Below are 72,089 nucleotides of genomic sequence, written 5' to 3'. Positions count from 1 at the left end.
CTACAATGAGGTATCATCTCACACCAGTAAGGATGGCTGCCATCCAAAAGACAAACAACAACAAATGTTGACGAGGCTGTGGAGAAAGGGGAACCCTCCTACACTGCTGGTGGGAATGTAAGTTAGTTCAACCATTGTGGAAAGCAGTATGGAGGTACATCAAAATGCTCAAAACAGACTTACCATTTGACCCAGGAATTCCACTCCTAGGAATTTACCCTAAGAATGCAGCAATCAAGTTTGAGAAAGACAGATGCACCCCTATGTTTATTGCAGCACTATTTACAATAGCCAAGAATTGGAAGCAACCTAAATGTCCATCAATAGATGAATGGATAAAGAAGATGTGGTACATATACACAATGGAATACTACTCAGCTATAAGAAAAGGGCAAATCCAATCATTTGCAGCAACATGGATGGAGCTGGAGGGTATTATGCTCAGTGAAACAAGCCAAGCGGAGAAAGAGAAATACCAAATGATTTCACTTATCTGTGGAATATAAGAACAAAGGAAAAACTGAAGGAACAAAACAGCAGCAGAATCACAGAACTCAAGAATGGACTAACAGGTACCAAAGGGAAAGGGACTGGGGAGGATGGGTGGGTAGGGAGGGATAAGGGGGGGAGAAGTAGGGGGGTATTAAGATTCACATGCATGGGGGGGTAGGAGAAAAGGGAGGGCTGTACAACACAGAGAAGGCAAGTAGTGATTCTACAACATTTTGCTATGCTGATGGACAGTGACTGTAAAGGGGTTTATAGGGGAGACCTGGTATAGGGGAGAGCCTAGTAAACATAATATTCGTCATGTAAGTGTAGATTAGTGATAGCAAAAAAAAAAAAAAAAAAAAAAGGGCAGTTCCTGTGTGGTAACCTCCAACGAGTTCTACACAAGGGTATAAAGGGCATATAAAAGTGTAGGCAAAGGGTCTGTTTGTGTTTATACAGAGGATCAAAGCCTAATTGGGCTACCCCGAAAATGAACTAAGATACGATATGAAAAAGAACTTCCAACATCTGCACCCTCTGGAAGACTCATGCCAGAAGATGATCATCAAAAAACCCCAACAAAGATCCACGCACTGCTACAGCTGTAGATGCACTCATCCCACCAGTTCCTGGACCTGCCATGGGAATGAGGAAGGAGATATCTAAGCTGGCCTGTGCATACAGTAAAACAACAAAATTGGACTGGATCTATACTGTTGGAACTCAACCAAGAATTTGGAGAAGTGCAAATTGTAGCGCTCCAAAGTCTTACAACTACAAACTATTTATTGTTAAAAGAACCTATGGCATGTGAACAGTCCCCAGGAATGGGTTGTTTTAATTTGTCTGATTTCTCTCAGACTGTTCAAGTTCATTTGGACAATATCCACCATATCATAGATAAGTTTTCACAAATGCCTAAGGTGCCTAACTGGTTTTCTTGGTTTCACTGCAGATGGCTGGTAATTACAGATATGCTTTGGTTATGTAACTATACTCCTATTATGTTAATGTGTGTGTGCAATTTAAGTAGTAGCTTAAAACCTATACATGCTGAAGTTACTCTACAAGAAGATATATCAAAGAAATAATCAATCTTCCCATGTTTTCTTCCGCCTGCTACTTCTATAGCTTTTCTTCTTCCTTCCTAATTACAACCCTTAAATAGAATTCGTGCCTCATATCAAATTTACCGAGTATCATAATTCTTCCAAGTGGTAAAGATACCTCAAGACAAATGCTGGGCATAGAAGCCATAGGGCATAAATATGCAAAGAAGTAAAAAGCTAACTTTTTCAAACAATAAGGCTTCTCTCTCACTTACCAACTTCACATTTCCCTGTATGGCCCCGGAAGATGACTGGTTAGCCAGAGACGGGTAAGATTCCTCAAGGGAGGAACAACCTAAGACAGGCACAGTCGCAGGGGGGCCATCAGGTGAGAAATTGGGGATCAACAGAGGTGAGGCTTAGAACCTCACCCCCCCGTTCTGAGAGAAATCTTCTGCATACGTGGATGTTTTATTGCCCTGGTCTAGCTTGGATTAACACATAGTCTACAGGCACACACCTGATCATCTACATGTGCTCTCTTACAACACTAAACTATGTTTTCTACCTTTATCTTGTATCTACCTACCACTTCAGCATTTTATTAAAAATAATAATAATAAAGAGAGAAATGTGGTATCCACATATAAATCAAGTATAAAAACCAAATGAGTATTCATATTTGAACTGACTGTTTATAGTTCATAATGCATGAGCAAAACCGAAAGTTTCTGTGATGACTGCCCTTGTACTGTTCACTATGTAACTTATTCATTATGTAAGAATTTGTTCTACATGTAAAAACTTGTTTGTTATGCCTCAGAAGATTGGAGACTGACAAAAATTAGGCTTGGGGTGGAATAATGATTGTGCATTGAGCATTGACTCCCCTATACAGAATTTTATTGTCGTTAACAACCATTTGATCAATAAATATGAGAGATGCCCTCACAAAAAAAAAAAAAAGAAAAAAAAAAAAAAAAGGACAGACTTCCAATGGTAAAATAAATTAGTAACCAGGATGTAATGTATAGCATAAGGAATATAGTCAAGATATTGTAACAGCCTGGTAGGGTGATAGCTGGAACCTAGAATTATGTATATAAATGTTCTACCACTGTGTTGTACACTTGAAACTCATGTAATGTAATACTGTGTGTCAACTACCCTTCAATAAAAAATAATTATTAAAAAAAAAAGATTGTGGAGAGAAAGGTGGAGGAAGTGCTGGTCTGGGAGGCTCATTCAAGGAGGTAAACTGTAAAGGAGACCGGCAGCTACAGGGAAGTTTTGTTTGACTTTTGTTACAAGCTGGCAAGTCAGCATGTTTGTAGGCTGCTGGGAATGACTCAGTAGAAAAAGAAATATTGTTGATCAGGAAAGAAAAATAATTGCTGGAAATAGATTTGTGGATAAGCAAGAAGGGATGGGATCAAATGATCAGTGGAAGGATCTGGCTTCAGATAAGAATCCAATCAGATCATCCAGAGCAGCAAGAGTGAAAGCAGGGCCTTTAGGTGCAGATACAGTTAGTTGGGAGAAATTGGAGTTGGGAGAAAAGGGAAGTTATCTTCTGAGAGTTTCTATTTTTTCCCTCCAGTGAAATAGGAAGAGATGAAAGGGTGGAGGAGGTGCTAAAGGTTTGAAGAGAAAAGAGTACATATAAAGGAGTCATCTCAGGACAGAGAGGACTGAATGGGTCTCAACGATGTAGAAGGATTTGCCAGCAGTGTCAGGGTTCACTGAGGTTCGGGAGCCCTCACTTAAAATGAGTCTTGTCAATACGCTTATAGAGATTCCCTCCAGCCACTATGAGCTGCTAGGGTGCAGTGCAGAGTAGGATGGGAGTTGGATTTAAGCAGGGTTTTGCCCAGCAGATGAAATGAAGAAAAAGTGACTCGAGGGACAGTGAAGGAATTGTTGATGATGGTCCATGGAATGTAGGCTGGGCTGGGGGGAAGTAAAGACATTAGTGGGGTGAGGGGCAGGGAAGGGATGGATTGCAGGTTCTGCTGAGATTGATTTGTTGCAGTTTGAGTATTAGAGGAAGTGGCCTGGAAAGGTAGGGTCAGTAGGTAGGAAAGTGGGATGCACAAAATAGCCATGTCAGCATATGACTATGGAGTAAGTGACTAAAGCGAGGCAGAGGACAGTCATTTGTCAGTTACCTGGTGGGTGTTATGTCCTCAGTAAGGACTTATAAGAGAAAAGGCATATCTCATAAGTCTTTGCCTTTCTCCCCAAGCATCTATGCGTGTAGCAGGGGGTTTGTAATGTTTATGAGTAAGTGTTGAATGAAAAGTTGAGGAATACAGAAAAATCAAGACTGTGAGTCTCAGACTTTATATTATAAGCTACCACTTTCACATTTCCTTCCAAAATATTACTAAGCTATTGGGGTCAGCCAATGAGGATCTCTGGCTTTAGAGGGATTATAGCAATGGTTTCAGTTATTCAAAGGCAACATAGAATTCCATGGCAGGGGGTCATTTATGATTTGTGAAGCATGAATTTGGACATAACAGTTTTGAGCCTTAGCTGGTGAGACTACTCAGTGTGGCAACACGTTATTTTATAGCTATTATCAGATCTGTAGACACTCTCTGAAGGGAAGAAAATGAATTATTTGTGAAAACTGTCTAAATATGAAGGCAGTGCTTTCATTTGGAAATCCACAGAAACCTCAAAAATGTAAAAACAATCAAATTTCATATCCATTTTATTTAAAAGGACTTGCTGCTTTAGTCTTTATTTCAGCATGTTGCTAAATACTCAGGTCAAAAAGTACCAAGCATTGTGGAAAATCATTTTCAGCCAAAACTAGCATTCTGGATGAGCTCAGGGAAACAACTGCAAAAACCTTTGGGAGGTCACAGGCTGGGAGAGTGGAAATAAACCAAGATTTAAAATAAATAAATAAATAAAATAAAAGACCTTGTCAGATAAAATCTACTGCCTTACCCAGCAGTGAGGGATAACTGGGAGGCTGCGGCTCACAGCAATCAATCAAATCTGATCCTACAGCAGGTTTGGCAAGGCAGAGGGAACTTAGATAATGCTTTGACAGGAGCCTGCCTCGCTCCACTTGCTCAGCCCAGGGAGACCAGCCCTTCAGAGAGACTGGGCATAACAGTACCGCCTGCTCACCCCCTACCCCACTCCGTGGGCTCCTCTCCACCTAGTGGTACTCACACTGCAGGGTCATCGGCAATCCGCCAACCTCCTTCCCTCTCACAGCCACCCTGCGCGGTAGGTGTTAGTATCTCACTTTAAAGATATGAGTTGGAGGCTCAGAGGGGCCAGGTGCTCTGCTCAAGGACCTGCAGCTGGGACATGGCAGTGCAGTGATTCAAACCACATCCTCTGGGTCCACGTCAGGCCTCTTTCACACCACAGCCAGGCCACATTTGTGGTTGTCTTACATGAGGGGCACCTTGTCAGCTCACACGGGACATCTGTCCTGGCTTACTGATGGCACATTTCAATCAGTATTGCCATTTGGAGGAATGAACTTCCCAAAAGGAAGTTTCCAGCCTTGACTTTAGGAGGACTGTCTTCCTTCATGACTTCTCATTGGCTTCACCTTCTGTTCCCCTGCCCCGCCACCTCCCACTGGAGTGTGGCATCTGAGCTGAACATTTTACCTTTTGTGCCTCTCCCTTCCAAACCAGTTTTCACACTGATGCAGATTTTTCCTAAGATGCCAGCTTCGTTACTGATATAAAAACATTCACTGGCTGTTGTCTCAGGATCAGGTACAAACTGAAGGTCTGGCCAAACCTTCTTAAAGGTCTGGCCTTCACAATTTGGCTCCAAACTATTTTGCAATCTGATGCCCCACTCCTCCTCCCATTGTCACCTCAGAGCACGCTCTGTACCCCAATCTAAGCCTTTATATGTGTGTTCACTCTGAACGTGCACTCTCAGCTCTCCTCTTACACCTACATATTCCACTTCCAGTCTTTCAAAGTGTGGTCCATTTTTACCTCCTCACTCACCAAAACATTCCAGCACTTGGCAGCTTTTTCAGAGCGGTGTCTTCTGTTTACCCGCCGGATCTGCTTTCCATCCCCACACCCTGCTCTTTGCCCCAGGAAGCAAGGCTGGCTTCCTTAGTCCCCAAAACTGACTCTGACTGTGGTTTCCTTCCACCCGACACTCATCTTTGTAAATAGCCTTTTTAAAAAAATTAAAGTCTCCTCAAATTCCCCATTTGAATTTGACATCTGCTTCTTGCCAGGATCCTGACTGATATCGTTCCATTGCTCTATATACTTGCAGACCTTATTTATTGTTTTAAGCCTTCATATGCCATATCAAAGGCTGCCTTGAATTAATAGCTATTTTCCTCAGTGGTTATATATTCCCAACCTGACTACAGTTTCCTAAAGGCAAGAAACATGTATTGTACTCTTGTGTATGTTTGAGTATCCTCCTTACCACCTCCTATCCCAACACAACTTAGCACATCTTTTATTATTAGGCTTCTCTATGTAAAGAACACCTAAATTGGTTAGAAAAAGCAGACCTATTTAAAGTCTTAACAAACACATACTTGAAAGCATTCAATTATAAAGAAAATAGGTATTTAAATGACAGTGGGAGTTGATAATGATATATTGCATATTCCTTCCTTCCCAGGTAATTGGTCCCAGTTTTGTCTTGCTCAGAATTAAGCAAGTCATTACATTAACTCAAAAACTTCGCCAGTGGCCTCAGTTTACTTCTTGTTCAGTGGGGACAGCTACTTCTTGTTCTATTCAGAAGGTACCAATTTTGAGAATCTGACAACAAACTTTTTGTCCTGTAGAAATGGCTTCTAGAAGAACTAGGAAATAATTTTCCAGAAATCAAAGCAACAGCTAAAGTTGTTGGTAAATTTAAGTGGTAAATCTACTTCCCATGCATTTTGTGAAGAGCAAAATAATAAATATAAAATACCTAGTTCAATGCATGGCACATGGTATTATTCAGTGGGGTAACTCTCTTCCCTCTTATATTCAGAGGCATATATATATATACACATACACATTGTGTGTGTATGCATGTAATTATATTAAAATGTAGCATTATATATACAAAGTATACATAGATTTAATTATAGTTGTGCTGCATATGTTAAATGTAGCATCAACATAACACAGATTTTACTTCTGGAAACTTTAACTAAGAACAAAATATATATGCTGTTAATCATAGTAAATATGGCATAATTAAGGTAAGTTACAATTTCCCAAAATTCACAAGCAAGACAATTGCTGCCTAAGACAATTCGCTGAAGATTAAATGTGAGTGGTACAGCATCTTAGTGGCTATTGTGAATTGCAAATATGGAACTGTTTTGATTATTCTAGTTAATTGCCTAGGCATGACAGTTGGCTATAAGCTTAATCTCTATAGGTTTTAAAAAGATGCTTTAAGAAGGGCCACTGAATCAGTTCACAAGAAAAGACAGTTACAAAGAACCAGCTAAAAAGCATATTTCCTTTAAAAATCTCAGAAGTAGTGCAAAAAGGAATGCATTGCACTGAATCCTAACTCTAGGTTGAATTGGCGTGAGCTGGGCTTTTTCAGATTGCCTCCATCTCTGCTTCTTTCCCTTCCTGTCTTCTGTATTCCTCTGCTGTTTGTTTCTTGGGCTCTGCTTCTTTATGGTTCTCCTTGCTCTTGGCTTCTACTGTCTGGCGACTCCTGCTCTCTCTCTTTCTCTGGGTCCCTGGCTTCTTCTCCACTCTGTTGCTGGCTGAGTCTGGGTCCCAAATGTCCCAAGTCAGGGGACCTTCAAGGGGGCCACTTGCCATCCACAGAGCATGTCTGCTGGGCTGAGCTCTAGCACCTGTCAGGGCCAGCACAGAGACGGCTGCTTCAGCTTAGAAGGTGCGTTAGGCTCTGTTACAGGCAAATGTAGCCAAGGGCTGGTGTCATGTGACACCAATTTGAGAAACTCCTCAGAGTGGTCTGTGGACACAGTTGGCACCAGTGTGACTGGTAGAAGAGTAGATCCATTCCAGGAGGAGGAGCTTTGAGGTCGCTTCTAATTCTGAGTCTGGGACTGCCAATGCCTAGTGAGAGTCAGTTAGCATGCTCTGGATGGCTGTTGCATGCCAGGTATTCTCACATACACTGTCTCATTTATTTATTTCTTATAATAAACCACAAGTGTTTTTTTTTTTTACCATAGTTCATGAATCTAAGATGCCATTAGTTGTAAGCTGAACCACTATTTTATGTACCATTAAGATCAAAAGAATATTGCCAATTAAATTTTGACACAATATTCTCCTAATGGTTAGCTTTTTATTTTATACATTTCAAAAGAGCTCTTATGCTTAGATAAAGATTTTTATTACATTACATTTTTATATGTACATTGAAAGGAAAATACAGCCAAATAATTGAGTTAAGGTAATCTGAAACCTCTTCACTTTTAGACTCTGACTCTTCTGACTTACTTTTCTACTGAGATGTCCAAATGTGCCCGTGTTCTTGAAGTTGATGTCATCCTCTGGGCCATCAAGTGTATTGGTGATTCTGGTGTGCTTTAAAAAGTGCTCCACTCTGGTCTCTGATATTTTTTTCATGCTGCTGATATTCATTTTGCAGGTTTTTCTGCTAAGACAACAAAAAATTTTTGTTTTTAACTTATCAAAAGTTATGGAAAAATTTCCTCCTATGACCAGGACTCACAACCCTGCCTCAAATTGTCCTCAAGTGGTTAGGAGGCTATAGTTGTCCAGTCATGCTGTCAGGAATAATAGTAAATTCATTCGTTTGCAAACAATACTAGCCATGTCACAACTGCCCTCTGGTTATCCAGGACTGTAGAATGCTGCCAATTGTAAGATGTCAAAATGGCAAATGGGTGTCTTAGAATCAACAAAATAGGTATTACTATCAATTTATGGGTGGTGTTCAAGGCCATTTCACCTGGTTCCTTGTGGAAGAAGTGGGAAGAGAACAAGTGGTTACTGAGCATCTACTTGCTTTGGTGTCCCGGATGCTTCATTTGTGTTATGCCATTTAATGCTCAGAAAAATTCTTTGAAGTATGTGCTGCTCTACAGAGGAGAAAACTAAGGCTAGACGGTTATATAAGTTGCCCATGATCACAGATCATGAAATGGCAGAGCTGGATTGTAAACGCAGGTCTTTCTTGTTCTGAGCTCAGCCAGTCCATAAAGGTTGGAGTGGGATTAGAAGATTGAGCAAGAAAGACAACTAGGATGCAGAGAAAGCATTTGTCAACAGACCGGCAAACTCTCAGTGTCAAGGGTACATGTGAATAAGTGGATGCAGCCCTCTTGGTCTAAGGTCTGGTGGTTCATGCTGCCTGCTTGGAATGAGACACCAGCTCCTGGCCCACTGCCTTGCACCCTAGGCTTTGAGTGGAGTTTCATCAGCTCTCAAGGGCCTGTCACCTACCACACAGGAGAGTCACACTAGGCCATTTATATTCTGCATTCATTTCTTACCATTTCATCCAGCCTGTTGCAGATCTGATCATGGCTTACTACTGAGTGTATAGTTCTTACTTTCCTTTTTCTGTTTTTTGGTAGTGGTGGTGTCAATCATGGTGATGGTGGTTTGTTTACTGGGTCTTAAAGTACTAAAATGATTCCATTTTGTAAGGCAATCCCAAATGATTTAAATGATTTTCCCTTCATTTAATTTGACAAATAGACAATAACGAGCCCGGAAGTTACCTAGTATGAAAAGAACTTGAAATGGGAGCACATCTGCTGCAGAGCATTGGACCTGAGACTAACGTTTCCACTGCTGGCACAGGGGAACGGCCAAGCATAAGATTTCATCATTACAGGTTACACCGTTGTTCTGAGCTTCTCAAACTTTTGGCAGGGAGCCAAGGAGCTGTGTGACTAAAATGAAAGTCAAAAGGCAAGAAGTCAGACCAAACTGGTGCTAGACCTCGCCATGAGATGGGAGCATTTGATGTGGTTCATTTTGCAGCTCCCATGGCCCAGACATTCCTGAGGAGTAGCTGTAGGGAGCAGGGCCCTGCCACTCCTGTGCTGCCAGGGCAGGCGGTCCAGTTCCCAGCCTTGGGAAATGCCCATGGGCCAAAGTAACCGGTGTGGACTCAAGTCTGCTCACCCCGTCCTGGACCCCCCAGGAGAAGCAATTCATGGAGAGGTTTCTGTAAAGTCTGTGCGATGGCGGGGCTTTCAACAACATCTGTAAACCGCTACCACCTGGGAGACCTGCTCCTTTGGCACATTTCACACCTAGAGCTCTTATCGGCCCACCTCTTCCCTTGAGTTCAGCAGACCAAGGTGGTGAGACATACCACCCGTGTTTCAGATGTTTCACACATTTCATCTCATTCAAGCCTCACTGCCATCCTATGAATACCTATTATTACTCCCATTTTAAAGTGAAGATACCAAGATTTGAGTGCATCAAGTGACTTAAAGTTCAAACAGCCAGCAAATGGCTGGGTTCGCCCTTGAGTCGAGTCTGAGTGACCATGTGGACTGGCCTCTTTCTGCTGGGCTACCCTGTCCCACCTTTGAATACTCAGGGCCTGGCCTCATCTAGGACGACCAAAGATTCTTACTCCAGAAAATAAATGATATGCCTGCAGGCCCAGGTGAGCTCTGCTTCACCTCATGAATAATAGATTTCAAAACAAATAAATGAATAAACAAAAACAAGAATTTTGTGCTTTTTCCTGCCTCTAAGTCTGTCTGCCTGAGTTTCACACTGTTTGGGCTTGATGCCAACCCCTTCCTTTTCCTTCAGCTCTTTGACCACCAGCCCCTACCTCCCATCTAGCTCCAGGCTTTCTGGAGACCTGGACCTGCCCTTTTGATACCCTGACTTGTATCCTTGCTCTACCCTGGCTCACCCCAAATTGAAAACCTACTCTTTGGGCACATTTCATATCTACAGTGGTTATCTGCCCATCTCTTCCCTTGAGTTCAGCAAACCAAGTTGGTGAAACAACTCCAGACAGAGGGCCTCTGGGAAATGGGTGGGAGTTGAGAAGATGAGTCTTCTAAATTTCCCCACAAGGCTTTGATCTTCACACAACACCAGTTGAATAGGAACATCCAGGACACAAAAAGAACTGCCTGGCAAATCAATGTCAGGTGGTCTGGTTCTGCTGGGATTCCGTGACTGGTTGGTGGGTCTCTAATGTTGGAGATCTGGCACCAGGAAAGTCTGTAGGGATTCAGGTCTCCTGATCCAAGGTTCAGTGGTGGGGCTTCTCGTCAGAGAGGAATAGGAACGGAGTGTGCGTGTGTGTGATTCTGACTGAGCTGGTGCAGTGAGGGGAGCATACATAAGGTACTTGGGAACTTTGAGTGATTTTTCCCTCTCATTTTCCATCTTTTACTTTCATAAAGTCTTCTTCCTTTTTCCTCATTGGTCAGTTTATTCACACAACGGATACTCTATTGGATCTGGCTTCCTAGGACTCTGCATTCCCTTTACACAAGAAGAACATTATTCAAAATATGCCTCCACACATCCTCTCTAGAGAGCATATTGGGTCTCTGCTGCATCATCTCATTCTCTAAGATATTCCTCCTCAGGGGTACTCAGGAGAGGCTCAACTGCCTCCCACAAAGGAAGCAGGAGGCACGACTGAGACCCACCATCTGTCCAGAGGCGTGTTGTTCCCTCAGGGCTGTTCAGTCCCCCAGAAGGCTCCTAGCATCACAGACTGAGTGATTCCCCAGTTCAGAATGGGTGGCCTGCCCTCCCACTGACATCCCATTGTCCTTAAAATCATGAACAGAAAAGAAAAGAGGGAAGGGAGTGGAGCAAAGGAAAAGGAGGAAGAGGCAAGGAAAAGGGAAGTGAGGGGAGAGGAAGGAAAAGGAGAAAAAACAGCCATTTCACTCTACTGATCTGAGAAGAATAACTCGCCAGGTAATGAAGAGCCTCTTAATCCAGGATATAGGCATGTGTGTGTCTGTGTGTGTGTTCATGCATGTACATGTATGCAGGCATGCACATGTTTATGCACAAGGGCGCCTGTGTAGTTTTTTTACTGCTTCAGAAATTTCATTAAAACTGATCACACTTGATCCACGGCCAGGGCACTATTTATGTGCTTCACAACAAAAGTACAGCTCTACTTAACTTACCAAATAAGCCAGGCTGAATAGCCCCCAAAACTGGAAATGAGATGCCCCTCTTTCTCTGGCTCTCTTTAACTTCCTTGAATTAATTACTGACAAGTCTGTTTCAATTTAGACCTATTTCTTCTCCCCAACAAGGGTTAGTTTTGGTCTAAGGAGACCATGTATTTTCAACTTCTATCCAAATTGAATGTCTTGGTGATTATACTAGTACAGAGGGCAATTACCTGGCTGAATAAAGTCCAAAGGCCTTCTGTACAGTCACTAGCCTTCCTTGTCTTCCCATTTGGTCTTCAACCTCTTGGGCAGCCAGAGACTTTCCAAAGCTTGGTGGGGACAGATGCATCACTGCTGTGGTTTAGTACCAATGGGTCTTGGCATCTGTTTCTTTTGCTCTGAGTTTTCAGAGTCCTAATCAGGAAATTCTGTTTAAAAAAGTTCAGCCCTGTGTTCTTGGTCATTCTGTCTCCCGGTTCGCCAGAGGTGCTTGCTGTGTGAGTGTTGTCAGCAGGTCACCACAGACACTGCAGTACTTGTGTGCCTGCTTGTTTCACTCCCACAGCCTCTGATACTATGGAGAGCAGGAAACTGGTCCTCCTATTCATGTTTCTACACACTTAGTAGATGCTCAATAAACATTTGTTGCAGAATCCGTGAGTAACGACGGAACAAATGCTCTTCAAGAGTGGATATGAATTTTTAGGTGTTGACAAAGAGTATTCCTTTTTATGGAGCAAGTTCCAAATTGCTGAGTGGCTTGGAATTGGTTTAATGGTATCAGCTTGGCCCAGGCATTATTATTTCAAGCAGCAGTTACCATCTTTAGGTGCTTACTGCCTGCTGAGAACTGTATTTGACATGTAATTATTTTCTAATCTATTCAGTAACCTTGGATATAGATTTTATTATTTTCATTTTAAAGATGAAGAAAATGAATCGTAGAGAGGTTATGTCTACCGCACAAGATCACATAGACTATAGCGTGTTTGGGATTCTTACCCCAGTAGGTCTGTATCTGTTCCCTACACATTCATACCTCTCATAACTGAACTCTAAGGAAGAAATAGGAACCCTGGTAATTACTTGAGATGTGTAATTTGTGCAGTGGGTAGCTTTTCTGAAACCAAAACCACTCCACCTTTGAATGGCTTTAGAATGTATTAAGTATCTATGCTCATACTGTCTTATTTGATCTTCATCCAAGCTTTATGAGGTACTATCTTTATTTTTATAGTCTAGAGAATTTATAATTGTATTGGATAAGAAAGATAGGAAAACCTGCTTCAGGACACATGGACAGAAGAGCATAGCCAGAACTAATCAAAAGATTTTTATGGTTTCCAACACATGATTCAACATCCCAAAGATAGCAAGGAATTCTAAAAAACTGAACAGAGAAGCAGCCAGCAGACGGGCTCTAGTCTAACACTAAGGAAACAGAATCGAAAGTCAAACATGTGCTAAGATGTACATTTAAGAATGTATAGAGCAACCACATTTTAGTGGTGATAAGGCATGTTTCCATAGCAATATGATTTACTTCCAGTAGACTCTGTTAATTTGAAATGTTTCCCCCAATTAAAAATAAAAGTAAAAAATTCATCAATATTTGTCTCTCCATTATACAAAGCTCATAATGTTTGGTTAGGCAAAGAGACAGTAATTCTCACCACAGAGCAAACAGGAAATAAGGTGCCCGCTGTTTGACTGGAGCAAAATGTTGATCTTGAGTTGCTATAGCAAACAAAGTACCAGACGTGCCAGGACTGGAGGGTGACACAGCGCCAGTGAGTGTATTATAATACCCAGAAGTTTACACTGGCCTTCTTTGCATAGAAAAAAAAATTAAAGAGAAAGAAGAATGATTTCCTCAAGGAAGGAGCACTTAGCCTTGAATGGAGCAGGGAAGCCCAGACCCGGAAGAAAACAACAGTAATGAAAGCCCACATGTGTTGTGCCCTTTCTCTACCCAACACCATTCTAAAATCCTTCTGTAAATGATCTCAGTTGCTCTTCCCAACAGCCCTGTGAGGTAGGTGCTGTTGCTCTCCTCCTGATGTGAGAACTCAGGCATATGCAGTTCAGGGTCTTGCCCACAGGAAAACAGCTGGGGAGGCAAAGCTGGGATTTGAGTCCTGGACATCAGGACCCTGAACTTCTAACCACTCCTCTATGCAGGCAAGACAATAAAGAAGAAAGTTTACAGTGTCTTAAGTGACCAACATAAGACCTCACTTAGACTGCAGCTTCACTGGCATCTCTGTCCTGCCAGTCTGGGTCCTCATGCACAGGCTAGGGGATTCAGAGACTGAAGACACTCACAAGGAGCACAGCAGTGAAAATGCTCAAGGCACCTGTTTTTCTCCTACTTTTTAATAAACACACTCTTCCCTCTAGTTTCCAACCATTCCTTCCAAACTCTCTGGACAGCTCAAACCTGCTAAAACCACTTCAAGGGTATGCCCCATTTTTGGGGGAGCTACAATTTGATTAGCTGGCAAATGCTGAGCCTCAGATGTGCACTTGAAATTCCTTTGTGATACAGCAATTGTTGTGTTAGGAGGAGTGAGGTTTGATCTGCATTCTTTTTAGTCAAGGAGAGGTTGCATGGTAAAATGACTGCATTCTACACACCCTGTTTTTTTTGCTGATCTTGATTAAAAACAGGGACTTCAGCAGCTACTTGATGAGACTGAAAACCAAAAGAGCTTGTTTGTGAGCCGGAGAACAGAGATAAGCACAGGAGGCAGTTGTGTACAGTGATTAATCATACCATCTCTCCAGGGGGTCAAATCGCAGCTCTAGCATCTACTACATCAGCAATCTTGGGCATGTTATAGAACTCCTCTAAACCTCAGTTTCCTCATCTATTAAATGGGAGTAATAATACCACCTTCACAGTGTTGTCAAAATTAGGCAAGATAATCAATGTAAAGCAGTAAGGACAGTATCCCCAGTGTGAGCCTCCCCCCTGCTTCCCTCTCATTCGCACTCCAGCAATTCCGAACTTCTCTTAGTTCGCCCGAATGCCGTGTTCTCTAAGCCTTCCACTCTGCTGGAAGGCTCTTCCCTATACATCCCCTTGAAAGACCCACTACTCATTCTTCAAGTTTAGCTCAAGTGCTTCATGGCTCACCTAGGCAGTCTTACATTTCCCTCCCATCCTTCCACTGTTTCTAGTAATTCACCCTTACAATGCTCATTAAATTGTAAGGATTTGCCACCATGTCTTTCTCTTCATCCCACCCCTTGAGTGTGCATTAATCCTTCACGCCCAGCTCAGAGCCTGGTACGTGAGGAGCATTTGATAAACAGTTGTTGAATAGATGAACAGGCAAATGCTGAGTTTCAGTATGAAGCCCAGGCTTATGTTCAATAAAATACGAAAATATTCTGGAGGTATTAACAATGTAATATAATCAATGAGGAAGGCTCTAACCATAAAATCCAAAGTGCATTCTCATTTTGGTTTTAATTGAACTCTAAAGCTTTAGAAATGATAGCCCAAACATAATTAGACCCAGCTAAGATTCTAGATCATTTTGTGGCAATAGGAGACTCATGAGGCTGGTGGACAGAAACTGAGATATGACCCGACTTACACCAGAGAAATTCTACATGACTCAAATACATCTCCCAAACAGTAAGTTATCATTGATTTTTTCTACCTAGTAAGTATTCTGAATAATAATTCACTAAGAGACATGTATATAAAAACACATCAAGAATAACTAAATTGGTATTGTCTTTACATGAAACTAAGGGTCTATGGAAATAGTTATAACCAGTTCATTCAAAAGATATCTATCTAGTTCTTAGGCAGTTTCTCTGTAGTGGAAATAGAGCTAAGAGCTAAGTCAGGAAACCAGCCCATCCATACATGTCAAAGCTTCTCTGGCCTAGACTGCTCCAGCAAATTTACAAGGGCAGAATATTTTCACATTTTCTAAATGTGAACTAGGGGAATATGTAGTAAAGAAAACTTTGTAAAAAACACACTTCAGAATGCCACCCTGCATGCAGCCTGCTGACCGGCCAGTATAAAGCTGCCCCCACTCACAACTAACAGAGAAAGTGGAAGTCAGCCATATCAGGGTAAAGGTCCGGCATGCCAGAGGCAAGGCTCACCCTCAGGTCCCATGAGAGCTTCTCACCTGTGGCCAGATCACACAGGATGCCTCAAGCTTGGAGGTGACCGTGAGGTCCTGTAGTTGCTTTTTATAGACTGCAATTGCTTTTGTAGACACTATCTGCAGTGTCATGGTCAGAAAAGAAGTGTGTGTGTGTGTGTGTTTGTGTGTGTGTGTGTGTGTGTGTGTGTGTGTGTGTGTGTGTTGGGGGGCGGTGTGCACATAAGATATTTCTCAAGATACAGGACAATCTGATACTTTTTAAGGCATTGATACTGGGAAGGCAGAAGTGTGTCCAGATTAAGACTGACAGAATCCAGTTTACAGGGCTTCCGGCCATGCTAAGTGGTAGCTTGATCATGTTGAAGTACACAGGCTGCAGAATTTGTGCCTTTTGCAATATTGAAATCATGGCAGATCCAAAACCTGATGCCCAATTCATTTCACTGTTGTTAAAAGATATTTCAACTCATACTCTCACAGGAAGAACAAAGCATGTACTGGCCACATAGGGTGGCATTACTTTGATGATCTTACAGTTTAAGATCTAAAAACTTCGGCAGTGAAAGCAACATATAGATCCTGAACTGTCTGTATGTCGTCTGTTAATTTCCCAAGCCTGGAGGAGCTAATGTCAACTCATCATATGACCCTCAATTCGTACAATAAATTATGAACCTGGGAGAAAAAGAATACTTCATCCCTTTCCTCCTTTGTTGTTTAGAGCTTTCCACAGGACAATGGTTGCTTCCTACTCTGATATTTCCTTCCAGGCGTCAGGCCCTCAGGTGAGTGACACGCACACTGCCTATCTGGTCCCTCGCTGATTCCTTCCTGAGCAGAATGACGACTCTTACTGGTGCCTTTGGGGCAGTTTGCCCTCTCCTTCCTTTCAGGAGACAGCTGCTCACAGAAAGCAGGCATTCTGTTCCCATTCTCTTTGAGAGAAGTTCTGCAGTAGGAGAGCACACATGGGGAGGCTGGTGGCTGTCCAGATGAGCTTGTGACCAGGTGGGTAAGTCTGCCTGACTCTGGGGTGCAGTATTAGGAAGCTCTTCTTGCTGCCGCCAAACCACCGCACTCAGCAGCCTCGCCTTTATCAGCAGCAGAGCTGATACATCAGACTCCATCTGCCTGTCTGTTCTGTATATCCTACTTGGTTCAGAACTGGGGGAGAGAAAAGAGGTATACTTATGGGCTTCCCCAAACCCCAGCAGGGTTGTAGACACAGTTGATGGGTCTACACTGTGTCACCACCTTGTTTTTGTCACAACAGGGCAGATGGAATGTCTAACGGGCAGTCTCCGGTCCTTCAGGATCTCGGGGACAAGAGCCCGTGTCCGAGGTGTTGTCGATTTCCGTGGTGTGTACACCCGCGCTCTGGCTCATTCACCACCCTCGGGACACCACTGAACAGAGTTGGAAGGAGGCATACACAGTCTGCTCTCCGCTGCCAGTAAGGGGACAATTCACCAGCGTGCAGCACCCCTCTGGAACCAGAGACAGCTTCCTTCCAGAGAGTCAGGTGCCCCGGCACACAGCTACACGCTCACCTCTAAGCTGGGATTCCTGAGTGGTGACTGCCTGCGGCCCAGAGAACTGGCTTGGTGGTAGGGAAAGGCCAGGCTTTTGTGCCACAGTCAGGGGCAAGTCTACGGTCAGTTCAGTACATAAAAGAAACAAGACGAAAACAAGGATACCTGCAGGTGGCCACGCCAGCAGCCAGGTCAGCAGGGACTAGAAGGGCTTTCTTCCTAGTTCCTGCAGTTATGCATTTCCCTGGTCACATTTCGGAATTTGGACATCACTTCTTCATCACATAAAAAAGGCCGTTTTCTGTTCCTAGCCCTGATTTTCTAAGCGACAGAAATACTAGCATTTGAATTCTGTATAAGTGTTAAGCAACCACAGAATGGTTGCTTACACCATCCTGATCCTTCCTTTCCATATTCAAAAAATAGAGATATTTGCCTAGAAGGTTGTTTGAAATACTTAAGACAGTTTGTGACGTGTAGTATGCACACAGTAAGTGGCAGGCATTTCACCTCCCCTTTGTTGGTGGCAGGGGTGCAGATGACACCCCAAGAGGTGCGGTGGGGAGCAGGGTTCCACAAGTGCAGTTCCATTTGCTGTCCATTTCTTCTACTTGTGGTGTTCATAGTGGTTTTGCCCCTTTTTACCAGAACACATGCCTGTTCTTTTTCCAGCTCCACCTCTTCTAGGCCTCCCTCTCAGAAGTCATCACCCTTCAGGGGCTTTGGGAATGTAAGCAGAGGTGTGTGGAGACAGCGCCCTTGCTCTTGAAGGTGGATAAAGAAAATCATGGCCTTAACATGCTTATATTAGTAGTGTTTTTTAATGTTTTAGAAAAGCATTTTAAAGGCATGCATAATATTCCATTTAGTAGACACAGCATATTTTGTCCTAATTTACATAGCTAGAGCCTCAGTTAGGTTGTTTTCAGTGTTTCACTATTATAAAAAAATCCTTCATTGACCATCTATCTCTAGACAAAAATTCTTGCTTCAGAGTATATCTTTAGAAGGGAATATATCTTTATATCTAAAGATTATATCTTGAAAAGTTATGTCTTAGAAACATATATATATATATATATTCTGTAAAATGTTACAATATTTCTATGAATAACAAGCCAGAAATGCATGCCTGCAAGAAATACTTCTGAAGCCATTTGGAACCCTACCCAAGGAAAGCTGGGCAGTTTTCTTCAGAGTCAACTTCCAGGGCTCGTCTATATTCATTTCCTCTTCCCTCAATAGTTCTCCTATTATTTTTATATATAACTTCCTAAAATAATCCAGTATATCCAGAAACAGTACCTCAAGATTTTTGTAAATCCATTTCTTAGGTTGGGTTCCCCCAGAAGTCCCATGAAACAAAGATTCAAGTGCAAGTAGTTTATCTGGAGGTAAAGGAGTGGAAAGGTGAGATAAGAAAGAGAAGAAGCCAATAAATGATGCTTATCAAGCCCATAACTGCTATGGGCAACAGGAACTAATCCCCTGAGAGAGGCACTCAGAGTGTTTATTTACCAAATCCTGTGAGTCTCTGATTGGTAGCCCCTGCTGGAGGACGTTAATGCCCCGGCACTTCCTGTGGGCAGGTCAGCAACATGGCTTCCTGGCCAGGGAAAGCCCTCAAGCAAAGGAATGCAAGTTATTAGTAGTTGGAAGGCTGCTGGCATGCACTGAAGTTTTAGAGGTGAGGGCCTACGGGTGAGAGGCCAGTAGCATCTGCTAGAATCTACTGTAGGGAGCACACAGCTGAATTCCTGGAATGTGACTCTTGCTTTAACTTGTGACAAGCCAGCCCTTAAAAGAGGACATTCATGAACTAAAATCCATGCTTTCTACTCTATTGTCTACCGTTTGAACATTGGATAAGCTATAAAAACACACTATAACACTACAGGAGAAAGGTATGGCTTCACATTTAGAAAGGTGATGATCATTAATTTAACAAGCATTTGTACTCAGTCCTTTAGTCTGCCAGTCTTGGTGGTAAGAGCTAGAATACAAAGGTCAGATTGACACAATCCTTGCCTCTAAGGAGCTTACTTTACAGTCTGGTGGAAGAGACAGAACCTTCAGGCCCGAAGGTGGGACCTGAGAGTAGACACCTGTGGCCTGCTACCCAGGTAGATGGCCTGAGAGGCAGCAATACCCCAGAGAAGAAAAGCCTTCCTGGTATGTCTAGAGCCTCAGAGAGCCACACCATGGTCCAGAGTCCCCAGTCCCACCATGGTCCAGAAGCGGAGAATAGTCCAGGCAAGCCCCAGAAATGCTGCAGGATTTGCATCAGATGCCCAAGAGGCACACAAAAGTAGCAGAAAGGATTCATAAGCATGAGGGTCTTTGTTAGAGGATTGAGGTATGCTGCTCATGACCTGAGGGCAGGATGGATGGCATAGAAGGACCCCGTGGTGGAAGATAACAAGGAAGAACCAAGGGCCTCCCTTTCTACCAGGTCCTCCCAGAGCTGAGATGGAACCAGAGGAGTCATGAGAGAGGCAACCTGGGTTTTGACAAAGAATTCTACCTCTGATAGAATGAGGTCTTGTCATACAAATTCTATTGAGTTAGAGAAAAATGAAGCAGTGACATTTCTTCTATACTCAGGTTGGAGGATTGAAAACTGTACCCACTGCCCAGTGATAATTACATGTTCTCATCAGCAAATCCCCCAGGTAGTGAAGGACAGAGAGCATAGTCTGGGGAGTCAGACAGATGTTGATTCAAGTCCTAATGCTCCTGGTTCCAGTCTCTGTTCAATGTGTGATTATGGGCAAATTAACAGTGTTTAAAACCTTTTGAGAGTCAGTTGCCTCACCTGAGAAATGGTGGCTAGTGTGAGGATTGGTGAGACAAGATAGATCATTTCCTGGGGAGTCTGAACAGAGGAGGGAGGTGCTGTGATCCCTGGCTTCCTGTGCTGCAAGGTGATGTCCCCATGCTCAGGGACAGAGGGAAACAAACCCTGGTGGGTGGGCCACCAGGGCTCTGCCCAGGCTTTCTGAAGACCTCTGAAGCTTTACGGAGACATTCCAGATGCACAAACTGAGAGAAGAATTCAGAAGGGAGAAGCCCTGCCAGAGGGAACAGATGGCACAGAGAAATCTTCTCAGAGGAGCTACTGCGTCATCCTCTCCTTCCATTCTGAGATGAAATTATATCAGTTCCCAAGGAGGAGGGAATTTGCCACAAATAAACAAGCATTTCCAAGGAATAAAAATTGTGCAAATACATGTACATACACATATATATCAAGCCAGTTTTAAAGTGATGAGAACATGGCAAATTCTGATTTTCATTATAGAAACACTAAATAGTATGTATTGTTTTTGTGTATGTGCTTACAGGTCTGAAGATTTGGGATTTTACGTAAGATGCTATTTTTCCCTTTTTTTGTATATATATCCAGATGTTTTTAATTTATGCAAAGTAATTACATATATACATACTGCATTCTTCAACTCATTTGCAAGATATATTTATGCAAAATAAAAGAGTTTTAAAAACATTTCTTTCAATATTTGTATACTTTTTACCACATCTTATGGTCTGGAAAGATATTTTTCTGTATTTCATTCTTTGGACTTAAGCTATCCTAACTCCAGAAATATTCTTAATCTGGGACAAATCAATTCTCAGAAATTTTGAAAACAATTTCTTCCTATAATATCTAAAAATATTATACACAGTATCTGGCATGCAGTTAGTGCTCAGTGGAAGTTCTTTTCCTCAATTCTAAAGGGCCATATGGGAAAAGAACCCCATTTTCTTGTCCTTTCTGCATATTGGCATTCCCATTCCTAGTCTGTCTCAAAACATGAAATATCTTCAATGTTTCTGTTTAAACTGCACCAGGCCCCAAGAGGCAGAGAAGTCTCCATCCCTGCCCTAGGGAGCTGACAGCCTAGGAAGGGAGTATGGAATGCAAACCCTGGACAGACTGGCAGACCCAAGAGTCCGAAGCTCACCTGTCTCTAGATTTCATTCCACAGTTTCCTGTTACATTATACAATGAGCTCCCTGCCTGACTGGCCCCCCACTGGCTTTCTTCTTCCTCAGGCCACCTGGTCTGATGAGTGGGGTCAGCCCTTGCAAATTAGGCCTGTTTCACAAATCCCTTCAAAACTCTAAACTGCTAAGAAGACTAAGAGTGCCATGGTTAGGCTTGATAGATGAAGGAGAGCAGGCTTTCTAAATGAAGGAGAATCTGCTCCTGATTTGAAGAGAGAAATACTTTTTCAAAGCAATGACTATAAATTAGAAAAGAGAGAAAGAAGGAAGGAAGGGAGGGTGGGTGGGGAGAGAAAGAGAGAGAGAGAGAGAAGGAAGAAGGGAGGGAAGAAGGGAGGGAGGGAAGGAGGAAGGAAGGATGGAGAGAGGAAGGGAGGGGGAAAAAGCAATGATTTTATATATAGCAAAGATAACTACCTACTCAAAATTTACATTTTAAGAAGCAAATTCTCTCACCCTCTTTCATTTTTACCCACCTAACCTTTCATTTAATAAACAAGTAGGGGGTGCCTGCCTTGAGCCAGCAACTGTAGAGGCACTGTACTGAGAAGGGTTAAACACAGTGCCCGCCCTCACCGGAGTTCAGGGCCAGGTGGAGAAGAAAGGCAGGTCAGCAGGCAGTCAGAGGAGAGCACAGTGAGGACAACAGCAGAGCCATGCCCGGGACTCCGACTGGGCAGGATTGCCTCAATCATTTCGGTAAAATTTGCTCTCTCACAGTGTGCCCCTGGTCAAGTTAATCTCCCTGGCCAGGTTAAGGGCAGTGATCCTGGCACAGAGAATGAGTTATTTTTCCTAATTCCAATTTGGCTGGAATTGGAAGGTTTTGGAATGGTGTGTCTTAATATTTGCATTCTTCTTGCTAATGCTGTAAAGCCTGTTGAGAAACTAGTCTTAATTTGAGTGTCCTGGACTCTGTATTCTATGTCACTGAGGACATCTCAGGAAATGGCAACAGCAGGACGGTCAGTGGCTGTCTTGCCAATGGGTTTCAGCCCTGGGCAAGTTTGCTATGGATTCAGTGTGACCAAAGAAAATGACAGCAAAACGTTCTTGGGGTGAAAGGGTTATACCCAACTTTATTTCCAGGTGGCAGGTCAGTCACTAAAATCCTGTTCACTCAGAATGAGTCTGCATGCAGCAAGCCGGTCTCTGCCTCTGCACCCCTCTGTCCACACAGCCGTCCCACACAGCTGTCCTCCGGGCCTCTCTGTACAGCCGTCCCGCACAGCCGTCCTCTGGGCCTCTGTCCTCCATGCTGCCACCACTCCAGCCTCTGCTCTGCTCTCCTGCAGCCTTGCAGCCCTGCCACTGTGTCGTGCCCAGAGCACTGGGCGGAGCTCTTTTTATAGAGTCAACAGCCATGTATTGCTGACAGGTGTGCAGTGAGCTAGTCAGCCATGGCCAGATGAGAATCCTGGCCATAGGAACTCTCATTTTATCCACAGTGGCATTTTCAGAGCTCCTTCCAGTAGAGTTTGTGTTTAGCACTGTTACTGCCCACATCAAATGGAAGCTTATCCCCTCGGATCTCCAGTCTTGGTCCCTCGGTTACCCGCCTGACCGTTGGTGCTCATCACCATCTCCTTGCTTGTCACCATCCCCAAGCTGGATTAGGTCAAGTACAAAGTTTTTACTTCTTCTAGTTCTCCCTTTCAAAGGTGTGTCCCCTGGGCCTGTTCATTCTCATACTGGAAATAGTGAGCTGAGAGGCTGAAGACACGCTCTCAACTGACTCCAATCCAGAGAACTGAGATGTGATGCACCTGTCTTTGGCTTCCACCACTGCCCTGTCTAAAGAAGGAAACTCACCTTTGCAGTGCTGGCGATGGAAATGGGGATGGAAGAAGAGAACCAGAAGAGGCTCTGTGACCTGTGGCAGAATGGGAAGGTGGCAGAGACCAGCAGCTGCAGCGGGCACAGCTTGGGGGAGCTTGGAGCTGGACGGAAGTTTCACCACCCAGGCAGAATTCAGCAGGCAGAGGCTCTACATAGATGGTGAGATTAAAAGTGCTTTTTAAAAAAAGTTGTAAGTTCTTAAAATAACACAAGAATAAATAGGAATCAAGCTTAAAATATTTTATGCTTTGAAACTGACAGTTGTTTATAAATTTTTGGTAGGGATGGAGAACTCATTTATAAATTACAGTAATTGCTAGAAACATCACCTCAGGTTCTAAGGAGATGTTGTTTATGAGTTTAAGAGAGTAGTGAAAGCTTCTCAGAAAACTTTTGTTTTTCTCATTGAAAAGGTTTTTACACTGCTGTGTGACTATAGTGTGACCACAGTGTTACCTTTTCTGGTTTTGCTCTGTAGAAGGAAAGGAGAGGCACCCTGCAGGGAGGGAAGGAAAAGAGATGCTATGTTTTTCTAGCACTACCCACAGTTCTTGCTAGTTTAGTGAACAGCAACAAAATGAAAATAACCAAAAGCAACCATGGATTGCTCTAAGAACAACTATGTTACTCGATTGCAGAGGTAAGCTCCATATAAGCTTAAAGACTTCAATGGCAAATCAAAAAGGGAGAGAAATAAGCCAGGGTCTTGTCTACAGAAAGACACAGAAATTTTAGGAGCCATATCACTGAGGCTTAGTTAATAAGATGCTAAAAACATGCATAGGTGTTTATTTCCTTAAATGGTGCTCTAGATGAATAGCATGTTGTGGGAAAAATGGCAGTTCCTATTGTCAGGATCCTCACCTGAACCTAAACTACTAGATGATGTAACTGGCCTGGTGCTAGGCTACTGCTTCCACACCCATAGGCAACGGGCCATAACCGACTGATTCACTCCAGAAAAAGCTCTGCTCAGTGCTCTGGGCAGAGGCAGAGACAGAGGTGAATAATGGACCTGCAGACTTCTGGATGCAGATGTGATTCTAGGGCTCAACCTACTGCCATAAGAATAAAGCCAGGTAGAAAACCTTGTACCCCAAGAATGTTCCGTTTTCATTTCTTGGTTTCATCAAATCCATGATGAACTTTCCCTGGGCTGAAATAATCAGGCAAGATACATGTTTACAGTGTTTTTTAATGTTCATAGATATATATGTGTGTGTATATATATATATATATATATATATATATATAATTTTAATAATATATGTATATTATTTTAATGATATTATGTGTTATAAGATGATGGTTTTGTAGAAAAGCAGAGCTTCTTTCTCAATCCACTTGCCTACTATGAAGACTGTCTGACCAAAGCTAAGATAGCTCAAGTGACCTCATGTCAGGACATCCAGATTGCAGGAACACTCTGTAAGGGAGTTGGAAATAGCAGGCCACTAGGTGATAAATTACCAACTTAAATATAAAGTGACAAAAAGCATTCAATAAATGCCTATCTGAATAATAATAATGTTAATCTCATAGTGATCAAAACATCTCAAAGACTGAACTTGAAGTACTACAGGGACACCGTTCCCATGAGCTCTGAGAGCAGTCAACATGAACTAAGACCTGTGCAGAAATGATTTTGGAAGTGAAATGGGGGCTTCTATGGGGGATTAATTGTCAGAGTTGGAATCAAAGTTAAAAGTAGCCTCTGAGAAAAATGCAGTCCCCTGAGATTATTCTGAGATGTGGGCAGATAACTGAAAAACTGTATCTTGAAAAAGGCTAGATAACAAGAAAGCCGTATTCTTGTCTCTTGCTCTCATGGACGTCTCTTTTGGGATCAAGCCACCATGCTATAAGGAAGCCCAAATAATCCAGGCAGAGAGACCACACTGGGATACACATACAGGTATTCTGGCCCACTGAGCCTGGCTGAGGCCCTAATCAACAGCATCAACTGCCAGACAGGTTGAGTGGAGACACCTCAGATGATTCCAGAGCCTAACCATTGAGTCCTTCCAGCTAAGAAGCCCCAGACACGCAGAGGCAGAAACAAGCTGTCCTTGCCATGCACTGTTTGAAATAATCAGCTCATAGAATCTCTATACATAATAAAAATGGTTACTCTATCCCATTAAGGTTTTGTTTTTTGGGTGGGGGCGGGGGGTAAGTGCAGTAAGTAATTATGCAGCAGTAGTAATTGCAATAGTCAGAATCGAAGTCCCCCAGCAGAGACCATCTGTTACAGTATCCAGAGACGATATCTTCAGTCTTCATCCAGGATGGAGAAGAGCAAATACTAGACATTTGGATTTGGTGAGAGGATGTCAGGATCTAATTGCTTCTTTAATATACTTTCAGTCCACCTTGTTGTCTTAATTGCACACATACTCCCACTTCTAGAGGTTATGGTGCCATCAAAACTGCCCCTCTGAGAGTTCTGCTTGGGTGTTTTTTCCTCAGCTTTTCCTTCTTCCAGCTCAGGCTTCAGCTTTTTCTGGACTGCTAATGTCAGCTGTCACTCATTCCTCTACTATCCCAGTTTCCATAATTTTGTTGCTTTGGTCTTCTCTTACATTTCTTCCCCTGATGAGTTTATACTTCTAAAAATTTCTTAAATCTTATTGACATTTTAGTGGCATTTTCAGAGGAAATGTAATTAAACACATTATGTTCAATTTAACATCTCTAACTGGAATATTACCTAGAATTTTTATACCTTTTCTGGATATGTCGACTCCTTTTCTTTATATTTACTTAATTAAAATAAATTACTCAAGAGTGCTGAATAAAAAGGTCTTGTGCTCTATTGGTAAACAGCAATAACAACAACATCAATAACAAAACCCTCTGAGATTTGTCCAGATGCATGTGAGTCTGAAGGCTCTCCTTTCTCTAGCTCCAAGCCTCATCATCAAGGAGCTTTCCTGTATGGTCTATGTTGCATTTGCATAGGAATTATAAAAACAGAGGCTTATCCCTGCAGGAGAAGACAACCTAAGCATAGAAAACAATGTAGAGAAAACACAAAGATCGCCAAAGAACATGCCATGGTTGTAAATAAGTAGATTGGGTAAAATATTTATGGAATGAATGGGCCCAGGGTTGAGGACACCAGTAGGTGTTTGGGGCCATGTAGTCAAGAGAGTTTGATGTTTTTGCTGTGGTCATTGCTTTTACCACTTACGACCACCAACGTGCTCCTTCCTGCCCTGCAGATGGGGTACTGGGGATGTTGTTTCCACTGTTGGACTCTCTGGAAACAAGAGAGCTTCCCTTTTCTATTTCTTTTTGCTCTAGCAGAAATGAAAACCCTTTCCTACAGGATGTTCTTCTCTAGCCTTTCATTTCTGAGTCACAGCTTTTTGTTCCCTGCTGCAGGTCTTCCTCAGTGTCTCTGCTGGATGGCCCCAAAGGGCTACACAGGGAAGCCATTCTCCATACACCACATTAACTAGCACCTCTGTTCACCCACTTCTTGATATGCTAGTGTTGGACAGCCATTTTGCTAGACTTCTACCACACAATGACCCATTCCAAACTCCAATTCTTATCTACTATGAAACTTCTATCTCATTAAAAAATAATACCACACACACACACACACACACACACACACACACACACACACACACATACACAGAAACAGAAGCAAAACAGAGGCCTCCCAAAGATGTCTACATCATAATCTGTGCAAATGTTAGGTTACATAGCGAAGGGAAATTAAGGTTGCTAATCAGATGACTTCAAAATAGAGAGATTATCCTTTATCTAGGTGCACCCAGTGTAATTACAAGGGCCCTTACACGTGGAAGAAGGAGGCAGAAGGAGTCAGTGAAATGAGATGTGAGAAAGAACTCAACCTGCCATTGCTGGGTTTGAAGATGGAAGGGGGCCAGGAGCAAGGAATACAGACAGCCTTTTTAAGCTGGAAATGATAGGAAAATGAATCTCCCTTAGAGCCTTCACAAGGGAACACAAACCTACCAACACCTTCATTTTAGCCCAGTGAGATTTATTTAGAATGTCCAGCCCCCAGAATGGTAAGATAATAAATATGTGTTCTTTTAAGCCACCAAATTTGTTACTGCATCAATAGGAAACTAATACACAGACATTGGGAATTCCTCAATAAATGGCCCACCCAGCTCACTCAACAGGGAAATTCAGAGTCAACGAGCCTTACACACACAGTTTCCAATCAGCTCTTTCCTCTACCCATAATCATGAGCACATAGACAAGAATCTGCAGACATCTGATGAGTCTCACAGGGAAGATAAGAGAACAAAACAGCTTTTAAAAATTCTTGATGTAGTCACATCTGTTCATCTTCTAGATGCTGTGAATTGCAGAGCAAAGCCTGCCCTCTTTTCCCATCAAGATGTTAAAATTCATTTCCTAAATTTTCTTCCAATTTGTGTGATGTTTTAGTTTTTACAGTTTTAGTTCTTGGATTCTCTCCTTTCTACTTACAATGAGCCCAGTCTGATAGTTTTAGCCTTCTAGAGCACAGAGTATCAGTGCCATTATATCATTGTCTCCCCTTCCCTGAATAGTTCTAGCCCTCAAGGTTTTGTAAGAACAAGTGTATTAATAATTACAAAAGTGATATGTAAAAACAACTTTTTAAAATATTTTTTAAAAAACGACTCAAATGTTAAGTTCTAGGTTGGTGATGATGGTCTATATTTCCAACAGCTCTAATCTTCCCCAGTTATCTGTAAGTACTTCTTCCCCATCATCCCATCTCTGTATTTCTGCTTTTGCTTTTATTACCCCCTCATCTCTCAAGCCCCCAGAATCCCAGTGAAGAATTCTGCACTGCCTGGGAAGACTAACTTTGTATTATTAGAAACAGGCCTGGGCAGGAATCTTTAGATTTCCAGTCATGTCTCCAGTGTTACCATTTGGAACAACTTTGATAGAAGCAGCTGCTCCACATAGACACAAACAGATCATCTTCTGACTCAACGCTGCTGGAGTTTATTTACCAGGCTAGTATTCCAAACAGAAGCTCCATTCACTTCACCTCTCTTTCAGGGTCCAGAGGGTGGCAGACACACCCTAGGCCCTGCTTGATCCTTGGTAATCAAAGTTCCTTTGCTTCATCTAACAACAGGGGCGTGTTGACTGAAACTCCCCAAGTCAAGTGCTGGCTCTGCCTCCTTGAAAGGAAAGCAGTGACACAGGAAAAGCATCCAACCGAGATAAAAGCTGAGCTAACAAATGATAGCATTTCCAAAACAAATCATTGGGCTTCAGTGCCCTGGCATGAAATAGAAAAGGAGGGAGTGTCAGAGGAGAGCACAGGCTGAACTGAACCCTCTGATCTGCAGAAAGCAGGGGGCTGACAGATGACCTTGGTGTATGAGTGCGTTTCTGACAGTTTTTCCAAGAGCCCACCCTGCCTGTATTATTCTGCTCTTAATGTTTTCCCAAAATTTCCTGTCTTCTTCACAAGGTGCATGCTGAGAGGACATGTTAGGCTGTCATTCTGTGCTTAAAATTATTTTCACTGTTTTCGTCTAAAAGAACAATCTATTGGAGAGAAACACAGAACTGGTTGAGAAGAAATAGCCTCATCATTTTAGCACAGACAAAAAGTGGTGTGACATGTGGACCAAATGCGACAATGGAAAGCTGTTTAATAGTAGAGCCAAATCAAGCCCAAGCCTCGCACACTGTTCCTATATCCTGGTCACACTTCCACTACAAATCAACTGGTAAGATACACACATATGTGATCTCTGAATCAGAATGTTAAAGAAATACAGGTGGGCCACGTGGTGTGCTGCAGGAAATCATATCAACATATGATTTCTGTGCCAGGCACTGTAGTAAGTTGGAAGGGGCATAAAGATAATCAAGACACTATTGTGCCCCCACGGGCACATCATCCAGCAGAAGAAATGGAAAAGCAGGAACACATGACCCTGTCAAGGAACAGTTTCAACAAGATATGATGACTGTCTTCCTTAAAACTCTTTTGGTTTCAAGGATGAACTTGAACTAGCCTTCAAGTGAGGACAGATTTTATTGGTGTGTATACTAGAAAAACCAAGTATTGAAGGGCAGAGATGTAGTGGAATCTCAGAATCAACTGGAACCAGGGACTTAAGGCTGCTAAGAAATCTTTTTCCACCTCAAGCAACTGCATCCTTCTTTTGCTCTTTCTCCGTTGACCATCCTTTGCTTCTCTAGCAGAGTATTCAGTGGCATTCAGCTATTGGAGAGAGATAGTTTGTGTCCTTTCTTGATTTCAAGTCTGAACATGCTGGGAAGGGTCTCACTGAGCCATCTTGCTTCGTGCTCCCCCCTCTGACCAGTCCATTGAGGTGAGAGAGCAGATCTAAATAAGAGCACAAAAGCTCCAGGGAAAACCTTACAGCTGTCCTCTTCACCTTGGTAAATAAACGCCTCTAAGCTTTGCCTCGCACACTTGCTTGGTTTCTCTTGGTTATCTAGTTTTTCTGTTTTTCTCATATAGTCTTGTACCCAGATTTTCCTTCTCTACCCAGATCTTTCAAAATGATGAGCAACTTGAATGATCTGTGTGGTTTGAACAGCTTCTCTACAAGACATTGCCTCACGGATCTCCCACCTCAGCTCCATGAACACTGACCACAGGCTCATGATGTACATACACCTCAGACTCCCAGATTTCAGACACTTACCTAGATAGTGAAATTATAATGTCCATCAAATGACCACATGGAGCTTTCCAGAGGCTGTTAAAACATGGGTCTGGGGCTCAAAGAAGTATTAGAATTGAAGGCATTGATTTGGGGGAATCATCTGCCTGAAGATGACTTCTGAAGTTGTGAAAATGTATAAGATTACAAAAGAAGAAAATGGTGTGTGAGAAGACAGAACCTGTAGTAACCTATAGATAAGGGGTAGGCAAAGAATAAGGAGTCTTCAGGTAAGAGAAAGGCAAAATGAAGAAAAGGATGGGAATTTGACTTAGATCATCAACTTGTGTTACATGGCAAACAATTCTTAACTATCCAATGGTTAGCATGTGGTAGACTTTCCAGGTCCATGATTTTTCCCTATTTTTCTATTTCTAGTCCTCTATTTCACTTTTGGGCAACATTACCCCTTCGGGACTGAGAAAGAAGGTGGATCAATATCATTCTGTTTCCAAGCACCAGGCCTGATAAAAAGGATTGACTGGGTAGGAATGGCTAAAGTGCAAAATAAAGATGTTTATTTTCTTATTAATGGATTTTTATTCATCCCTTAAAAAATAATAAAATTGCACATAATTCCATAGTTGCTAGGGTTCTAAGCAACAAAGTGACAGATTTCCAAGTTTAGGAGACCAAGATATGTAAGATTGCTTATTATTCTCTAGAAAGATCCCTTTTTTATGCCTTTCTGTTGTCCTTTTATTTACACACTTGGCATTTAAACCATAGCAGGAAATCAACAATTCCACTGAAAAAATACATGTCTGTGTTTGTAGCATTCATTGCCTAACTGCTTTGGTTAAATTCCAAGCTTCTGAGTGTATGTCTAAGATGGTTGTGCCTAGCAACTGTGAAAAGATGTAATCATAAATTAACATAGACATTGGAGGTCATCAATGATTTATATAAGAAGTTCCTCTCTCATTAATTACATAAAATCTTCCTACAGGCTTTGAAAATCAAATCCTGTGGGTCAGATTATGGTTTTTTGCCAGACAATGTCCATGTCCATGATGTGTTTTAATGAACAGCTCATACCAATTTTCTGCAAAAGGCATTCATTATCAACTTCCGAAATTAGCTACAAAGAATAATTTCCTGTCCCCTCTAAAGGTTCCTTTCTTTTTATACTTCTGAGACAGAGCAGAGAAATGGGACAAAGGTCATGCCATTGTAAAATCTATTTAGCCTTTGAAAAAGGCCCAGATTATTTTTTAATTTAATCTATATGCTGTTCTTCCTCTTCTTTCAGCCCCTTAATCAATTAAGTAACTTTGTAACTGGACGAGAGACAGACCTCAGGAGTGTAAATGAACAGGAGTATAAATGAACCTGCATGGGTAAAGAATGCTGAGATCCGATCAACACAGTCACCTAAATAAACCTATTCTTTAAATAAAACCTCAAAGGAATTAATAATCACCCGTATACATATGCCCTATGCCAACCCCTACCCAAAGGCCTTGTAAACCCTAAACCTTTATGCACATCCTCTCTGAGGTCACCCCCAGCCCCGTCTGTGTAAGGTCTTATCAAACACTTTCTTATGGCATAAGCCTACTGCACTTGTCTCTGAACTCTTTTTCATGATAAAGACACAAACTAGCCAACCTCCACTTCTGGTGGTAAATGTCTTTGTCACGTTGCTATTTCACTCAGCCTTCTAGTCTCAATACAATCCTTTTTCTCTCTCTGTTTTATTTCAGACCAGTAGGGAAGTGGAAGTTCTCATAATATATTCTCAGCTATCCAGTGCTCTGTGACTCCCCCAAACCTGGGGTGGTAGGGATATAATTCCCACGCTGTGCAGATCAAGCAGACACTGGACACCAGGTGACCCTGGCTTTAGGAGTCGGCAAGGGATTTGCTCTATGCCAAACAAGAGTTCAATGAAATCCCCTTTCTCCCTCTGTTCTTCCTTGCTGTCTACTGCCTATATGGCTGCTGACATTCACTTCTACTCTTGCTTTAATGAATTCCTTCCGTGTTGGCACTTCAACCTGATAGAGAATTCTTTCTGGATCAGAGTCAACAGTCCTCCCCCATCAAGGCTGAGGGTTCACCTAGTGCACAGGGGCCTCCCCAGAAGCAACTGCCCCAGCAACACTTCGGACAACTGAATGAAATCAGCCAACTGAATGAAATTCGGAATGAACCAACTTACTGAAATCCGAAGAATCTTTACAAAGAAACAATAACAACAATTACAGTAAGTCGAAGTAGCAATTTTACCAGAGCTCTTGTGACTGACACCTTTTTATATATTTATATTATTATAAACAAACATAATACAATTTAAAATAAATATGTAAGTATAATATATATAAAAACATTATCCTCATCTACCTCTAAAGAAGCCAGGAGAAGTCACATGACCCACCTCTGGCACTCACGCACACATACATGCACTCACGCTTGCAGTACTCCCAACACCCTCCTCACACTGCCGCTAGGGGGAGTGGGCACCTGTACTTCTTGAGGTGGGGTGTTCATTCTCTATGGAGATTTAAAACTCCCTGTTTAATCTGTTTTACACTTGTTCCACTCTCCTCCTGTCCTCTGAGCCCAGAGTAATGGGGAAATGGAGACATTCAGAAATGGCGTTTTTTCTAACATGGTGGTTCTCACTCTGCCCCTTTCCAGCCTCCCCAACCAGGGGCTCTGGCTCACTTGGTCTAGGCCAGGCCGTGGTCGAGGCACCAGGAGTTTGAAAGCTCACCCACGAGATGTGCAGCCGAAAGCAAGAATCTCTAATAACAACTTCCCCGCTCATCCCCACACTTGGGAAGAGGTTCTAGTTTTAGGCCAACCTTTCCCAAATTGCTCTCCCCTTGAGGCTTCATTCAGGAGAAAGACATCCTTGGGCATTGTTTCAGCAGCACTGGACAAGTCTGCACTGCTACTGTAGATGCAGTAATGGTGAACTTGGACTTAAGGCAGTGTCAAGGAGCCCATAATATACTCTCTTTTTCCCAGTTTGCTTGTTATTAATACCATTTTGGGCACAGATAAAAAAATAAATATAAAAATAGCTTACTATGAGGGCTGGAACTTAAATACCTAAATCATCTCACTATTTTAAAGACACAACTTCAGGCAATAGTTTAGATCAAGACTAAAAAAATATTTAAGCAAGATTTTAAGTACTAAAATTTTAACACTTATTCTTAATAAGTATTTGTCTTTTCATTTGTACAGAAGTCTTTTGCATATGAATCTGAGGGTACTCAGCTCCTTTTTTTTCCCAGAAAGGATGTAAGGAACATTGAAGTGTATACTGAGTTCTCTGGAATCCTCATCCTGATCGCCTGCCCTCAGGCCAAAGAGGCAAGTCCCAGAGGAGCTGTCCAACCTCTGAGAGAAACCTGGTCCTGATGCTGACAGCCTGGCATCACACACTGGCTGATGGGTCCAAGTGCCCTGTATTCCCTTGCAGGACTGTACTTTTTCTATTTGCCGGAAGACATTGAGGAAGAACCCAGAGGAGAATTTAAAAACAAAAATGAGTAGGAATGCCGCTGTTAATGGTCTTTGCCTCTACGTGGAGAACAAAGAAAGTTAACCCAAAGGACAGAAAAGGGGGAGGCAGGGTAGATGACAAGGAAGGGATCAAGAGTCATTGCAATCATAATATAAGACCATCCAAAGAGCTGTTTTTAAATTTACAATGGCATTTGCTCTTTGACTAGCTTGAGGCTAAGAAACAAGTCATTTTCCACTTCACTGGTGATAAGTCAATATTTTTACTCCAAAGAATGACCACTTTCAACTTTTTCTTTTACCTAAGTGAATTCCTAAACTGATTAGTATTTGGCAGTGTAAAACATTCAAACAAAGATGTTGGGAGAGCATCTCTTGTTTAGCTCAGAACAGCATTTTTTCAAGAATATGTTGGCTCAGCCTGGAAGTCCTTCCACGGCATGGGCACCTTGCTGCTGCAGTTGGAGGCCGGCCTTCACCCATTACAGATGACTCGAGAAAAGTCTCTCAGAAGCTTTCTGAAGGAGAGAAGGGAGGAAGCTTGCCAAACACTCTAAATATAACCTCAGAACAACTCTGGAAGTTGTAACAATTTCCATTTCACAGACTGGTATGGCAGGCCAATGAACAAAAGCAGGTAGAAAGACAAAGGGCCATGAACACTGAGCACATCCCTGTCATAGGAAAATGGATGGGCTAGGCTTTCAATAGAGCTTTAATAAGTCTGTTTAAGTCTGAATTCTACTTCTCTGGAGGGTGGTTTGAAACACTCTATGGTAATGTGACTTGCCTGCCCCATGATTGGGCAGCCCCAGGTCCTGGGATGCAGCACGTAGATACATGCATGCCTGAGAAATGTGTATGTGCATAATATTTATTTCAGCCATGTTGAAATAGCAAAAGCTTGGAAGCAAGCTAAATGTTCATTGATAGAAGGCCAGTTAAATCAATTTCTGGTACATCCATCAGTAAAATATTGTGCAGTCATTAAAAGGGAAGCCACTGTTTTGGAGGTGGGAGAATTTTCAAGGTTTATTAGGTCAAAAAAGAAGACACAGAACAATGTGAACATTTGTGTAGAAGCATTCATATTCATATATATTACATATTTATAGGATCTCTCTGGAAGGATGCACAAGAACCTGGTAACACAGGCTGCCTCTGTGAGGGGAGCTCAGTGGCTTCAGCAACAAGTAGGGGAGATTTACTTTTCACTCTGTACCTTTTGAATGTTGTACGATGTGCATGAATCACCTATGAAAACAATTGGTTTTAATAATTCAAAGAGGTTCTAGCCCTCAGTTGAGGCTCAAGGCAGTAAGGCCACTAGCCCAGGGTCATACAAGGTTGAAAGAAATGAAGCCAAATTTGACCCAGTTTATCTCATTCTTTGTCCACTGGCTCTCCTGCCACTAGACTGCTCTTTGTCTTGTTCTCCTCTCCATCACTTCCAACAAGGAGCATTTAGGGCTGACCCAGAGCACTCATCATCTGAAGGGGCCCACTTCCCATCTTCACTAGGACTGTCTTTAACCACACCTGAAAGAGACCTGCCTAAAACAAAAACACTAAAAGAAATCCAAGGAGATTATCTTAGCTTTCTTGTTTAATTCTTATAGATAATTTTATTCAGCAATGCTCCTTTTTAATGTTTTGTAGTAAACTAAGCTTCTGAATAATTTATATGAAAAAAATCACAAACCTATATACTGTGACATCAAGTTAGAACCTTGAAATACTCATTCATTTATTTCAAGAACATTTATTGAGGCACTATTACATATCAGAGGCTGTACAGTCTCTCAGATTACAAAAGCGAGTCAGACATGCCTCCAGCCCTCAGAGGGCTTATTGGAAGCCTGCTGGGAGACGAAGCAGGCACACGAAATCTGCCATGTGAAGCAGAATGCGATGCCGATGGATACAGAGGGGTGTGAGCCAGAGGGCTGGGAAGTCCCTCCTGTCCTGTTCCTCAGAGCCCTGGTCACACACCACAGGTCCAGAGGTCCCAGCGGCCACTGTCGATAAGCCATAGGGCCTGGGGCACAGGGAAGTTCAGGCCCCATCTCAAGGAACAGCCACCGCTCTCCTCCCTGCTATTGATGCCTCATTGTTAGGGCCCAGCATTGCCAGATCTTCCTGTTTGATGTGAAATGCCTTAAAATTTAGGGAGCAGATTGTATTTCTAAAAAACCATCAATCTTCTCAAACAAAATGTATCTGTGGGAAAGTTCTGCCCACAGATCACCAATCTGAAACCCCTGTTCCTGTGTTTTCATGCTCTTCCTACAGTTCCCCCATAGACCAAATAGGTAGTATGATTTCTGGTTCAAAAACAAAGGCCTTTAACTTTCTTTCCTCAGAGGGAGTTCCAGTAGAGTAGCTTGTCCTCTCAGCCAGCTGCACATTTAATAATAGCTCCCCCCTTATACCGTCATCCCTTCATTAGAATGTCCTTGAGGACAAATGTTCAATTCTGCATCTCCAGGACAGATTTTCCCAAAGGGTGTTGTGCAGCCCACCACTCCAGAGAGTAACTCTACCCACACTAAGAGCACTGCTCCCCTGCTGGGCGCTCCCACCACATCCTCACTAGGGACGTTACCGCAGGCCTTGGCTCACAGAACTACCTCAGCACTGGAAGGATAAGGGAGCAGGTACCAAGCTCTAGAGCTCTGGGAAATTCTCGAAAGATGACTTGAATGTGGGGGCAGCCTGGGCTTGGAGCCAGGAAACTTGGATTTGAGTCCTGTTTCTGTCATTCACTATGTGGCCCTGGGAAAGTCATTGCCAGTTAAATACCCATTTGTTCATCTTTACAATGTAGTCTGATGAGAATATTCCTAATGTCCCCCCAGCCCTTATTTCAAGCTTCTTTCATCTTGATCTGAATGGACATAAAGAAAGTCACTCTTAGAGAGAACTCTGTGGGTTGACACATGGCAGATTTAAATAACAACTGCAGGGCAGGGTGAGAGGAGGAAGCATCCTCCAGAGCTACCATATTCTTTATTAAGCAATCAGAGAATCATGCACAGATTTTTGTCAAAGTAAGAACTTGTCCTCAAGCGCTTGAACCAGAGGTCACACAGCACAGGGCCAAGCGGAATGAACTGCTGGTCTTCCTTTACTCCCCTTGTGAGTCCAGCTGGCAACTCCAGGTGATAGGCGTTCTGAGGCAAAGGACAGGAGGCCGTGACAGCACAAAGGGTAGGCATCTCAGCCAGGGTTAAGAGGGGTCCAGGAAGTCTTCCAGGGAGAAATTATCTAAGTAGAGGCCTGAAAGGTGAGTAGGAATTAGCAAGGCAAATAGAAAAGGGAAATGCATTCTAATCAAGAACAGGGAAGGTTAAGGGCCCAGAATTGCAAGAGTCACCACATTAGAAGAACTGACTGAAATTCAGTATGGCTGGAGCATGGACATATGTGTCTGGAGATTTAAATAAGTGCCATTTTGTGGCAATCATATTAAGGCATGAACTTTTATGACCATTCCTTGGTTCATTCCTTTATACATCTATGCATCCCATCCATCCAGTCTACAATGATGTCTGCAGCGTGAGTAGAAAATCCTTATATGTGGCAGCCTTGTACAGTGCACAACCTGTACAACCATATATGATGACCCTCACTTAGTCAGAGAAGTTGTGTGATAATAGCTCCCTAACTCTCCAATCTAAGCCTAGCCAAGTTACTCATTGGCTCCTTTCTAGCAGGATGATCCACAAATAAAGGGAATATATTTCCAAAACCTAAATACATACCCTTGGCACTGAGAAGGCTTTTGTTTTTCTGATTAATGGATTTATTTAAATGAAAAACCTGTAAAAGGCATAAAAATTAAATCACGTTTACTTACTTAATGAGTCATCTTTATTACAAATAATTATATGGCATGAAATTGGAACTGTTCTGGAAAATCTGAGAAGGATGGCTGCTAAGCTCTAACTTCCAGATGAAATTCTGCATCTCTGATCCCCAGTGCCCCAAGATAAGCCATTTGTGCCCCACTCAGCTCACCATGCCTAGAAGGTTCCTTGCAGTTAGGAGGCCAGTGGTGACTGGGAAAGAGAGATGCATGGAGTGCTGCCTTGCTGTGCTATCCCTCTATGTCCTCCCATGCACAGAGACGGCTGCTTGAGAAGGAATAAAGAAGTCTGCAATCTCTGCCTTTACTAACCCTTGGTTGGCACCCCACAGTGGTGTGGCCATGGGGAGCCTGGGCTCACTGATGACCCAGGAAGATAATGGTCCCAGAGACCCACATGCTGGGGCATCTTGCCCCCTCCCCACATTGATGTTTCCCACATCATTCTTACTACCATGTAGAGAATTTTGAGGTAGTGTGAGATAAGAACAAAACATGTAAATTACCAGAAAGGGTAGTTAGTTGCTGTGACAGACTGCCTTTTCCAAAAATGGCTATAATATTTTCAGTCCTACATCTTCTCCCAGAACCTTGCCGCTTCCTTACCAAGAAGTGGAGTTGAGGTGCCCTCTGCTTGAACACGAGCAGGCCTTTTGATTGCCTTGACTAATAGAGTATGCTGAATGTGACACTATGTGATTTTCCAAGGCTAAGTCCATGTAAAGTCATACAGCTTCTGCCAGGCTCTCTCTCTCTTGAAATACTCAACTTGGGACAATGAGCTGTCATGTAAGAAGACCAAGGCTGCCATGCTGTAGGGAAGCCCAACCTAGTCCCCGTGAAGACCCCACAAAGAAGCCCTGAGGCCACCTGAAGAGAAAGATGCTGGCCAGCCCCCAGTAGCCCCTACACCCCACCCCACAGTCCAGCCTCAGCTGGGACTGAGTGACCATCATTGCATGAGAAACCCTGAGCCAGAGCCACCCAGCTGAGTTGTCCCCCTGTTCCTGACCCACAGAAACTGTGAGAAAAAGTACATGTTTTTGTTTTAAGCCACTGATTTGGAGTGACTTTTTCTGCAGCAATAAATTGGACAAACTGCTTAGCAAAGCATAACAAGCAAGTCTGGTTTATTCAGATCCACTTCTCTCAAACTCCAAATGGCTACTCAGTCCTTAAGAATGTTGAGCCTTTTCAGGCAAGAATACGAACACAGCTTTCCCCAATCCACCTGGGAATTTTCCTCCTGACAATATATCAAAACCCTGAGCTCCCGCTTCTACAGTCCCAGACCAAAGCCCCATGGGTTCCCCAAGCCTCCACCCTGACCTGCTGGCCATCATCAGGTCACACAGAGACCTACACTCTTCAGCAGGGACCCTGTTTTCTCTCTTTGCTTCCAATAACTCTTGGGCACCTCAAAAATCCTTTCTCCCTGGCTCTTTCTTGAGAGGTTTCACATTTCCTGCCTTTCCCCACCATTCACCATCATTTTCCTCAGGTCTCCAGATGACAGGAACTCGAATGTCTTTCGTCATTAACACTTGACTGATTGTGAAATTGAACACCTACAAATCCTATATCCACACTATATCCACAACCATAATAAAGAGCTGATCCTAGGAGGATTAGTTACATTTATCATGATGAGGTGGGAACTATTTGTCATAATGGCAATCAGGGTGTATATTTACACTTTTTAAAAAACTACCTATACTTTGGGTGATGCTTTAGAATAAAATGAAATCCAGTTGCTCTTTACACAAATCTCCTTCTTTGAGACATTAAAGGCTTGGCCACTCTTCTGGGAAGAGAAGTCGAAGAGAGAACAAGCTCTGGCTATGCATCACACATCTTGGATGCTTGAAAAGTTCCCCAAAGTTGAGAACAGAAAAAACAGAAAAGTGTAACTCCAGAATTGCCTTAGGGGTCAAGTCAGGTCTGACTTCTCAGAGAAGCTCACAGTGCCTTGGAGACAGCCCAGAAGCTGGACAGCCAATAAGGTAAAAACTATCCAGATGTCCACCAACTGGTGAATGGAAAAGCAAACTGCAGTGTATCCATAAACATGGAATATTTTTCAGCCATAAAAAGGAAGCACTGATACATACTGCAACATGGATGAACCATGAAAACATGTTGAGTGAAAGAAGCCAAACACAAAGGCCACATAGTGTATGATTCCATTTATAAAGCAACCAGGACAGGGAAATCCAAAGGCAGAGCAAGGATAAGTGGTTTCCAGGCCGGGGAGCAGGGAGGAATGCGGAGTGGCTTCCTTATGAGCATTGGGTTTCCCTTCTGGGTGATGAAATGTCCTGGAACCAGATAGTGGCAATGGCTGCACGACATTGTGAATGTTGTAAACACCATTGAATTGTACAGCGTAAAATGGTGATTTTATGTTATGTATGTTCACAACAAAATATAGTATGTAAAGTGCTTAGAGCATGTGCCTTCCCTATGATAATTAGACTGAAAGGAAATGAGCAGCAGCCCAGTAAAAAGTCAGTACAGGAGAAAGAATGACAGATGTCCAAAATTCTACTTCATTTGCTTTGGATGTGAGAGAGGCATGTGAATTTTGCAAAATTTCCCCTGGGGATTTTCATGTATGCCCTAGATAGGAATTTCATTACTAGGTCAGACAGCCTCCCACCAATAGGTCCTGGGCAAAAACTCCGCTTCATACTGAGGATCCTGTTTGCCACCTGAGTTCACCCACAGTGAAGTTCTGTCTACCAAAGACTCATGGCTCACAAGACATTCTATTCGAGGACCCTTTTGGGAGGACAGATAAGCCTCCTGGTGGCCCAGTTAAGTGGAGCCACCTATCTCAAGTGGGCTGGACTGTTATCAAAATTCCATCCTTGGCTTTTGTTACTGTGAAAAACAGCCATTTAAAAAACCTTCTAGTTATTTTTCAGAATTGCTATTGAATACTCTGCATAGTGAATTGAAGAGTTGCCCCAAAAATGATTTGTCTGAGCCCTAAATCTGATACCTGTGAATGTGCCCTGACTTGGAAATAGTGTCTTTGCAGACATAATTAAGTAAGGATCTCGATATGGGACCTTCCTAGATTGAGGGTGGGCTGGTGTCCTTACAAAGGAAAGGAGGAGATTTGAGACACACAGGGAGAATGCCATCTGAGGCCCAAAACAGAGATGGGGTGTTGCATCTACAAACCAAGGAACGCTGAGGATTGCCTGCAGCCACCAGGAGACAAGAGAGAGGCAAGGGCTCTCTCTCAGACCCTCCAGCAGGAACCCACCCTGCTGACACCTTGGTTTTGGACTTCAAGCCTCCAGAACTGTGAGAAAATTTAATTTTTGTTGTTTGAAGCCACACATTGCAGTAATTTGTTATAGCAGTCCTAAGAAACTAATATCCTTAGTATCTTAGATGACACTTACTATCAGAGATTAGATAAGTTTCCTTTTACAAGTCAAGGAAGCAGTGTGTCTCTCCAGATAAATGTGCATGTTCTCCCTTACCCGGCATGGAGGAAGAGGGCTGCATCCTGACACATTTTGCACTTTTCTTGTCAGAAAGCTCAGACGTTAGGGCTCAAGTTCCATGATTATACAGCCTGGATTCATCCTATAAACATCTCGTTTCTATGTTTCTGTTCTCTCTTCCATTTTGAATTTTATCTACAAATCACCTAAAATCCTTTTTGAAAAGAGATGGCTATAAAATTATAAGTAATAGCAGAGAGGCTAAGAGAGTGGTCTCAGGAACAAAACATCTTAGGTTCAAATCTCAGCTCCATAACTTAGGAGCCACGTGACTGGGAGCACTCCCTGACTCAATTTCCTCAGCTGTGAAGTGAGAACAGTATTAGTATGTGCCCTATTGGCACTGTTGTAAGGATTAAGTAAGTTAATACGTACACGCAAAGTGCTTAGGACAATGCCTGATATATCAAAAGTATTCATTCAGTAAATGTTGACTAATACTATTACTTGTCCATTTTACTGCTTTAGTTAAAACTCTCTGCTGGTGTTTCATTGCCTGCAGTATGAAGCTCAAGCTCCTATCACAGCACACCAGGCTTTCCATGACCAGTTTCCTGGGGTTGCAGCTTGTCTCCTGCCAGATGTGTCCTGTCTGACCCTCCACAACACTCACTTGGCTGTCTGCTTCAGGGGGATGCCCTGGCCAGCTCCTATTCACCTCTCCAAACTTGGCTCTGGGTGCCTTCTCGAGGAGCCCAGCCCCTGCCTCCCCCTCTGTGGCAGATGGTCCCGACCCTGGCTTCCTGAGCAGCCTGCCTCCGTGTCCAGCCCGCCCCTTCCATGACCTGGTAGTGATTTGCATTGTGTCTCTTCGGCCCAGGATGTATCTGTGTCTCCTGATTTCAGTTGTCTCTGTGGATGGAGAAGGAAAGCACTGAAGCCCTTCAGAAGACTGGACATTTAGGCTGTGCTGAGGGAGGACCTGTCTGGTCTGTCACCTGACTGAGCAGGATGTCCCTGGAAGAGATGGGTGGCACCGGACACATTAAAGCTCCACAAATCACTTCCAGTCTGCTAATGCTTGGCTAAAAGTCCTTTCCCATCAAGGCCTTTAGTGTTAGTCGCATGATTAAATGTCATTCGTCACTTAGCACCACCACCCCTGCTTTTGAGGGAGTTAAACAGCAACAGCCTCTGGGAAAAAAAGAGTTTCCAGATGGCTTTGTTTGATCAAGTTTGTAAGTGTGACATTAAATCTGAGAGGTTTTCCTTCATGCCCTTTTTTTTCTTGCTTATTGAGGTATAATTGACAAATAAAATCTGTAAGCTACTTAAAATGCACATTGTGGAGACGTAATACACATATGCACTGTGAAAGGACTCCTCCCCTCTAGTTAATTAGCGCATCCATCATTGCATACATTTGTCTTTTGTGTGTGAGAGCATTTAAGTTGTAGCGTCTTAACAAATACTGGTTACACATACAGTGTTATCAGCTATAGTCACCAAGGTTTATATTAGGTCCTCAGGCCTTATTCATCTTACAGTTGAAAGTTTGTACCCTTTTACCAACCTCTCCCTACCTTCCCCACTCCCAGTCCCTGGCAGCCACTTTCTGCTGTCTGTTATTATGAATTTGACTGTTTTTTGCATTCCACATGTGACACCATGCAGTATGTGTCTTTCTCTGTCTGACCTAACTCACTTATCACAATGCCCTCAAGGTCAGTCTATGCTGTCACAAATGGCAGGACTTCCTTCTTTCTCATGGCTGAGTAATATTCCTCGTGCTCTTTTTCTCAGATACAGGGCTTGCTTTGGAGGGAGAGAGAGAGACAGAAAGAAAATTGGTCAAACACTGCCCTGTGGTGTTATGGAAAGATCCTCATCTGAGACACAAGGGACATCGAACTCAAGGGGAACACACCTGCACATGGGCCTTGGTTTTGCTGGCCCTGAGCCCCACCCCAATCCACAGCCCAGATCTCTTCTCCCCACAAGGTTCAAGGCCTGCTCTCTGGACACCCCTTATTTCTCCCAACAGCAGGACCCATGGGTATGAAGGCCCCAGATCTGGTTTGTGGGCCTGAGCACCCTCAGAACAAGAAGCACATCCACCCAGGTGGAGAGGTACAGCCACTAGGCTGCCAGTTCTCAGACCACAAGGGGCCTCCTTGCTCCCCAGCCCTCCCAAGACTCCAACACTGTCCACCAGGGAAGCCATTAGTGGTCTCCCTGCCCACTATCCAGATGCAGAAAATGAGGTGCTGGTGGGTGAATAGAAAGGGAGGACAGGATGATTTCCCTCTGGACAGGCCCACAGCCATCAGCCAGCATGGAAACAAAATCAGCCTAGAGTCAGACAGACCCGAATGAGGGCCTGTGGTGGGAGGAGGAAAGAAAATGGGAAACTACTACACCCAGGTTAGATTCTACAGGCCTGTGGTGGGTGGCAAGCCCTCCTATGCAGGCTGGCACTGTGCACATTTGCTAGCACACAGAAATCATGGCACATCAGCCTCTCCCCATCCCCACCTCCCAACTCCTCATGCCTCCAATCCCACCCTGCCAAGATTAAAGGGGTAGGAAGCTTGGTACTCCTTGGAGATCATCTGCGCCATGCTCATCATTCAGCAGGTGGGAAAATGGGACTCAGTTGTGTTCATTCCAGTATTAGGCTTGTCTTGAGCCTGAGTTGTAAGTGAACACATCCCTGGCTTTACGGCAGGGCTCAAATCATACACAGGAAGGCCACAGACAAAAGTCAAATGCAACCCAGGAGGCAAGGCAAGAGCTCAAAGTGGGTTCAAGTGCAGCACAAAAGGTGCTGAGTGGAACAACCATCTGCCTGAATTGTAGTCTGGAGCCAGGAGCAAACAGGTGGCTGTCTGTCAATCAACAGGTATTTATTGAGCACCTAGTGAGTGTCATGCACCCTTCTAGGGACTGAGGACAGGCTTACATTCCCTACTGAGAAGACAGCATCGGTGGGCCAACCCAAGTCAAAAGGTCCTCTGTGGTGTGGTGAGGAGCATGAACTTTGTCTAGCTTGACTCCTTTCAGCCTCATACATCTGTGCCCTTAGGCAAACCATGTAGTGCTCCATGACTCAGTTTCCTCATCTGTAACATGGGGGTAATAATTTTCACAGGCACTGTGAAGATTAATTCAGTTAAGTAAAGCACTAAGCATAATGAGAATTTAGTTATCATCCTGGACACTGCTTTTATAAAATTCTGGGAATGGGTAATGCTTGCATTACAGAGCATTTTAAAGAGGCCACCCAGGGTCTGAACAGCTTGTGTTCCATCAGGGTGACAAATCACTGCCTGGCCTCAGACAGGTCACCAACAGTACTCAGCCTCCATTCCATGCCCCAGTCTGCAGACGGCAGAGGACGGATGATGCCAGCTTGCTCGAGAGGCATTGGGAGGTAGATGAGGTCATCTCCAGCAGAGCCAGGGCAAGTGGCTCTGTTTGCCAAGCAAAGAGACGGCCAGACAGCCTGATCACAGAGGGGACACTCAGGGCCTCATCTGGGTGGGACCTGGGGGCTTCCAGAGGTTGTCTGTGCACTCGTGAGCTGCCTGGAGGGCAGCATCTGGAGTTGTCGTGAACTGATTTATTGAAAGCTGCACTCAAGTTCAATCAAAGGTGAAAAGGTTAATTACTGAACTCATAGTTTTAAAAATATATAATTGGCTTCTTTTGATGAAGGTGGGATAGGAGCAAGCAAGGAGAGGATTCAATGTCCTGCAAATAGAGCACAGGAAGACTTTCTCTATTTACTCTGGTTTGCTATCTCCAGGGCACAGTCTGAAATAACATGAGTGTCCAGACACTGAAAAAAAAAAAAAGTCCCTTTTCTGTGTTTAAAATAACTACTGTCCAATATAGTAGCAACAAGCACATGTGGCTCTGAAATGTGGCTGGTCCAAGTGAGATGCATTGTATGGGTACAACCTACACTTCCAACGCGTAGAATGAAAAACTATAAGTAACTCATTAATAATTTTTTATTGATTACATACTAAAATATTAACACTTTTGATATATATATATAATAATATAATTATCAAAATTAATTCTACCTCTTTCCTTTTACCTTTTTAAACGTGGCTACTAGAAAATCTACTGTTACATATGTGCCTTGCGTGATATTTCTATTGGATGGTGAAGTTTAGATAGGAAATGGTGGGCAGGGGGATCTGCTTTTCCCTGCAGTACTGATTGAGCCGTAGTTGATTCTTCTTGCTCAAATACCAAGACTTTGAGATGGAGAAAACACCGGGCCAGGAGAGTGCAGATCCAAATTTTCATTTCACGTGGGCGATCAAGGTACTGCTGGCCTTGCTAATGACAGTAATGGTAGCAGAGTTTTTTATAGTTCAGGCTCCATTCTAAGCATTGGGCACATGTCACGGACTCACAACAAACCTATGAGATGGGAACTGTCCTTAGCTCCCTTATTCCACAGGAGGACACTGAGGTGCGAAGAGGTGAAGAAACAAGCCCACAGCTCCCATTTGGAAAGTGGCAGGTCCAGGATCCAAACCCAGCTCAGCTGGTTCCAGGGTCTGTGCTGTGCTGTGAGCCACCCTATTGCCTCCCAAGTTATCCAAACTAGCTTGGATTCAGTTTCTTTATCTAGAGAATATAATCAACAGTATCTGTCCTATCTGCCTACGAGATTGTGGTGAAGACCGGATGATCTGGGTGACCGTAGGCTGTACTTATGTAAGGTGGCAGAGGTTTAGGAAAGGAAATCACATTGAAAGAGCTTCCAACCTTCAAAGCCATTAAAATCCAGAGCCGGTTCCTTCATACAGTGTCTTCCCAATTGCCCACAAGTGGAATTGATTCTTCCTCTTCCTGGGCTCCATTGCACCCTGTGATACATCACAGTCCCTCACACCTCTTGTCCTTCCTGCATGTTTATGTCCACTTCTTTCATTACACTTCAAGTTTCTTAAAGGCCGACTGTCTTGAAGATCAGTGCTTCTCAACTGGAGGTGACTTTGTCCCCGGGGCATATTTGGCAATATCTAGAGACATTTTTAACTGTTACAACTTGGGGAGGGTTCCTGGCATCTGGTGGGTAAAAGTTAAAGATCCTGCTTAATATCCTGCAAGGCAAAGGACAGCCCCTCCAACGGAGGCTCATGTGGCCCAAACATCGGGAGTGCCGAGAGCACTGCATGACCCGCTAGTGCCTCAGACACACACAACACAATAGGTGCTCAATAACTGATGAAAGATTGAGTGAGTGGATGAATTATAAATATCATAATCACCAATCTGCTGTGGACATAATTTCCACACTTTCAGTTACACTCAACAGAAACACACTGAATACTCACTGCATGCCAGGCGTACCCCAGGGCCGGGGACATGGAGGTATGCAAAGGCCCAAGAGGGCCTGTGCTCAGAGACCTGGCTATCGCCTAGAGAAGTTGGTCACAGCAAAGATACTGGCAAATAGTGTGGCATGTGATGAGCGCCACAGTCCTCACCAGATCTGGGTGGGAGCACCACTCAGGGGCTTTGAAAAAGAGAGGTGGCCGTGTCAATCTGGGGGGATCTAATAAATTCTCCATTTTTTATTTTGAAAAATTGCAAACACCAAAAAGGCAGAATAACAGTATAATAAACACTTATTTACATATATTCAGAGGTAGATATAGATAGATGATTGATACATAAACAGATAGAGAAATATAAATACACTCATACACACTTTTTCTCTGAACCATTGGGAAATAAGATGCAGACATCATAACTGCAGCTAAAATGCCAGCTTGCCTAGGACAGACCTGCTAATTTAATAGGCCTGGAGAGGGACTTGGCATCAGTAATTTAAAAAATTACCCATACAGTTAAAATTGAGAACCCCTGAGATGGAGGGATCATGAGGAGCAGGCCATTCTTGGGGAAAAAAGAAGGCTTTCTGGAGGAGACAAAGCCAAAACTGAGTTTTGAAAATAAGAGTCATCCAGGTAAGCAGGATAGGGAGGAAAGTTCTAAGTAAAGGTAATAATGTGAACCCAAATCCAGGAGTTAGAAATGTCAGGGAGTGTTTAGTATCCCTGGAGCACAAAGAAGCAAGAGGTGAGGCTGCCAAGGAAGGAGAGACACGTCACTAAGGCCTCATATGCCACTGGGAGGAGCCATGAGCAGCCACTGAGTATTTTAGGCAGAAGAGGGATATATTCAGATCTGGCTGCCAGGTGGAGAACGGGTTGAGGGAGGTGATGAAGGAGGAGATGACTACCGGCCAAGTCATTGCCTTAGCCCCGGAGGCACATGGGAGTCCGCACAAAGGCAGTGGTGGGTCTGCAGAGGCAGGAAGGCGGGATTGGAGGGCAATCTGTCTAGGAGGTAATCAGAACTACCTGGTTCCCAGTTCCCTTCTCCTCACTGTGGGCTGGAGTGCTCCCATCTACAAGCTTATTTCTCCAAGTCTCTAGAGCTACTCATGAACTGACAAGGTGATACAAGCAGCTACTGCTCAAAAACTAAATCACTCTTGCTGGCGTCTCAGTTTTGACAGTTGCACTCTGCCCTCTCCCCACGGGGTGCCTCAGTCTTGGAACCTGGGTCCTTGCCTCGTGCATACCCTTATGCTTGCCTCCACTGCTTGACAGCCTGCCCAGGGACACACGGGCATCTAGATCGGAGCCTTCACTAACCCCCCTATCATTATCGTAAAGCCTTTTGCTTGACCTCTGAGTCCCACCTGCTCCCTTACTAATCACTCCACTTTCTGTGCACTGTCAGGCCTCTCCTGCATGCTGTCGTGCTACTGGGAAGTGAAACTCTGTTGCTATGCCTCCCAAATACCTTGCTCTACCTGCCATAATAGATGTTCCACTGCTCCACACACTCACCATCCCACTGAGTGGCTGGGTCTGCTTCCAGGGCTCTTTCCCTATCAGTTACCACAGCCCTAGTGTACTTCCCCAATTCTGGTTTCCATTTCCTCACCTGTAAATAAATAAGAGGCTTGCTTGAGTGATCCGAGGGCATCTTGCAGGTCAAATGTTGATTCCTAAATCTGGTTGGTGATAACAGTGCAGTCAGAGCCCAGGCGGCAAGCCCATACTTTAGCTGTGATCATGAGTCAGCCCAGCAGCCACACAATTTCAATATTCAGTGAGAGCAAGGCCATCAGTGAGGCTTGTTTTCAGTCAGTGTATCAGCAAACATGCACTGGCTGACTGACTGCGTTGTTGAGTCACCTTCTGCTAAATATCTCATTAATGCCCACCTATCTCCAGTATTCTGGCTAATGCTTCATTTGGTCCATCTTAGGTACATTTATCTCCTTCATTTCCCTCAATTCTGTAAATTCTGCAAAACACCTCTGATTTCCAGAGAGTCTGATGAAGCAGCTGCCTTTCAAGAGGTCAAAGCAGAAGAGAGAAGTCACTTGAGGACAAATGAGGTCAGCCCTGGTCTTTGGACTTGTTTCTTCAAGTTCTGCTCTGTTGGCAAAGTGCACAATGAATTTTGGCTCCTGTCGGCTGAGGTGGTCTTGACCCAGGGACACTGTGTCTGTGGGCAGATCACATGGGCTGCAGCAGCCTTCCTTGCCAAGCGCCTCCCAGGGTGGGAGGCTCGGAATCCCAGGAACTTCCAAGGTAGAAAGGACCTGCAGGTCATCGAGGCCAACCCTCCTGTTTTAGTACAAATAAAAAAAGCAAGGCCCAGAAATAGCAAGGGCCTTCTCCAGGGTCGAACATCAAATTAGTCTGTGTTTGCTGTCTATCTGTCTGACCCAGAAATTCCACTTCCTGGACTTTATTTCAGAGATCTGCTCACACACAGGCACAATGATGTATAAGCAAGATTATTCATTGCAGCATGCAGCACAGAAAAGACTAGAAGCAGCCTTACTGTCCACCAGTAGAAGACCAATGGAAGATAAATGGGATTCTAAGTCGCTAGAAGAAAGAAAGAAGCAACTCCCTCTATACTGATGTGGTGAGTTCCCTGAAGTACATTAAAAGGATAAAAAAAAGAAAAAGAAAAGTACAGGATGCCAAACTGTGTATGTGGTGTGTTATTATTTGTATGAAAATTGAGCAAAAGAACCTTAATCTGTGTGTGTGTGTGTATTTGTTTACCTTTATGGGAGGTAACACTATAACCCTGTTTGCCCATTGAGAAGGGATGGGAGATGGGAGGCAGAATTTTCACTACATAATTTTTAAGTTTTTGAACCATATTATTATGTATTCAAAACTTAATACACATATAGGCCACATGGCAGGCTGGAGGCCCGTAACTTGTCCAAGGTGATACAGCTGGCTAAATGGCAGAGCTTCTCCTGGGGCCAGGCCTTCTTAAACTTGACCCACACATACAAGTAAGTTTTCAAAAGCACTTCTTAAAGTCTAGAAGGAGAAATGTGGTCAATTCAGAAGAGGAGTTAAAAATTAAAATGAGGGAGGGGCATTGAATGGGATCAGATGGAGTGAATAGACAAAGGGCAGAGGGGAGGGGGTGGAGGGGAGGACAGGCAGGCAGGAGCCCTGCGGGGTGGGCGGAGGGCTTGGAGCCGCGGGTCGGAAGGCCCTGGAAGGGCACAGGCACCATAACCAAGGCTCCTCTGGGAGTGGCAACAGCAAGCCCATCAGAAAGGGGCGGGAGGCTGCTGGCATGCTGGCACAACCTCTGTGGAAGGCTCATCAAACACCATAGGCCACATCCAAGCGAAGAAACCATCTCCACACAGTGCACCCATGTTCCTCGGGCATTGACCTGCCTCCACCCAAGCCCCACAGCGTACACGCTCGCAGGACCCTGGCACCCGCCTTGCCGTGTTTCAACATCACCAACAGCCTTGCCCCAGGTGGCTGGGTGCCAGTCCCTCCAGCCCTGACAGCCTCTGCGGGGCACTTGTTTCTCCACGCAAGGTCTGACAGAACCTTCTGGAGGCCTCGGCTGGGGCAGCCTGGGGCTGTGCCAGCTCAGCCCTGGGGAGGGCTTACTGCTGACTCAGCCATTCCCTCTTTCCCGTTTTCTAAATGTGCCTCTACAGTGAGGAGGACTCCTCAGCCAGGGCACTGCTTAAGCTCTCTCCCTCCTTGGCCTGACCTTCTCGAGGGCAGAAGAGAAAAGGCCTGGGCGAGTCGGGCACTGTGCCGTCCCCACTCTCATCACGAGACTGAAGCTACAGTCCCCAAGCACTAAAGCACAGCCCCTAAGGCCTTCCCTCCTCTCCACACCCTTTGGGGTCACAGCTCCATTGTTTGGTATTTGTAAACCACAGAAGCAATTTTCTGATTCCATTTAGACAAGCTAATGCAAACAAAATGAGAATCTTAGAAAAGACCTCAGCCCTCCCATAGCCCAGCCCTGATTTTGCACCCAAAGCACCAAGGCTGAAGGGTCCCAGGTGACGCCAGGGAGGGGTGCTGTGTGGCTGCCTTGAAGTTCACTGTGGTCTGGGTCCCATGGGCTTGTGTGCCCCACCCTTCCTACTCCCCCATCCCCCACCCCACTCCCGCCAAACTGAGTCATACTGACAGCAGCAAAGTCCCTCACACCAGAGCGGAAGCAACAGCAGAGGTTTCAAACAGCTTGCCTTACTCAACGTATTGTCAGAAAGGAGGTAAGAAGTCACCAAAGAAGGTATTGGTCTGACAGAGGAAATCCCTGTGTGCAGAGGAGGCACAGTAATACTTCAGTGATCAAGTACTTGGGAACCAAGGGCCTTTTACTGAATCCGCTGGGCACAGGGGTTGTGGTGTTCCAGACCCTTCCATCCAGGTTAGTGCTAAAGCTGCTGAGAGGAGGCAGGAGCATGGTCTCAGTGCAGGTGTGGCCTCTAGAAGGTGAACCGGGTGTGTCTGAGAAGCGAGAGCTTGAAGGCAAATTCTGGCGCAATAAGACCCCCACCCCTTAAGATCCAATCACCACCGAGGAGATGGTCACCTGCCCCTTAATATCCAATCACCAACACAGAACACACCGTACCCCTACTCCTAAAAAACGCGCTTCCTCACCCACGAGCTGCTGCTCCCTCTCTCTGGGGGCAACGATTTTCTCTTTCAGATAATAAAATCTCTTGCGTGGGCCCGTGTCTCCTGAGTCGTTCTCAGGTAAGGAGGGTCGCGGCGGGATACCCTTTCAGAGCTAACACAGCTGTCCCCAACAGCGCCTCATGGGTCTTGGAAAGTTGCATTCCCTCTGTCTCAGCCGAACGGGAAGGAGAGAAGGGGCCCAACAGGGCCATGGGCAGGGAATGCTTACCCAGGTTTCAGTCGGAGACTGTGGTATGTTCTTCTGATTATAATATTTTTTCTAGTAAAGATGGCCACTGGACTCTTCCATGGTAAAAATTTTATCCAGGAATAAGTGTGGAAAGGAGCAGGAAGTGCTGGCTGGCTAATAGGATGCAGTCTAATTGTGAAAAAAATAGAATGATGTCTACCAATTTTCAACGGCACAACAGGTTGGTCTTAACTGCAAACTAACTCTGTCCCCTGACAACATTCCCAAATTCTAGGTTTTATCCCATCCTATAACAAAGCCCATTCTTGCCCCATTATTTTTTGGGTCTTGATTGAGCCCTAAATTGTCAGTCCCTGGCCTAATACCAGTCCTGGGAGAGTGGGCTGGCATTGTTGGGTTCTTTTTGTTGTGGTCCAACCCCAGAGGCAAGACTAGTTCTAAAAAAAATGTAAGAAGGGGTTTCTCTGCCTTTGTCAAACTCCCATGTGATCTAGGCTCAACCACTATCCCCAAGAAAACCTTTGAGATTCTCTCCATTTCAGACCCATTGCTTGGATCTGGCTTGGGCTATCATGGTGCTCCAGGGGACATTCATTTCCCATATGTTTTGGTGTCCAGCTGATAGCCAGGCATTTCTACATTTCACTTAATCATACTAAAGGCTTTCTTGTGGGAACATGAAGAAACTGGATTCACTGAACTAAGTAAGATAGGTGACAGATGCCTCTATATACTGGTGGCCAGCTTGTTGACAGTCATCTTTTCTGAAGCCAAGCCAAGACCTAAGCTCCTTAGGAAGAGAAGGTCTACATCTAATTTAGCAAGGAGATGAGGTGCCAGCTCATCAGCACTGCATCTCCAAGTCCCCTATTTCTGTCTGCCAACATCTGCTATTTTTGGCTTCAATGTTATAATGGTGTCCATCAATAATAGCAATGAAGTTACTCCTGAGGCTCCAAGTTTACACAGACTTGTGTTTATTCATTTCATTTCCCTTCATTATGAACAGGTTTGATGATAATTAGTGCATTCCATGGAGTACTATTAGATTTCAGAATCTTTATACATCTGGGGTAAAAATATTCCCTTTTCATACCAAGGTATTTGATCAACTGGTATTAGTTGAAGTATATATTCAGCCTCATAAATAAATACAGTTTGCTCACAGATAGCTGGCCGAGTTCTAGGCATCTTCTCAGAGTGGAAGCCTGGGGCTGGAGGATGAAAGGTGAGACACGCCTCGGGCTCTTCCATTGTTGCTGTTGGTTATGGTTTAGTAAAGCACCTTTGACCTTGGACTCATGTTCTCCCAGAACAAGTGGGAAAGGGTCACCAGTTTATTAGTTAAGTAGCTTTGCCCTAGACTTTTGGCCATGTGCACAGTTAATCGAGAGGCCATGCAAATGAGATGGTAATTAATTCTTGGTAGCAAGAACTTTTCTGTTTAAACTGCTGCTCTAGCTGCTTATGCTGTGCAGTGACTGGTTTCAGGATCAGGGAAACCTTGGGTCCTTCTCCTGATGTTTGGAGAGTTAGACTTGTGTAAAGAGGACAGGGCCTTTGGAAATACCAAACTCTTTACTCAGTCCCACAGAGAGGCAGTGTGAGACTATAGACCCAAGAGCCCTCAAGCTGTGTCCCTCCTACCTTATCTAATGTGTTCTCCCCACCCCACCCCACCCAATCCTCAATGTGGTGGCAATGTCAATCTTCCTAAAGTTTTGCCATGTCTCTTAACTGCCAAGAACCTGTGATGGCCTCCTGTTTGAACTAGGGAGTGATGTCTAAACTCCTTAGTGATAGACTTACTTAAAATACTATTTTGTAAGAGAAATTTCCCACTTTCTTATGGTTGTGAAGCTGAGGTCTGCCCTTGGACTTTGGCTGGGAGCTTTCTCCATTCCTGGTGGACCATTCTTCCAACATGTGCCCTCCACAGTCTGCTCCTTAAGGCAAGGCATGGCACCATGAAGCTAGGGTTTCATCTTGCTTGGCAATTACTATTGGCTGCTAGGACCATCATAATCATCAGTTATGAAAATATGACCTGACAAAGGTATGAAAAAGGGAACTGATTAGCACCTGTCTGTCCCTAGTATCTGCCATTCATAGTTATAAACCCAAGAAAAACAAGTGTATGTGTGTGTGTATGTGTTTGTATACCACATAATCACAAACTATACAGAGCCCTCTTCATCACTAGCAGTATACTAACCGTTGGGCCCAGAAGATATTAGTTGGCCCCAAATTGCAAACAGGGCCTGAAGACCCAGATGCAGACCCTGAAGTCAGAAGCTCTTAGTGCAGGCTGGGAATGCCTACTAGGAAGGGGCTCCAGGCCAGGGAGTTCAAAGGACTGGAGTCAGGAAGGTGTAGAGCACCAAAGCCGCCCCCATCAGGAGGCTGAGAAAACGACAGAACAGAGCAGAGGAGGAGGTAAATGTGAGCTGAGCAATTAAGTAATAGAGGCAGACAGCGGGAACTTTGGAGCCGAAGAAAGCCCAGACCTAACCCTCCTCTAGCCTCCTGCTGCAGAGGCTCCCAGGCTGAGCCCTGCGCCAGCCGACGCTCCGCACTGGTCCCCACACCTGGCCAGAGAGGCCAGCCTGCGTCCTCTGCAGCAGCATGCTACCTCCCTCCACCACGCCCGTTCTCTATGTCCAAATCCTCCCTACCTAGACCAAACGCAACTATTTTCTTCCTACAGGAAGAAACCACTGTGTGCCTCCCAACCTCACTTCTACACAGATTTTTGTTTTTGCCCCAGAGTTCACCTAAACCAGAGGTTCTCAACTCTGGCCACACATCAGCATCACCTGGTGAGCTTTTATAAAATTCTGATGACTTCACACCAAAGATTCTGCTTTTACTTGGTCCTGAGTGGAAGCTGTGCATGGATAAGTTTTAGAAGCAGCCTAGGTGACTCGGATGTGCAGCCAGCGCTGAGGTGAACTGACATGAGTGGTCCCTCAGCCAGCAGAGTCTGAGCCATAGAAGGCACTCCTCTAACCCATGGGTTTACTCACAACTTCCCAAAGGTTCCCTCTCACACCTAGAACGAAGCACAGAGTCCTTGTCACCCCTCACCCCTCTGAGGACACCGAGCTCACCCTCACCTCAGGAACTCTGCCTTGCTGTCCTACGTGAGCATCCTTTCCCCGAAGCGTCCCCTTCTCAGAGTGGCCCACCCTGATGCTCCTGCCTAAAGGAAGCTCTCCTCTGACCCGCCCTCCTTACATTGCTTATTATTATTTGTAGCGCTTCTCTCTGCCTGACAATATATTAAATTTCTATTTAATTATGTCTTTATTGTTTTATTCCCCATCAGAATGTAAGCTAACTATGGGCGGGGCAATTTCTTTGTTTGCTGTGGTATCCCCAACACCGGGACAGCTCCAAGAACATGGTAGCGTTTCCACAGATATTTGTTGACCAAATAATAAACTGATTTAACAGATGCGGAAATTGAGGCTCAAAAGGAAAGAGTGGCTTACAGAAGTCAGGGAAGCTCCTAACCACCCTGGAACACACAGGACACCCCTCCACAGCAAAGCCATGATGTCCACGGTGCCCGGTTCAGAAACACCGGGCTAGAGCCTGGATGGGCAGACTGGGAGTGAAGTGGAGGTGCCAGAGCAGGACCCAGAATGACAGCGCCACCGGCACTGCCACCCGGGCTGGAGCTGGGGAGGGAGCTCCGTGACCTGGTTCCCCCGCGTTCTGGAAGGGCGCGTGGCCTCTGCAGTCACACCCTCATTTTGAGACTAGTGCCCACTCCCCAAGTCGTGCCGACCGAACGGTTCCCCAGACATGGGCAAAGACGCCCCGGGACCAAATTACCCTGGCTGCGAACTGTGCGAGCCGTGCCCTGAGTGGGTCACCGCAGAGAACCGCCCTCTTCATGGGAACTTCAGCACTGCTTGGCGGGAACCCTTCTTAAAGCCCCGCGTTCCACCTCAGGGTCAAGACCACTTCTCTAATTTGCATATCTTCTCGCCTGCTGGCTTGTGAGCCCTTCATTCACCATCTTTGGGCCTCTATGCTTCCTGACCCTAAGCTCACTCCTTCCTCTGCCCCGTTCCTGTCTGTCACACACAGGAAAAAGGGTCATCCAGGGGAGTTGGTTTCTAAAGCACCTGGCAATCTTCGAAGGAAAAATGGCCTCACTTAAGGGCCAAGCAGAAATAAGCAAAAGCCTATAGTCTCTGGATATCCCTGGCTGCTATAAGCGTGTGATGATTCTAAGCCGTTACGCTAGACTGATTTGTAAATAAGTAATATAGGCTCTGATATTATAGCGTAGGCTTTTGAAATAGAAGACCGACAAGTCTCTGTTAATCACAGCAGGACATCTGGATGAAAGCAGGGAAAGGAAGGAAGCCCTGGAGGGCAGAAAACTAAGTGATCTAACTGGCAGTTCAGACAACAGTCCCTGAGGGCGCCAGAGAGAGCTCAGGACTGCATCATTTAGCACTTAAAGATGTTGCTATCTGTTCATTCAAAGGGAAAAACAACCTATTTTTTGTTTGGCTTAGCTTCCTTTCTTTCTGGTTTAAAATTCAGCACATCACCCAGGTTGATGGATTTCATTGAAATATTTTCTCCCAATGACCTACAGTTCCATTTTCTAATATGCTGCTATCCACCCACAGCAAAGAAGTTGGTGATTGATATTCTGTAATTTTCAGCAACTAGCTGAAGCTTTCCTATGTGCTTGAGTAATACAGCTGCTCGTTACAGGTAAAAATAAAGAAAGTGATAATTATGCTGGTGAAAAACTCAGTGGCAGATCAAAGATGATATAACTCTCCATTGTAGAAGGATTAGGAATCCACGGCTGGATTGAACAAGTACAAGTTAGCAATTTCACATTAAATTGCTTATTGCAAGGTTGGGCTGAAAGATACTGCAAAACAAATTCAATTTACCTTGAAAATAATTAGTGAGATGCAAAGGCCTGGAGATGGAAAATTTCTTTGAAATTAATTATTGCTATTCAAATCTAGTCAGTCTCTTTCAACAGTCTGCAGTCTGCAGCTAGAAATTTCATCTCTGTGTATTGCTGAAAAGATCTGTCAGATTCTGATCTAAAATCTGCTTGAGTCTAGCATTAGAGGGGGAAGCCCATGCTGTACCAGGAGCTGAATAGTCAGAGGGTCAGATGAGCTTCAAAGTGCACAGGGAAGAGAAAAATTGGAAGCAGTATCTGAACTGAACAGTCCAGTCAGATTCAGATACCTTAGCCTAGTCTATTAACTCAGGTAACTGCCTATTCCTTTCTGCAGATGAGGAGAAACGAACATCTTCTTCAGTGTCTGTACCTAGACACCCTTGGTCGCTGAAGACATAAAAATCAAACGGAGTGACACATCTCATTTCTAATGTGCCATTCACAGCACCCTTACTTGGGAGTGTTCCAGACACAGTGACTGAAGTTGTGAAACCAATTAAAATCATCAGTGATGATTGGCAAGGAAATCTGAATAATAAAAGAGGTGGGAGTTTAAGCACAGCCCACAGGACTGGAAGGGAGGGGGCATGAGGTAAGGGCAGATCATTCCCTGGCACTGAGGCATCTTTGCCCTTTAGATCTGTTCCCATGGGCCATGCTGGAGAAAGGAATGATAAAAACGGGTCCTGCCAACCTTGCTGCTGGTCCCGTGTTACACAGGCCTGCCGTGAGTTGGGAGAGGGTGAGCCTGCAGGAAAACACAATGAAGGAACAGGTACAATGAACCACCCAGGGCTGCTTTTCCCACAAAACACCCAACCACCAGAGGAATTGTTACCACTGGTTTATGGCCTTCCTGCTTCTGTAGGAATGGCCAAAATGGTCAAACTTGGAGTGTAGCCAGAGTCCCTTGTTACTGCTTGTGTGGCTGCAGCTGTAGATAGAGATGACTCACTCTGGCTGCAGGACAAAGTGGGAGGGAGGGGCAACAGAAAAAAATGGATCTATCAGCAAATTGTATTTTATAGTAAGTTGACACTCATATAATAATACATTCAACCCAAGGTGGCACCAGCCCATACTCTCAGTAGAAGCCCCTCTTCCTGTGCTCAGGAAAAAGCACCTCTTCTTCCAGAGCACACAGCTTGCTGAGCAGATTGCAGGCTGACTTTTAGGGCGCAACCACTAAACCAACATGCATACACCCACGACCATCTGTATGGGTCATATGCCAGCAAGAAATCAATGGCACCTTCCAATTAGGATAATCCAAGCAGAGTCTAATAAAGGGACATTTACTAAGGTGGGGGCAGAGTGTAGGGAAGGAACCACAAGAGAGAGTGCAGAACTCCTAGGCTGGAGGGATAAGGGTCAGAGTGTCATGGAACCTAGAAAGAGAGGATGGGGTAGAGGGCCACCTGGCAGGTGCCCTGACTTCTGGAAAGAAGCCAGCAGTAAACAATCCTTCAGGGAGGAAGTCAAGGGAATAAATACCCCAACCTCATTCTGCTCCATCCCTCCAAACTCCTGGGACGACTCCAGGGCTGAACTTACCTGGAGAGCCAGAGGAGAAGGGAGCCCGTTGATGTGGCCTATGTGGGCCAGCCTCCTGGGCAGAGAAGAGGTAGAGGGCAGACGAAAGATCCGGAGGCAACATGGGAGGTATCCACCAGCAAAGGCAGGGCAGCCCTAATACTCACTTGTCTCTCCAAACCTGTTCAGGGCCACCTCCTATGTATGCTGTCAGGCCCACTGACATGTCGGTTATGGATCCCTAACCTCAAGCAGCTTTTTTCCAGGAGGGAGGGATGGCTATTTTTTTTGCCTGTGAATGAGAGATCTCTTCCAAATAATTGATCTAACAATCTTGGGAAACTGGAATCCTTTTCTCTTTGTTTCTAGCCATGTGGCTTCCACTTGAGGTGACTAGAGGGACTGATGTTATCTTGAAGACTCCTGACAGCTTGCATTTTATGAGTTTGTCTGCTTTATAAAATATTAACCAGAAAAATATTAAAGTTTGCAAATGCAGCAACAGACCCAGAGGGACAACAGGATGATATAATTTTTGATATGTTTTTAAACACACAAAAAGCATATCTGACAACAAAAGGGAAAAAAAGCAAGGGGAGTCTTTTTCTCCTTTCAGTGTATGCAGGGTGGTATATGTTTGTTTTCTGTGCACGGTGCTGATTCACCAATGATTTAAGGATTACTAATGAGTGTTTTCACTTCTCATTTACAAATGGAGTAGATTAAGACATTACTCAGCCACTCTGTGTGGCTTTTAATTGAAACCTACCTCTCTGTAAGGATAAGAAGAATTTGTTTTTCACTGCATATAGGAGTTGTTGACCTTTTCAGCTTCAGAGAGCCTGAAATGTGGTGGGCACATTTCCTTTTGTCACAGGAACAACCCATGCAATCTTTTTCAGTAAAGTCACTGAATTGTTTGACTCGTCCCTGAATTCAGAACTCATTGCCTTAGGAGTCTCTCCTCTCTCTCTCTTCATTTCCCACCCCTCCCTTTTAAGTAGAAAAAATACAACAGAAATGGCATATTTATTAGCCCAACTTTTACTCTCTATTTTAAAATATGTAACAAACCATAGACTGGAAGGAATGATCAGCCCAAATGTGACAGGCAAAGAAAAATCACATCTACTGAACAAAAACTGGGGAGGTGGGGGTGGTGAGGGTGTTCATGTTCAACCTCATTTACTCATTCATTCATTCATTCACTCATTTGTTTAATAACATTTATTGAGCACCCACTGTGTGATAGGCAGTACACAAGAACCTGGGAGCCTACAGATGAATAAAACACAGACCTCATCCTCAAGGGTTCCTACTTTAGCAAGAGAGACCTGCAAACAAGATCCGTGAAACAGGCTGTTGTGCTCAGGGACTATAAGCAATTAAGAAAACTAAACTGCTTAGGCTAGGAACAGGAAAGATGTCCAAAGGAGGACTCAGCAGCCAAGAAAAGAAAGAACTCAAGCAAGTGCCGTTTGTAATGAGAAAATTTGCAAATATTTTTAATGATAATACTTAATGTTGTAAAGCAATAGTGAATTGGGCTACCCTGTGACTATTTCAACAGTAATAACCATTGCTCTCTAACTCTATTTCTGGAGTTCCATATTAAGGGTATAATCTATCAGAAATGCCAGATGCCATAAGATGTTTATGCATCATATAATAGTGTTATACACAGTAGCAAAAAACTGAGTCATCCTAAATGGCTAACAACCAGAGAAACATTCAGTGACTCATAGTATATCCATTTGCCTGAATATTCTTCATCTATTAGAAGTGTTTTTGACTTATTAACTGGAAAAAATAGAAATTACGTGCACACTAAATTATAATTATATAAAAATATACACAGGAAAAAACAACCCTGGGAAGAAATATATTAAAATGTTAACAGTGATCACATGCATGCTTTTTTTCTTTTTCCTATGTTCCAAATTGTATAAATGTGTATAAGTCAAACTTGTATAAAATGCTAGTTAACAAGGAAAATAAATCCTACCCATGTCATATGACCAGCAGTTCTTCCCTAGCTTGAGTTCAGACAGTGGGAAAAGCAGTGCTGTCTGTCATGAGTCCTGGATGGTGGGCTTATTGCCAATCACTGTGTAATTTCCGCCAACCCCTTTACCTCTCCCATTCAGTTTTCAGGAAGTAGGAGAGATGCACTGAATTATTTCCTTGAGGCCCCAAAATCTATGAATCTTGACATTCTAGAAGGAAGAGTAGACTGAAATCACAAACAGGCATTGAGATACTTCTTCACATAACCCAGATACAAAATGTCAGGCAGAGAAGACACAGAATCAGAAAATAATGTGTATTTGTCTCAGCAGACATTTCTCTGAAGAGATTAAACAATGTCTTTTCCCACTGAATTCATTACATTCTCTGGTTTTTGTTTTTAAAACCAGTCTTTATGAAAGAGCCAGCTTTATCAATTATTTAACACATGCCAGTCTATTATTTGGCCATGTGGAGATGGTGCCTTTTATGTAGGATTTGGGTTTCTTGATGCCAGTACAAAACCCATCTCTCTAATTTATAGGTCTACCTGCCTTTTTTTATGGTCATTCACAACATAACCTGCTCTGAGCCTCGACAGGTGCAGTGTCTCAAACTAGAGGTGATCCTGGATAATATAATCTACTTCATTTCTTCAGGGCAAGGGAAAGCGTTGCATTAGTAAGATACACACAGCATGCTTCAGGCTGAGAAATACTCTGTTTCTTGAATTAGAGAGGTTTTAAACATTGGATTTTGCTTTTCTTAGGGGCCAAAGTAAACAGCTCATGCCCTGGATTAAAGTGCTTTTCTTGATCAAAGAAGTTGATCAGTGGTTGGTGAAATGAAGCCTGAAATACTTTTGATTTCATGGGTGGCCATGCCTGAGTCAGTTCCCTCAGCTGTAAAATGGGATACATGGCCTTTATGCTTTCAGAGCTACCTTCCAGCTCCTCACTCTACAGTCTCACTGTAGAGCATCAATATAGCTGCCAAGTGCTGACAAGCTATTGGAAGATGCAGAGGAAACAGCCTGCAGAGTTCTGCCTCTCAGGGAAGACCCACAATAGGTATTTGCATCCATGAAAACAGAAAACAAATGGCAAAATAGTCTCAGCTGGGCAGAGCTTCCAAAATACAACTGCTTAAGGCAACAGTCTCCTTGGTCACTGAGTATGGAACCTCACCCACACTTGCTCTCTCTTTTCCTCATAGGAGGAGCTGTAGGGTTCAGGGGATACCAGGGTTAGAGAGACAGGCAGGAAGGAAACTAAAAGACCTGAAAGAAAAAAAGTTCCCTTATAATTTCTCTGACCATTGAGGGTCAGTTAATTATGAATGACTGGGATTTCCTCCTTGGTCGTTACTGGACATCCCTGAGAAGGTGACAGGTTCAGTCCTGGGCCCCTTTCTCTTCCCCAGCCACACATTCTCCTTCAGCGTCTGATCTAGTCTTCAGGCTTTAAACACCATCAGGCTGCTGATACCTCTCAAATGGCTCTCAGACTCATGTCTCTTACTGCCTAGCTGACAACTCCACTTGGGTGCCTCATAGGACATCTGCAACTTAACTATCCAGAGAACTCTTGATTTCCTGTGTTCCACTTCTAAATTTGGTGCTCCCCCAGAAACCTCGGAGCCATTAGGGACATCTTCCTTCTCCCGCACCTACCTTCATGATCTTTTTACCTGTCAGCCCATCTCCAACTGGGATCCACCCTGCCCTCCATTAGTCTCCATCCCTACTGCCACCACTGAGGTCCCAGCCATTGTCCCTCATTATGGTGGTGACCCTAACAACCTCCTAATTACTCTACTTCCACACTTGACCTCTTCCAATCTGGTGTCCACACAGCAGCCAAAAGTTCTTTTTAAAACATAGTTTGAATGATGCTGTTCACCTGCTTAAAACTTTTACCTGCTTCCCATTGCTCTTAGAATGAAATCTAGGCCCCCGCCATGGTGCCCTGGAGCCCCTGGCTTCCTCCCCACCCCACCCAGGGCCACATTGTTAAAAAAAGCTCTGCAGCCCCACTGGCCATGCTCAGCATGCCGAGCTTGATGCTGCCTTACACCTTTCCCCCTTCTCCTTTTCGCCCATCCCCCCTTCCCTCATCCCCTCTTCCCCCCATCCCCTCTTTCCCTTGTTCTGTGTGTCTGACTGACTCTGTATTCTTCAAATGTCAGTGTCAGTATGTCTTCCTCAGAGAGGCCTTCTCTGATCACCTACCTAAAGGATGCCCCACCTTCGTTTCCACCTGTGATAGTGCCCTGTTTATTCTTTCCTAACACCTACTAAAACTTGTCATTATTTTATTATTTATTTGATTACTGCTCTATACCTTGTCTAGACTGTAAACTCTACAGGAGCAGAGGTTATCTTCTTCCCTATGAATTTCACATCCAGCATAAATAATAGGTGCTCAATAAATATTTGCTGATGAAGTTAATTAATTAAAGAAGACCTTTGGCGATTCATATTTGTGGCTTGTTGTTAGGAAATCAATCTGATTACCCTGATCTTATTGAGGCATACTTATTTTTGCCCTCTCCACCTCTGTGGAAGCTTGCAGCCCCATTTCTTGAAGCCAACTCTTAAAGGAATAGAAATTTCTATTTCTTTTTCAGGAGGGCATCTGAATAATTTCCTTTCTACAGCTTCTTCCCTAGAAAGTTTTTATTTTATACAGTATAGAGAATATTAATTATAATTTATATGAGCTGCACTCTTTTATAGTCAATTACCTTGTAGCTCAATAACATTTATGTATATCATTAATGTATGTCAGATTGATTTTCTTTTAAGTTTCATTTAATTATAGCTCAGATAATACAGTTATCCCTTTTTTAAATTAGAGGAAATGATATATCAACTGGATGAACTAGTATGCAACCATATAAAATTATCATGTAAACATAGTAACAAATAGCAATGTTTATGATTCACTTTAATTGCCCTGATTTGTAATTAAAATAATCAAAGAGTGGATACAAATGAACAAGTACTAATAAGGAACAGGAAATAGCACCTTGGTTTTCTAGTGTAGTGGATTTATACATGATTCTTTTTAAAAGCATTATTTCTTGGTACAACATACTTGCACAATAAAATCAGAAGGTTCATGGGCTATAAACGTGATTGCTGGTGCATACCTGCAGTTTTTGTATTGACTAGAAACACATAAAAGGTAAAGCCTTACTGTTTATATTCCTGCTTATTTGGACTGCCTAAAAATTAGGCCTTTCTCTTTAATGCCTAGGGCTTTAATGCCTGATTAAATCCTTCATTCAAATATTCCTATCAGGGAATGGCAGCAAGAATGAGCCTCTTTAAAAGTTTGTGCAAGTATGTTGTACCAAGAAATAATACTTTTAAAAAGAATCATCTGAATTCCAGGAAAACAAAAAGAGACCCAAGAAACTCAAGTGACAAGCTCTCTTCGATATGATCAACCACGTGAGGCAGATTATGGAGTGGCTCAAAGGCAGTTTAAAAGCAACAGAAATGATGGAGCTGGCGGCCTGCAGGTTGACTACACAATCTCCTTTCCCTGAACACGAAAGCTGTGTCGCAGCATGACAGCGGGCTCAGCCTGTCACGCTCTGCCCTGCGGCTGCTCGTGGGCTGCCTGCTCCCTGTGGCAGATGCCAGGAAGGTGACTCTTCAGGACAGCTCTCCACTGACCCGGCTGGGTTTTCCCTGCAACCCAGAATCCTAGGGGGAAATTCACACAAAGAAAGGTGTTATCAACTCCACTTTCTCAGTCTGAATCCCTGAAGGAAAAATGCCATAGGTGTTTGAGAAAAAAAGCAGCAAAGGGGGACCCCTTTTTTCAGCTGAGCTCTTTGCACAGGTTGTTGGTTTGTCTGTCTCTTTCTGTCCACTGACCTGATGTAACTTGTCAATCTAAGAAGCAAAATCCCATTTTGCCTGAAGGTCTAGCCTGGTTTTCATTAGAACAATATGTGTTTTAAATGAGAAGCGCTTGGACAATTCCCCTTCCTACAGGGCACTGTCACATCCCACCTGGATGAGCTTCCCAGTTACTCTAGCGGTGGGGAGGAAGGGGGAATGGAATGCTGGCCCATTACTCTGGTCAGTGCCTGCCTACCAGACCACATCAGCCCCAGCGCAGCTGAGCCAGAGAGAGTGTCTGCAGAGCCCTCTGGTCGGAGTACAGGGCCGCTTGTTGTCAGCACCTGTTCTTCCCTCTCCTGCTGTAGTGATTCCAGAAAGTAGGAGGCTGGCTTGAAGCTGGGGCATCAGATCAGCTGTGGGCTACATTACATTCACATGTGGGGGGCTCCTTGGTAGAAGGCCGTGCTCTCCTCAAACAGTCTCAGGCTTCAACCACTCATATGGAGGAGGTGAAAGAAGAGAGGAGGAGACACCATGTGCTGCACAGGTGTGTTGGGTAAGCCTGGTGTTTTCCCAAGGCGGGGGCTTTGGAGTCAGAGGTTCAAATCCTGCCTCAGTCACTGTGTTAATCAGTTTAGGCTAAGTTATGCTGCAGTAACAAACAACTTGGGAATCTCGGTGCCTTGCAATAATAAAGTATATTTTGTACTCAGGTTCCTCTCAAGTGTAGATTGGCCGTAGCTCTGTTTTATGTTGTCTTCATCTTGAGCCCCAGGCTACAGGAGCAGCCTCTGTCTGGAAAACTGATCTTGTGGAGGAAGGAGAAGATACAGTGAAATCATACACTGACTTTTAAATCTTCTGCTCTCATCACTTCCAATCATATTTTACTAACCAAACTAGTTTTATGGCCAAGTCTAACACCAACAGAGAGTTCAAGGATCATTCATGCAGTATTACTTGTAATAGCTCCAAACTAGAATCAACCCATATCCATGAGTAAATCAACTGTAATATATTCATATAATGATATATACTATCCAGAAATTGAAATGAACAGAAATCTGCTATGCTTGAAAATGAATCCCACAAATGCAATTCTACACGAGAGAAACCAGATAGAAAAATATATATATTGTATAATTCTATTTCTATAAAATTCACAAGGAAGAAAAACTAAAAGATGGTAGAAGTAAAGGTACTTTTAGTGTTGGTTTTAAAAACATATCCACAAATTCTTTGAAATTCTTTCCTTTAAGAGGAGGAGTCTATTTCTCCTCCCTTGAGTGTGGGCTGGACTTACAGACTAGCTTCTAACAAATAGAATAAAGGGAAAATGATAGTGTGTGACCTCAGAGACTAGCTCAGAAAAAGGCACTATAGCTCCTCCTCCCTCCTGACCTCCTCTCCTCCATCCTCCGTACCCACCCCTCACTCTGGGAAAGTTAGCTAACGCTGCTCTGAGCAGCCCTGGGGAGAGGCCCAGTGGTGAAGACTGAGGCTTCTTTCATCAGCCAGCCAGGAGGAACGGAGGGCTCCAGCCAACAGTCGCGAGTGAGACTTCTTGGAAGTAGATCCTCTAGTCTACGTCAGACCTTCAGACGGCCACAGCCCTGGGCCACATCTTGACTGCAGTCTCCTGAAAGCCAGCTTAGATCATCCAGCCAAGCTGCCCCTGGCATCCTGCCACTGAGAAAAGGTGTGAGATAATAAATGTTTATCTTTCAAGTCACTAAATTTGGGATGATTTGTCATTTAGAAATAGATAACTAAGACAGTTGTTAAGTTTAGGGGTTAGTAAAGAAGACAGAGCAAAAGGAAGACATTATGTTCTATTTCTTGTCTTAAAAGGTAAACATAGGAGGTTTCACTTTGTGATAAGTCATTAAGTTGTACACTTAGGATTTGTGCAAAATTTTATATCTATGTTATATTCCAGTTACAGCCCAGTCTAAAAATTCTACTGAATTTGACTATGCCATTCAGAAGATTTTTTTTCATTAAGAAGACATTACAGACAAAGTTAACAGGTGACTGGGAAGAGATGTTTATAATGTCCATGACTGACAATAGATTAATATGTAAAATATACAAAGAATTCTGCAATACAAAGACAGGTAAGCAAATAGGAAAGTGGTCAAATAATAGTAATTCATGGTAAAGGAAACACAATTACTTAGTAACTATGTAAAGAAATGTAAAAACCTCACCAGTAATGAGAGAAATTCAAATAAAACAGTAGAAAGATATCACTTTACACACCAAACATAGAAAATCAGATAATATGAGGATGTGTGAAAACAGAAACTCTCTTGCACGGCTAATGGAAATGCAAGTTAGAGCAGCTGTTTTGTAAAGCATTTGGGCCTACAGAGCATGCTTATATTTGACAACTCTGTAATTCCACTCCTAGATGTATACCCACAGAAACTCTCATACACATGCACAAGGAAGCATATAAATGAATATTAATTGGAGTGTGGGTTCAAACAGTAAAGAGTAAGGTCAACCACCAGAGGATTTCGTAAGTAAAATGCAGCAGATGTGTAAGAGGGAAATCTATGCAGGCATCTGATAGAATGAACTAGATCTGCATATTTCAGTAAAAATAAAGCTCAAAACATAATCCTGAGCTTTAAAATAGGAAACAAAATGAGACTTCTGACAAAATGCCATTTCTGTACATTTAAAACCACACACACAGCGTATTTTTCAATTATTTACATATGTATAGACAAGTGAATAGTGACATAAAAAGACATTCATAAAATAAGCAATAATGCGTACCTTTGGGTGAAGGAGGAAAGAGGAGGAGGGGATCGAAGAAGAGGGAAGGAAATACTGAGATAAAATATAAACAAAGGAAGGGCTTTCTATGGATTAATGATGATGAGTATAAACTTAGGAGATAATGAGGCATGAACATTGGAGTAGGTATGATGAACTCAATTTTACACTCCAGAGTGCAAATGAAGGAAAATAAACCTGTTCCTAGACTACCGAGATAGGAAATTCAGCTTCAAAGCCATGGAAGGTTCATTCCTGACTGCCCCAGCCTCCACCACAGGCCTACCCGTCAGCCCCTGTCAACAAAAAGAGAACTGAAGGTGTGCTGGGCCCACCTACAATGAGACCACTGGCTTCTATCAAAAGGTAAAAGGTAGTATTTTCTGCATCTCTGCCCACACACCCACTGCCAAGAGAAAAAAAAAAAAGCCTTTCTGGAAATAGTAATTTTTAGTTTAATAACTACTATTTATGAGGCACCTATTTGTCAGGAACTGTGCTGGCACTTTACAGGTATTATGCCTGTAAAGCCTCCCTGTAATTCTTCAGGTTTCTTAGCCCATTTTATAGATTAGCAAACTGATGCTTAAAGAATTAATTTGCCCAAAGTTCATAGCTAGCAGATAAATAAACTGAGCTTCAAATCTGTCTGGCTTCCTACTAGTCTGTACTGCCTCCACATTGGACTTTTAGAAAAGAAAGAGATACAAGCCCTTTGGGACAGAAAAATCTAGATTATCATATGACTAAGGAATCAAAAGCAGCTTCATGTTTAAACTTTTTTTAAAAAGTGTGTGCCCAGAATTGGTTCACTTATAAGGACAGTCGGCCACAACGTGGACAATAGCTGCTGGGAAAGCAGGACCTGGAGCAGGTAACGCACTGTGAGTTTCCACACACCCACCCCCCGCTGCCTACAGGGACCGATGGGGTCTGCTGCAGCAGGACCTGGGGGCAGAGAGCCCCTCCACTCACTGTGCTTCCCCCAGTCTAATGAGGTGAGCCTTCCTTGGAGCCAGTGAATAGCAAGGGAGTTAGGCTGTGAAGCACCTGTGCTCTCTCAGAGGGCTGCTCCTGAACGCTTCCTTCTGTGTTAGACACGGCACAGCCCGCCCGCTCTCTGCCCAGCCTGCCCTCTAGATAAATTTCTTGAGCATGCCCCATTTTATTTTTAATTGTTTTTATCACTTAGAATTTTTATTTAACATTTTTTGAAAGCTCTTTCAGGTTTTCTTAGCCGTAGATTTTAATCCTATTGCTTTCATATGTACATAAAAAGGAAAATGTAAGTGAAATAAATTGATATTCCTACAACTTCTTCACATTCAGATTCCAACTCTTCTGAATTACTTCTTGTTTTAAAGTCATCATTGTCCATGTGGTTTCATGTAATGTTGTCCTCTGTACTCTTTTTATGCAATGCTTTACCTATACAGAAATATATGTTTCAGCATCAAGGACAGAGACCTGTGGTTTTTCAGGTGTATGGGTGGGGGACCCTACCATTCTAAGAACACTGAGTTCAAGGAAAATGTCCTCATCAGGTGAAAGGGACTTATAAATATTGTCTGATCATTCCCACTTAACTGCCCAGCCCCTAATTTATTTCCAGGCCAGCTCATGAAATTAAAGCCATAATCACTAATGATTGCTTTAGGCAACCCCTGACTCTCTTAAAGTTTTCCAATAACACCACCAGAATGTACTGCAATTTTCAGAGTTCTTCTCTGCCTCCTTCATTAGATAGTAAACTCCTGGAAAACAGAAATAATATCTTGTACCTGTTTATTCCTAGTAACTAGCATGATGCTGGGTACATAAATAGTTAATTAATTGAGATCTAGAGCCTGATGAAATAAAATTTTCATAAAATAAAATGTCTCCATTAAAAGAGAACATTTTTCATAGGCCTACAAAATCTTTAAGAGATCGTCCACCTGAGTGGCTATGACTTGTTATATTGATATCAACTGAAAAAATATACACTGATGATTGGAGCTCCAAGATCACTGAGTAATGTGTTTTACAACTAGTAACAAATATTTCAAATAAGAGTGGCTTAAAATATTCAGAAGTTAATTTTTCTCTCATATAAAAGAAGGGTCTAGGTAGGAAGTCCAGAGCTGAACTGGCAATTCGGCTGTCATAAAAGGCCCAGGATCCTTCTATCTTTCTGCTCCACCATCCCCAATGCACGGTCTCCATTCTCAAAATCACCTCCTGGTCCAAAATGGCTGTCTGGGCTCTGATGATTATATCCTGATTCAATGTAAGGAGCAAGATAAAACAGAAAAAGATAAGAAAATCACATATCAGCTTTCAGTTCACCTTTTAAGGAGATTTCCCAAAAGCCTTAGAGACAGAGTAGACTAAGAAATACAGACTGAAGCTGGCAATTTTCTAACCAAAGCAAAAAGAAGTTATTGTTACTAAGGAAAGAGAAGAATGGATATCAAGTATGTGAAGGTCTCCACTATTTGGATAAGGAAAATAAAGCTCAAAATGGCTAGCTGGCTTGCCCAGTCTAATCCAGATAGTAAGGACAGATCCTAGACTAGAGTCTGGATATCCATTCTTCTCTTCTGCTTTCCTAACAGAACCCTGATTTTCTTCAAGTATCTACTCCTCCCTCACACTGTGCCCTTGTACTGACAGAGGCTTCCCATACATCTAGCCCCAGAGGTGGGCTTGACTTGCTTAAAGGCCATCTCATCATCCTTGCTATAACTAGCTCCAGACTAGTCACATGATGTCAACTAGGTCAATTAGATACATAAAGAAGTTTTCTCATGGCTTCTGGAAGAGTTATTTCTTGCTCTTCTGGGAGAAGTCCCCAGATGCTGTACTTAATCACCTTTTGCATTCTCTTAATAGTAGATGAGGTCTAATTCTTGGGCAATACCTCAATACCAGCACAAAGCTATCATACAGGGCAGAGAGAAGAACCAAGAAAACAGCAGGAAGAAAAGATGGGGTAAATGGACTAAGTTGACATAGATTGTACCTACACTTAGGTTATTGGTAAATTTCCTCATGCTTTACAGTGATTTGAGTTTGGTGGTTCTTCCTGTTGTTATTTTGTCAGACACACCTGGTCTGACACTGGTCCCAACTTATTTGCCCCATTCTGAAAGACTCTTTCTGAAATGGAAGCCATACTATTAACACATTAGGGCCTGACAGCACTTCAAATAGCATACAAAAGACCATGTGAGCAATAATAAATGTGTTCTTGAATTTAGGATAACACTACAGATATTTCCATATTTAGCTATTCACCACAGTAACTATAATTAAAGTTTCCTTTTTTTCCCCTTCTTTCACAAAAAACCTTGTTTCTTTCTCCAGCAAAGCCTGGTGTCAAAATAAGGGTCACAGCATGTCTTCTCAACTGCCAACAATCATGTCAGCTTTGCTGCTTGACACAAATCAGGCATTTTTTGACTTCCCATTGCTTAAGTGTGAATTCATTCCTTATTGTGTCTGATCTCCAGCTCCTGCAGCATGTCAGCTGTCTCCTCAAATTGTTACTTGCTGGTGCATATTTAAAGCAGCAATCTAATCTGCTGAAATTGATGCTGTTACATTTTCTCTTAGGGAGGTTTCTGTCACATATGCTACTGCAGCTTGAGTGAACATGCCATGTCCAAAGTCCACCAACAGGTTAACATCTATCAATGCTGGCCTTTTAGAATTGCACACAAGCTGTCTTTACTGATGGCTGTTTACACATCCAACAATGTTTGTTGATCCTGGTGTTTATCATAATTGGACACTCTAAAGGTTTTTTGTTGTTGTGCTATGTATTTTTATGATTAGTAATTAAATAAGAAATAGACCATTAGAGAATATAAACAGATGTGTCAACAAATGCATGTATATTGATTAGAGGATTTTAATTAATTTTAGCCAGTTGGTGGACATTTGCTGTAAAAGCACATACATAAATGGATAACAATGTCTATATTTGAAGTTATGCATTTATATTAAGGTTGAAGAAAGCATTTGATGCATATCTGTTAATAAGGAAAGAATATTAGAAAACTTGCTTGAAACTGACCTGTTTATATCCCAATTATCAATGTAGATTACTATATTCATAAATGTCTATAAAATAATGTACTTCAATCTCAGAATTAATAATGAATTATACATTTGGAGCTTGCTTCCTGAAGACTGTCCTTACTCAATAGCTTTAAACTGTGGTTGTTTTTATAAAGGCACAATGTCTTACTTAAGATTAAAAATAGTAACATTTGGGTAGTAACTGTTAATAAATTTGCTACAAGTTATTCCTAGTTTTCCAACTATGGCCTAATTTGGTTTCTATTTTTTTATTAAAAACACATACTATATATTTAATCTAAACGCTTACTTTACTGATCGAGAAGTTAAAGCCAGGGAAGTTAAGTGATTTGCCCAAGGTTGTAAAGATACTCCAGGTTTAGAACCTAGACTTTCTTATTTTTAGCCTCTGATCTTTCCACTGTCTCACAGTATTGGGTGATTATTACTGTTGATAAATGTTTGCAGTCATCCTTAAACACAAACTTCCATTCATTTGCACAATAGCTACAGCTTTTATTAGAGTGCAAAGTCTACTTGGAATTCCCAGTTGCATTGAGATTTCTCTATTTTTTCCAGGTCCAGAAACAATGTTCTAGTGAAACCTATTAAAACATCTGGTGATAGATAGAATTTGTGCCATGAACACAGATTTTTAAAGAATTCAAGTAGAACAAGATGCATTTAATACTAAAGCTATTTTAAATGTTACTTGACCTATGTATGATGATTTAGATGTACTAGCATTGTCTTGAGAGTCATCCTTACAAACATTAACCAACACTGAACTATTAATTCATAAATATACTGTCCAGCAGAAATTCCCAGACATAAAGGCCAAACTGATTTTTCAAATTTCTGAGAACCATTAAATTTTCTTGAATTTTGAAGATGAAGGATAGTTATTTCCTAAAAAGAAGGCCTAAACTTTTCAAAAAGTAAAAACTAGATCTATAAAGTGACATACTAATAACTAAATGGATGGCTATCTGTACGTTATAACCAAATTACTCCAGCAATAGAAATCAACTTAGAAACGAGCATACTAAGACCCTTTAAGAGGTTCAGATATCAGTCTCATTTTAAATATCTTAATGTCATTTCTAAATCAATTTTCCTAGGATTACGAATATAAAGAATTCTATTCAAAATGTTTATGAACATCTGTGATTTACAAAAGAAAGCTTCAGATATAAGGTCCTCCTGTTATTTATTGTTCACATCTAACTTTACTGATTACTAAAGGCAGCCAGAGGGGTTACCATTTAGTAAGCAGCTACTATGTGTCAGGCACCATTTGGCATAGTCGCCAACTTATATAATTATTCCTCAGATATTATGGAGTCAGTGTTATTATCTCTTTTGTCATACAAGAAATCTGAGGATGGATTAAAGAGGTTAATGACTGGTTCACAGTTACGTGATAATTTGGTGTCTGCCTGTTCCAAAACCCATGTATTTTACCTCTGGATGTTCCAAAGGGAATAACTAGTGCAGCACTTTATACTGCAGAGCATAATTTCTCCCCACATGACACTGTCCTAAGATAATGAACATATTTCTAAAAATAACTTGTTTGATCATAGAAGCATCCATCTGGTCTTTCTCCAGCTATTCCAAAGTCATTGTTTTTTGGGCTCAGCACCATATATATAAAAGCCATTGCTGCTGCTTTTTTCTGCAACTGAAGATTTGGTATAGAACATTTTTCAAGGCAAATCCGCTGCTCTGAGTGATTGCTCTGAAATCTTTATCCCTCATTAAATGATGACAGCCATGAAAAAAATAGCAATAATTTACATTTGCATTGTAAACTAGAAAATGCTACTAAATTCATGAACTTTTCTTTGATCACAACAACCTTGTGCGGTGGATAAGGTAAATATTATTCTCATCTAGCCAGTGAGAGAGACTGAGTTTCAGATGTGATACGGGACTTGTCCAAGTTCATAGAGACGGAATGTGGCATCACTGAACTC

This window comes from Manis pentadactyla, chromosome 1 (genome assembly GCF_030020395.1).
Source record: "Manis pentadactyla isolate mManPen7 chromosome 1, mManPen7.hap1, whole genome shotgun sequence".
Lineage (NCBI taxonomy): Eukaryota > Metazoa > Chordata > Mammalia > Pholidota > Manidae > Manis > Manis pentadactyla.
Note: the sequence above shows the minus strand (reverse complement) of the source record.